Source organism: Astatotilapia calliptera, chromosome 23 (genome assembly GCF_964374335.1).
Source record: "Astatotilapia calliptera chromosome 23, fAstCal68.1, whole genome shotgun sequence".
NCBI classification, from domain to species: domain Eukaryota; kingdom Metazoa; phylum Chordata; class Actinopteri; order Cichliformes; family Cichlidae; genus Astatotilapia; species Astatotilapia calliptera.
The window spans coordinates 24983892-25055568 of record NC_137443.1 but is presented as its reverse complement, the minus strand read 5'-3'; the positions used below and the strand labels follow the sequence as shown (position 1 = coordinate 25055568).

At 40.8% G+C, this 71677-nt stretch overlaps 3 protein-coding genes and 1 long non-coding RNA gene across 5 annotated transcripts in view; 1 reads left to right on the top strand and 3 right to left on the bottom strand.

The window, feature by feature from the left end:
* The window catches only part of LOC113015968 (tubulin alpha-1C chain-like), a 6766-nt gene extending 2170 nt beyond the window's left edge, over positions 1-4596 (bottom strand). The window contains exons 1-2 of the mRNA XM_026158362.2: positions 4377-4596; positions 377-599 (exon numbers count right to left, since the gene is read on the bottom strand). Of these exons, the coding sequence (XP_026014147.2) occupies positions 377-599; positions 4377-4379 (226 nt within the window). The 5' untranslated portion in view covers positions 4380-4596. The remainder of the gene's footprint in view (positions 1-376; positions 600-4376) is intronic.
* A 5436-nt stretch (positions 4597-10032) lies between these two features.
* On the bottom strand, positions 10033-12942 carry LOC145424445 (uncharacterized). Its single transcript, XR_013905523.1, has 2 exons — positions 12407-12942; positions 10033-10786 (listed from the first exon to the last, which is right to left on the bottom strand). It is a non-coding gene; the product is annotated as an uncharacterized LOC145424445 (long non-coding RNA).
* A 9919-nt stretch (positions 12943-22861) lies between these two features.
* On the bottom strand, positions 22862-29856 carry LOC113016919 (nuclear receptor subfamily 4 group A member 2-like). The gene is made up of 8 exons (XM_026160110.2): positions 29223-29856; positions 29095-29140; positions 28121-28944; positions 26870-26999; positions 26611-26768; positions 26304-26503; positions 26011-26189; positions 22862-23690 (listed from the first exon to the last, which is right to left on the bottom strand). The coding sequence occupies exons 3-8, from the start codon at positions 28937-28939 to the stop codon at positions 23431-23433; spliced, it is 1746 nt and encodes a 581-aa protein (XP_026015895.2). The 5' UTR covers positions 28940-28944; positions 29095-29140; positions 29223-29856; the 3' UTR covers positions 22862-23430.
* A 69-nt stretch (positions 29857-29925) lies between these two features.
* Positions 29926-66759, top strand: gpd2 (glycerol-3-phosphate dehydrogenase 2 (mitochondrial)). 2 transcript variants are annotated; one of them, XM_026158497.2, is made up of 17 exons: positions 29926-30058; positions 35445-35551; positions 40680-40851; positions 41572-41696; positions 41846-41943; positions 42342-42505; positions 46425-46589; positions 48827-48971; positions 49562-49755; positions 50134-50268; positions 50349-50524; positions 54702-54833; positions 54915-55073; positions 59070-59182; positions 61135-61213; positions 61302-61400; positions 64422-66759. In XM_026158497.2, exons 2-17 carry the CDS (start codon positions 35450-35452, stop codon positions 64545-64547), a joined length of 2184 nt encoding a protein of 727 aa, XP_026014282.1. In that variant the 5' UTR covers positions 29926-30058; positions 35445-35449; the 3' UTR covers positions 64548-66759. The 2 variants fall into 2 exon arrangements, with proteins under 2 accessions (XP_026014282.1, XP_080153908.1); XM_080297782.1 differs by lacking the exons at positions 29926-30058; positions 35445-35551 and adding an exon at positions 35731-37822.
* The last annotated feature ends 4918 nt before the right edge of the window (positions 66760-71677 follow it).

The window sequence follows — 71677 nt, the reverse complement described above, 5'->3', positions numbered from 1 at the left end:
AATGCTCCACTATGTTCACCAGCTGGACTTTAACCGGGTCCCTCTGCGGCCAAATGCTGAGCATTGAAAGTATGTAACATTTCAGGGTGAGGCTTATCTTAGTTCATTGTGTCTGCAATCTAGTCTATTTATAAAAGAGTGCGATGACAAACCACTGTATGACAGCTTTGTGATACTTCACAGTTTGCCTGTGTCTGCAGACCGTAGCAAAAACTCAGACAAAAAGCATGAAAGGAGTCTTTTAGCTTTTTAAAAAACTGATTGAAAAAGTTAATCACCTCAAACTCTAAATGACAAATAAAATAACAGCTCCCACCAACCTTTCGACGCCCTAAACCCTTAGGTCTTAAAAACCCGCTCAGAGTAAAACCCTCACCGATAACAGTGGGCTCCAGGTCCACAAAGATGGCTCTGGGGACGTATTTCCCATTGCCGGTCTCACTGAAGAAGGTGGTGAAGGAGTCGTCATAGCCTCCGGTGGGCTTGTCGCTGGGCATGTGGCCATCTGGCTGGATGCCGTGCTCCAGGCAGTACAGCTCCCAGCAGGTGTTGCCCATCTGGACACCGGCCTGGCCAACATGGATGGAGATACACTCACGCTGTAGAGGAAGAAAACAAAAAAGACATTTTAGTCATTAATATTCTTTTTATTTTTGCTCTAATATACAGCTGTTGTCAAAAGTTTACATCCACTAATCACTGGCATAAATTTCATGGTAATTTGGGACTTTTAATGATTTTATTTAAACTCCCCTTTTTACATGGTGGAATGATTGTACAGCATACGTCTTTAATCACGATGTTTTTTTAAAAGAGAGAGAAGAAAAGGGGTCACAAGTTTGAACGTATTTTGGGATTTCTCTAATCCACACAGGGTCAACAGTATAAATACAGACTCAAATAAGAAACGAACACTCCGACTAATATTTGGTCAAATTTCCCTTAACAAATTGAACCTCAACCAGACACTTTTGGTCGTCATCAACAAGCTTCTGGCAGAGTTGGAACACCCAACTGTGCTCAAGTTTCAACCATCTAGCTCACAGGTGTCAAACTACAGGCCTCGAGTCCTGCAGGTTTTAGATGTGTCCTTGATCAAACACAGCTGATTCAAATGGCTAAATTACCTCCTCAACATGTCCTGAAGTTCTCCATAAGCCTGAATGAATGAATGATCATTTGATTCAAGTGTTTTGACCCAGGGTGTTATCTAAAACCTGCACGACACCAGGCTTCGAGGCCTGGAGTTCGACACCTCTGATCTAGCTGTTAATTCAACACGTTCTTAATTTGAGGTGAAGTTGAAGTATTTGGAAGTTCCTCCTCTTTCATTATTCCATCCACTTGCAGTGTACCAGTACCACTGGCAGCAAAACAGCCCCAGAGCATGATGCTACCACCACCATGCTGGTGGTAGCATCTGGCTACAGCTGGCACAGTGTTTTTAGGTTTGAAAGCCTCACCTTTACTCCTCCAAACATACTTCTTGTCACTGTGGTCAAACAGCTCAATCTCGTCTGACCATAAAACTTTTTGGCTTGTCCATGTGGGCTGCTGTAAATTTAAATTGAGTTTGAAGGCATTGATGATGATCACTAACAAGATATATAAAAATATATATTTTTTAAGGCTAAATTGTTTTAACTGGATACCTTACTGCCAACATTTCTGCCTTTAAGCCTGTCATGACCTGCTTTATAAGACAGTTGAGCTGGGTGGAGTCGATTTGCTCTACAACCCGATTTCCATGTGTTCAAATTGCCTGGATCTGCAATCTTATAGTTCTCAGGCATCACTGCCTTAGACCAGTGGTCCCCAACCCCACAGAGCGGTTTGTGCCCGACAATATTTTCACGGACCGGCCTTTAAGGTGTCGCGGATAAATACAACAAAATAAAACTAGTACCGGTACCGAAAAAAAGAAGATTTATTTATAACACACGTGAAAAGACCCAGGAAAACCGAGTTAATGAAAAAAATGATAACAAAATAAAGCTAAAAACTGATAAAAACCCTGAAAACCATACATTTCACACCCGAGTCTCAACTCTCGCAGCCCGGTACCAAATGACTCACGGACCGGTACCAGTCTGTGGCCCGGGGGTTGGGGACCGCTGCCTTAGACTAACAAGCAGTGGTGATTAACACAGTCTTGTCAGAGTGTGTGTAAGGTCCAAAGTGCTTCCACTCCCTGCTCAAGTATTTTTTTTTGCTGCTTATAAAAGATGTGGGTGAGAGTGAAAACGTGTTTGGTCTCATCGTGCAGAAGCAGCCTGAGGGAAAGTAGGATGCAACATCAGCCAACCAGTTTAGGCTGTCAAAAAGCAACATGGATATGAAATTAGCCTCATTCATGAATTATTAACCCGAGTCATATTTATCTCTGCAGATGATTTTGTTCCACACTGTTTGCATTGTCCCAGCAGTTTCCCTGTCAACAGATGACCATCTGTCCACGAAAAAACGAGAGCACATGCGTCATGTGTTGCTCATACCTGCTAAGACAAGACTTCAGGTATTCACACCCTGATGTATTGATGGATAAGAAACAGCTTCATGTTTACAAGGTGTCTCAGTGGGAAAGCGGATCTCAAATTCTTAAAGCCAAACATGCCTGTTTAAGCCTATGGCTAAGCCTACAAACACATTTAAAGAAACCCTAACAATGCTGCCAGGCATGTTCGTTATATAAGATACGATTAAGCTGATAATCAGTCTCGAGGCATGTTTTACATTTGAGGAGATAAAGGGATTTCAGTGGAGAGATATTTCAGGAATTTTCTGAATGCAAGAAACCAAAAGTTAGGATTAGTCACCACAAACCAAGCTCAGACACTCAATAAGCATGATTTAAAACTATTTATCAGCTCAGCTTTGGGCTTCTTGTGAATTATGATCCCTTCACCCACCACCGTCCCCCTCCTTTGTAAAAGGCTCGTGATCAGAGGCGGAGGAGGGGAGGATAGGGTCACCATGACAGAGCTGCTAAGTATGGCGATGGTAGACAGCTATTTTGAGTGTCATTCAGTGTCATTCAGACGACCCTCAGAGAGCGGCGGCTACACTTTTACTCCGCTAATCTGCAAACAATCTGACGCTTCCAGCCTCTCTGCAAACATTACATTACACTGCAAACATATATGAAGCTAATTCAGCAAGAGCTGTTGTGACATCTGTTGGCTGAATGTGAGGAAGGTGGGCGTGACGGCCTGTTTGCTTGCTGGTGTTGCAATATGCCTCGCAGCCTTGAAATACCCACTTCCAGGAAAACATGGGGGCTGAGGGGGGTGTCTAGAGTGAAACTGTGCTTCCTGTATCTCGTCCCCTGACTGAAACCACGTCATGTTTGACGTCCGGGTCTCCATGCTGGTAAGCTAACACAGTAGAGAGCTTTGTGCTGCAAGAGTGCGCGCTCAAACAAAAATGCAGAAGTGGCTATGAGTCATTAAAGATTTTGGAGTTTCCTGGTTTCCTCGGATGAAAGTGAAGTGGATTGTTGTTGTTTGTGTGTATTTTGGTGAAAGAAGGAACCGGGTGGACAAATCAGAAGCCGTCCAGACCAGACGATGCCAAGTATTCACTTAAAGCTCACTCTTTAAGGTGGAATTGAGTCTCTGAGCTCTCTGCACTTCCCCCTCCTCAGTAGGAAGTGTCACAAGAAACCGTTTTCTTGCGTTCAATCACTTCTGTCTGCCTGCATTTTCCAAATGACCTGCAAATGTTACACCACTAACTGCTGCAAACGGAGTAAAAGTCAGGGGGGGGGAGGGAGGTCAGAGTCCTGAAGTTTATGCACAGTTTCTGCTGATTTCCCTTATCTTTAACATTTCGAGCAACTTTGCTCAAAACGTTGTGCACTCCAAAGACCCCGGAGGTTGGAGTTTTTGCAGCTTGTGAGCACGCTGCTGAACAAAAATAAATGCAAAATACACAAGCGGCCTGCTGGAAGCCACATCAGCATTCCCAACCAGCCGGGCAAACAAGCACGCCCCTCCTGACAGACACACAGTCCTCCAGGCCTCATATGGAAAAAGTTAACCTTCCCCTGAGCCGGAGCTGAAGCCAGCTACCCGGTAGCTTGTTTCCACTGACTGACTCTATGTTTTAAACATACATTTGTTTTCCGTGGCTGAGGTAGGAGGTATTTCCTGCATCAGCGCCAAAAACAGAAATGTGTTTTGAGAAGCAGCCTGGGGCCCGTAGAGTAGAAATAGTAGACTGAAGCTTGGGTTTGAGAAGAAAGTGTGAAGATACAAGAGGAAACCTTAAATTATGAAGAAATTTCAAGTCTAATATGTTGCATTTTGGGGTAATTACGGCTGAATAGAAGCAGTTCTGTACTAATAACAGTAAATAATGTCTGGATTGATACTCACCATTGTGCTGTTTTAATTGTTTTCCAAGGAGAAGAAGTAGTTCAAATCTGCAGGTTCTCACAGTGCACCTATAATGAGATCTCTGTGAGGGAAGTCTCATCAGTGTGTGACACGCACACTTTTATAGCTACTACAGGAGGTGGAGGAAAAGGGAGGAGGAGAGGTGGAGCCACCCAACAGCTGAGACTTGTTCTTTTTTTAAGGGCAAGAGAAGTCTTCCTCTGTGTCCTTGTCATAATAAAAGTCCACAGGAAGTACTCAGATGATGTAATCTTCTGACAGTGATCGCTGTTTTTAGTTCCACAGGTGTGAAGTACATGTATTTAAAAACTCTCATTATAGGTTTGTTCCACTATGTCAAAATAAATTTGTGTTACCTAACTTTCTGTAATATAGATCTCCTGTTCCAGTACTGGATCCTCATATTAAACATCAAACATTAACTGAAGTTTTAAAAATGTGCAAGTAATACATATGACCCAACAGCTCTAAATGCTCAGTTTCAGGCAGTTGTTTTTCTAGCCTTGGCTCTGTATGATGTCATAAAGAGCAGATTTCTTCCTAATATGGTCGTCTCTTAAATTTCGTTGTCATGTTGTAATTTTTTTTAGAAGTGTGCTGTTGTTAAACTCCCCCCCCCCCCCCCCGGGGCCAACACCGTTACATAATAATCTGCTCTTCATCACATGCCTGGTTAAATAAAGGTTATGCTGACTCACTGCACCATCTTGTGACAAAGTTGTAAAAAGTCTATTCAGATCCTTGTTAAGTAAATAAAAGATTTCTGACCCTCATCAACCCTGTTATTAGGAGCACACTCCTCTGAGAGTGCTCTTTAATGGGTCTATAATGATCTGAATGACTTTGATGCAGGGCATTGTTCTGTGCTCACTATGCTAGTCCTGAGTACTGCCTTTGATCACAAAATTTTACTTAATAATCTTAAAATAATACTTTGGCTGGTGTCTCTGACTCTGTGTTAGACTGTTGGCAAATTATCCTGTAACCCTGCTTCTCCAACCTGTGGTGTTCCTCAAGGCTCAATTTTTTTTCCTGCATTCTTCTTTCAGCTGCCATCATCGGACATCATTCTGACATTTCTTATCATTTCTATGCTTATGACATTCAGCTGTATATGTCTTAAACCCCACCGGCTTATCCCAGATTAGTGACCCTAACAATGACCTTTCCAGTAACACTAAGGCCCCTGCACTTCCTCCTGAAATACATTAAAGAATCAGTTAAACACTTGCTTACTAGATAACTCGTCTAGATAACTTGCAATGCCACGTTTACCAGCTTAGACAAATCATCTTTTTCACAGCTGGTTATATGCTTCTTTTGTTTTAATTAATTAATGAATTAGTTATGTTTTTTTAACAGCTAATTAATGTGTTTAAATTTAACGTTACACTTAATTATGATTATTACTAGACTTTATTTTATTGCACAACACTCTAAATAAAAAAAACTTCACTTACTTAACAACTTGTGGTTAAACTAAATAAATAAATAAACTGGGATTACACAGAAGTACAGCCCAGTCCTACTTAAATTTAATCTGATATCTCCTAAACAGAATACAAAGATGTTTAGGACATTCTGTTGAGATTCACTATATAGCGCAGTATTTAACAAAAAAAGTGCCCTTAAGGAAGAGGCTCTGAAACAACATACTTTAGAGGTTGGAACTGAAAGGCTGCACGAGGTGCAAGAGAAAAAGGTTACTTTGAAATGAGCAGAATAGGTCTGTGTTAAGACAGTCAGCTTAATAAATTAAATATGATTAATATTTAATGCAAATGAAATGACCTGTAAGTATATAAAGCAATTCAAATAAACAAAAGGCACCTTTCAATTGTTCTTACAATTTACTTACATTATCAGAATTATAGTGACTCGTTTCTGTATATCTGAAAACATGCTGACTTTAAATTTTGTGTGTTATTTCTTATATCTCAAAAACAACAAATGACCTATTTTTGTTTCAGTCATGTTTAACTTTAGGTTTTGTCACATAACTTAGCAAATGTGTTATTTTATCTTTTCTGTTGGGGTTAAATATGATTTCAGTATAAGCCTCACAGAAACTTGAGCTTCTTTCCTCATGAAATATTATCACACAGAAGAGCTTCACCATCAGTCCTCCTGCTATAATGAATAGATGTTGTAACACTAAGGCTGAACCTCTGTGGTTAAACTGTTTATAGAGTTACTGACAGTGACATACTGCATAGATGCCTTTTCAATAACAGATCGACAGTGCTCTCTTCAGGTCAAATGACGCAACTGCATGTCTGCAGCTTAAGGTACAGTTGTGTTCAAAATAATGACAGTCCAACAGGAGTAACCAGATCAATCAGTATTTTGGTACAAATCATATTATTACAAAGCAAATTGGAATTGTAAAGCGCTTTGGGTGCCTTGAAAATTATCAGTCGGTGTAGTAGAGTCAGAGAAACCAACCAACCCAACACTCATGATATGAATGCACCCGAGTCTGCGTAACTGAATTAAGTGAAATGGGCGTGTTCAATATGATAGTAGTAGAGCAGGGCGATATGGCCAAAAATATTTATCACAATATATATTTGAAAATTTGCGATAACGATATAACTGACGATATAATTGATGCGAGACAAAATACAACTCCACAACATTACTAGCGCAAAAAGACAACCTTCCATTTATTTTCACTTAAACAAGAAGCTGGTTTTTATGTACATTAAAGCTTTATAAAAATTTAACAGTGCAAATGCAAATTCCTTGCTGAAAGTTTAACCAAAAGACATTTCCAGTAGAAATGGGCTGACATATCCTGAGCATAACCATGTATAATATCCACTGAAGTTAAAAAGATGTGCTTTGTAACATTAAACTGCAGTGTGCAGTACGCATTTTTCGGACAATAAGGTGCACGGGATTATAAGGCACATTAAGCGAAACAAAGCAGTCAGATAAATCAAACTTTATTAAACTCATTCTTCTTGCTTCCTCCACTTCTGTACCAGTGATTCATTAATGTTGAATTCTCTGGCAGCTGCTCTATTCCCATGTTGTTGCAGTATATTAATGACTAACCTCGTATTGTGGATGGATTATCTCAGTTGTTCTCCTGACTGAAGTTCGGTCCGTTTACAGCATCCTGCCATGCGATTGCATTTGTCTCTAACCATGAGGAACCTTCACGTTAACTTTTATAAGTGGAAGTGTTAGTGTTCGTCCTCCAGCTTCACTGTTTATGTTATGCTAACATAGCTGTGTCGCTAGCGATCACGTAGCACATCATTATATACCAGCTAGCCCAACTTCAGTAACCCTACAAACGTCACTGCTGTTTAGTTTCCTGTCTTCATTTATGTTGGAAGTGATAGCAGAGCTGTACGTTTGATTTTTTTCAGAAATCTATATATCATGCTTAGGCAACTAGCGAAATTAGCGAGCTAACTTCCGCTAGCTTCCTGCTAACTTCTAACTCCGTTAAATGTAATAAATTTTGTTTTCATGGATGCCTGGAAGTTAAACTTCATAGTTACACCTGGTAAAGCAGCAATGCTGATCGTTTTATTAAAGATGAAAGAATTTAGACAGTTTTTAACTCTCAGTGATGCTGCAGTGTTCATTTGACCTGAAGCATACGGAGTTTAGGACCCAGATTACTCCCAGATTTAAGAGCATCTTAGTCCGACAAATACAACAATAACGACGGCCGCTTGCATGTTCTGCAAAAAAATGTGCTTTGTTGTGTATCTGACGGACAAACACCAAACCAGTTCCACATCACGGAAGTTGCACCATTTTTACAAACCAATTCTGGTTCATCTGTTTCACTCAACAATCGGCCATGTGCGTATGAAAACAAAGGCACTGCGCATGCGCGTTTTACTCATATTCTATCGCGATATTTCATTTTCCTATCGTTGCCTAACATTATACCGGTATTACCGTGAACGGTATAATATGGCCCAGCCCTAGATAGTAGTATAGTATGATGTTATGTAAAAAAAACAAGGATACAATTTGCCAAAGAACATATCAACTGGCCTAAAGAGAAATGGAGAAACATTTTGTGGAGTGATGAAAGTAAGATTGTTCTTTTTGGGTCCAAGGGCCGCAGACAGTTTGTCAGGTGACCCCCAAACACTGAATTCAAGCCACAGTACACTCTGAAGACCATGAAGCATGGTGGTGTAAGCATCATGATATGGGGCTGTTTCTCTTACTATGGTGTCGGGCCTATTTATCGCATAGCAGGGATCATGGATCAATTTGCTTATATCAAAAGGTCATGCTGCCTTATGCTGAAGAGGAAATGCCCTTGAAATGGGTGTTTCAACAAGACTATGGCCGCAAACACACCAGTAAGCAAGCGGCATCTTGGCTCCAGACCAACAAAATTCAGGTTATGGAGTGGCCAGCCCAATCCCCGGACCTTAATCCAGTAGAAAACTTGTGGGGTGACATCAGAAATGCTATTTCTGAAGCAAAACCAAGAAATGCAGAGGAATTGTGGAAGGTTGTCAAATCATCCTGGGCTGGCATAACTGTTTACAGGTGCCAGAAGTTGGTCGACTCCATGCAGCACGGATGTGAAGCAGTTCTCAAAAACAGTGGTTATACAACTAAATATTAGCTTAGTGATTCACAGGAATGCTAAATCTGAATGGTTTTTTTCAGTTTATTGAGTAAATATTTGAGTTTGTAATGAAAAATGCAGACACTGCTATTTTTTTGAACAGCCCAGTATCATGTTTTGCTTCATTTTCTGTAAAGTAATTGAAATATTGATACTTTGTTCTTCATGTTTTGATGTAAAATATAATGTGCAGTGTTCCCAATGAATGGAAATAAAAATATTATACGGATTTTGAGCTTTACTCACGTTTTAAAACACACTGTTATTATTTTGAACACAACTGTACACTACACTCACTGGCCACCTTTGTTAGGTACATCAGCTACTACTTAATGCAAATATCTAATCGGCCAATGACATGTCAGCAACACAGTGTATTTTAGGTAGACATGATTGAGACAACCTGCTGAAGTTCAAACTGAGCATCAGAATATGAGAGAAAGGTGATTTAAGTGAGTTTGAACGTGGCATGGTTGTTGGTCTGAGTATTTCAGAAACTGCTGATCTACTGGGATTTTCCCACATAACCAGTAGTGTTTATAGAGAATGGTCTCAGGTCAGAGGAGGATGCTCAGGCTGCTTTAAGCTGCCAGGAAGCCAACAGTAACACCAAAAAACAAAAAACCACTTGTTACGACTGAGGTATGCAGAAGAGCATCTTGGCAGCAGCAGAAGAGCACACCGGATGCTGCCCCTATCAGCCAAGGTCAAAGAATGAGGCTACAATTTGCAGGGGCTCACCAAAATTGGACATGCTAGCATGTTAATATCAACCAGAATCTGAGGAATGTTTCCAGCACCTTGTTCAATCTATGTCATAACAAATTAAAGCAGTTCTGAAGGCAGAAGGAAGTCCAATCCAGTACTAGCAAGATGTATCTAATAAAGTGGCAGATGAAAAGGCAATGAGTCTTTTTAAAAATAACCAAACATCCATTTTAAAGCATTAACATCTCTTTCACAGAGCTCCCGTCACAACAATCAGAAAATTTTAGAATGAATGAAAATGGCAACAAAATATTTAAATGAAGTTGTTTTTTTAATCAATTTTCAGATTTATAATCAGCAACAAAGAAAAAAGCCCACCGCTCACTTTGAACAACAGAAAACCCCACAAACAATAATCACCAACATCTGGCTCCCTATCAAACAACTCCTCAGAAGTGGGCTTCACTCTGAACCTTCAACACATTTCCCCCCCAAATACCTCGCACACTTTTTCTGTACCGTCTGTACCTTTGCTGCTCTTTGAGCTAACAGCATGCTCATTTTCTTCCCAGTCTTGGCTCTCATCTATGGCAGAGCTGTCTTTGGCTCTGGTTCACTGTTAGGGATGTTCAGCCCACAGAGACCTGGTTTAGTTCTTGCCCTCAGTAACCTACCAGGTTTTCCAGGACCTTGTGTGAATCAGGATCCAAACTGGAATAAATCAACATATGAAAATAACAAAAATGGAAGAGAAACATGTTGCCCGGTGATCTAAAGAAACTCAACTTTTAGTGTCAGTATGGACATGTGCTGAAGGTTTCACTGGGAACGTAAATGTGTGAAGAATGCGCAGTCAGAACCAAACAGCCCTTTGATTACTCCCCCCGTAGATAAGTAAGGAGTCACCATAAAGTTATTAGCCTCCTGCTTGTCCCTCATGCCAGGTGCAGGTTTTCTCCTCGTCCTCTTTAATCCGTGACCTCTGAGTCCTTCTGGTCCACACTGGAGTTCTGCTCCTGGTTGGAAACCTCCAACTTCTTCTTAAAAGCTTGATTGTGTGGGTCATCTGGAGGGAGACACACACACAGACACAAAAAGTGACGAGAGTGATGAGAGGACAACACAAAACAAATATATTATAGTAACAGCAGAGGTCTGATGGCACAGATGGTAATCATTCGTTTGGGGCATTCTGTTCATAACTTTCACAGAGAGTTTTCAGATGTAACCGAGGGAGGTGGAGGGTTTGTAGGGTTTGGTGGAGTCGTCGTTCTGGCCTCACTGAACATTGGCCTGCAGGTTGCACTGGAGCTGTTTCCAGTATTAGCACCTCCGAGTCTGAGGAAGACGCTTGACTTGCTGCCTCGGGGAGGAGTTCAAGCATCTCAGGAAGGAGCGGTACTCATCCACATTGAAAGGAGACAGTCGGGTCGGTTCAAGCATCTGATTAGGAGGAGATTCCAGCTTAATTCTCAAACAAACTGAAGATATTCTATTCCCTAGAAGAGTTGGAGGAGGTGGCTTGGAAGAGTTAGAGCTGTGCTCTTCAGCTGAGACTGTGGCACTGTGTCCTGGGCTAGCATAAGCGACAAAAAAAATGGAGCTGTTTCTGATTAAAAACCTACCAAAAACAACCAAACACAAGAACCTTTAAAAGGCACAAAACCTTCAGAGGAAACAAACATTTTACCTAAAATTACCTTTTTAAATTTTCCATGTGTAGCAGCATAGTTTATAGAAAGTAACTCTCTGGACGGTGTGCAAGCGATCAGTCTGCAATCAACACCAGTAAAAGAATTGTTTTACTTTTAAGTTCTGTCGTGTCATGATTGGTCAGTACAGAAACCAATACAAACGCACCCAATCCAAGTATCGATAGCAACGCTGGTATTGGTATCAGGCCGGTACTAGTGCAACAGAATTGACGCTTTGGGTTGTTTGTCTTCCGTAAGTTCCCTACATTGTTCACGCGAGTTTCTGCGGCCTATAGGTAATGTTATATTTTTATATTTGAACCATTTTTGCGGTAAAATAAGCATTTTCTAGCCTAAAAAAACATAACAATATAAATATCGTCTTACCGCTGAACACCACATTGATGATCCAGCCTATAGAGCAAGGTGTTTTTTTCCATGCATTTAAGGCGTTTTATATACGAAACACCCTGCTGAATACATACAGATGTGTCTCAAAAGTGTCTTTAAAAGTGTCAGGAGGGTTTTTATGGCTTTAAATTGATGAAAATAATAAAATAAACACATGGTTTCTGATTCGCAGATTTTCCACGTCCTGGACCATAAACCCTGTGTTAATCCAGGGGATGCTGTATTTGGTGGGGTTGTATTTTCACACACAATACTGTAATACGATACTGTAGTGGTCCCACCCACTACTGCATAGCCCGGCAGGATTGGACTCTTTAGCGTGCCACTTCTGGGTCCCCGGGCCATATGTTTGACACCCCTGCACTCTACCCTTTCCTCTGTTTTTTAATAATGGGGTCTGGGTGCAGCAGACTGTCTCTGCCTGCAGCTTTATAGCTTTTTGTTGGTGGCCTCCTCAGCAGACTCTGCTGATCTCCGCCCTGTCCTGTTCCTCACCAACACCCTCGGTGTCACCGTCCTCGCCCCTTCTTGTCAACACCGCGCAGTCACACCGAGTGTGGTTAAATCAGGATCTTACACACCTATTCTGTATAACTTTACTTCGGGTTTCCAGATGACATCCAGCATTTTCCGTTGCTGCTCGATCTGCGCCTCGTACCGGACGGTGGTTTCCTCCAGCGCCGAGCACAGGTCATCGCCCACAGTCGACATCCGCTGCCTGAGGCGCTCTCTGAAAGACCCAACCGAGGACATCTTCACTCCCACCGACGGCTGGGTTTAGTGCGAGCACACAACAAAGAGGTCCTCCAGCCGAAAAACACCGAGATAATGCCGGTAGCGCCTTCTTCGTCTTCAGCTGGGCAGCGGTGGCGCAATGCTGCCCTCTGCCGTTCACTTGTGAAATCCACATGGAAAAACATGCAGGACACTAACGCTTTTTCCTGTCTGTTAAATTTGATCTGTTTTGTGCTGATGTCACTGATACTGAGAGAGTGGTAGAGAGAAATCGTAACACATTTGGATTTTGTGACACTTGGAGAAGACATAAAGTTGATTTGGTTGCATTTTGAACCCTTAGATTTCTTCTCCTGTTCTTCTGAAGCAAACTTGGAAGAAAATAAAAGGTGGAATTAAAAAACGCCAAATACTACTTCAAGGGCTCGTAGGATATTAGTAGTGTGGGGAACATTTTATGCTTCCTTTTAATATGTCCACTGTGTGAGCCTTCATGTTACTCACCAAGGAGATCTGGGCTGTCAAACACAATATTTAGGCACTTACCTGTCCTTTGCGCACAGAGATCTCTCTATATTTTGTGAATCTTTTAATGATATTATGCACTGTAAATGATGAGATATTCAAAATCTCTCCCAGTTTTATGTTGATGATTACTCTGAAACCGTTCCACAATTTGCAGGTGCAGTTTTTTGCTGATTGGTGAACCTCTGCCCATCATTACCTCTGAGAAACTCTGCCTCTCTATGATTTTAGAGGACCCTTTTTATACACCAAGTCACATTAATGAACATTAATTAACTAATGTTTAGGTTAATTAATTAACCTAAGTAGTTCCCAAAAGTTCCTCCAGCTGTTTCTTTATAACACCACACACTTTAAATTCATTATTAGCTCAGATTTTTCTTAAATTTTCTAAGTTTTAACATTTTGTATGTTTTCTGTGTTTTAAATTAGAAAAAAGCTTCATGAGATTGGGAAATCGGTGCATTCTTGTTATTTTAAAAGCTATGCAATACTTAAAATCACTTACAGTATACTTATTTCTTTGTTTCCTGTAAGGACCTGATTTGTTACACTCATGTTACACTCATTTACTTACCAATTGTAAGTAAATATAATTACATTGTAATTTCTAATAAAATACATTGTAATCCCATTTAATCACAGGTTAATTATGCCCCTAGTTGCATGTCATATTTCAAAGCGTTGGCTCCTGACTGTGAGGAAATGACACTGTAACACTGTGTAACATTAAAGCAGTGACTTCTTTATGCAAACCCAGACTGAGCCCAGGGTGAGGACTCTGTGTGCACCAACACTCTGGGTGAACTGAAACCAAACCAAAAAGAGAAACACTGTTTTTTTCCCCCTTGTGGTGTTCACATCAAATCATTTCTCATTAGCAGTGTGCCTTTGTCATGGATGCATGCACGTGGTCAGCATGTATGAGGAAGAACAAAGTCTTGGTGAACTTTAGCTGTCCATCACTCTTCACAGGAACGCAGAACTGATCCAGGAGCTTTCACAGGCCTGAGCCCATCGCACCAGGCCGCCGCCTCTGAATGTGAACGTCCTCATAATCCTCAAAGTCCTCCGGAGCCTATAGCTCCTTCATTCCTTCCTTCAAACAGTCCCCTAAGCATCTTTTTTTTTTTCCTTTTTTTGGAAAGGTGCGAGAGTTTGCGATAGTGGAGATCTTTTTCATGTCGTGTGTTTCGTCCTCCTCCCCCTCGGAGGTCCACAGATGCTCTTCTGTTACATCTCTCTCACTTTTTCTGCACCCGGTCCTCATGACTGCTTGAGTTAGAACGTGACAAGAACGCCAAATCTCAGGTTAAAGTCTTTTAGACAAGTCACTTTATTTATAAGAAGAAGCAACACCTGTATAAAAAGGAGATACAAGCTGGAATCAATGATAACAATTACAGAAAAAAAACCTTTCAGCTTATGAGTTATGCAGCAGTAAGACGTTAGATTGGAGGATTGAACCCACATTATTACACTGTGTGCATTCACAGGGAAACAAACTGTTTAAAGTCAGCTCATTTACAGAAAATAGAACTTTTCTGTGGTTATATTTCACCTGCATCTGGTTTCCCGTGTAGTGAATCTAACACAGCAAAGCTGAGAACATGCCACAGACACCAAACGAGTCGTGCACACTTAAAGTACATCAGAAATTCAACGACTTTCCACTTTAATGAAAACAGTTTGCAGTACCAGCATAGAGGAGGAAGAGGGGGCTGGTATTTCAGAGTAAAGTGGAGCTCATAGTGGGCTCAAAGAAGCGAAGAACTCCCACATTTATTATTATTATCATATACATTAACAGTGATCATGCCGCAGGTCCCAGCAGAAGGTTTTAAAGCCACATATTCCCGTCAGATTCAGATCTAGGCTTTGGTTAGCAAAGCAATCAGTGGATTTGGAATATTTTGCCATCATGAAGAGCGCACTCAGCAACTCTATCTCTAAATCTTGTGTCACCGAGACAACAGGTAATAATTGGAAGGGATTAGAGTGCTTTATTTCTGAGGGGTAAACCCCTCAGGGAGCTCCTCACAGTTTACAACTGAAATTAGCATTGTCTGCTAACAGGGCAAGAACTGAACACTTGAATCACCCGACTGGATTACTTCAGCCCAGAGGTAAAGGACAGAATACACACAGAAGAGCCCAAGTGATGCATCAAGAACCTGATTTACCGATTCGACTTTTAACCTCCAATCCGCAGCTGATTCATAAACAGCAATTTAGTTTCTTCTGTGAGTTTGTGCAAAATTTCATAATGAGGCAAGAAGGTAAGACTGAAAAAATGGAATTATATCCTATTAGTTTAGAAATTAAATCATTTGGCCTAGTATTAGAGTCACAGCTTGTATTTGCTTTGTGCAAACCTAACAGCCCTTTGGTGGAGCTGCCAATAAGGCCCTGGTGATAAAATTTAAGAGTTTACTGATCAACATTTTTATAGTCTGGCTTATTGGACAAACTCTTATTATGAAGAAAGCCAAAGTATTTCTTTCTAATTAGAAACAGCATGCATTTGGTTTGTTATACACACTCACTGGCCCTCAACGTTGCTATTACGGGATTAGTCCCGTTTTGGACATGGTCACCAATCTTATGTTGTCCAATTTTCTGTTTTGGTTCAAAGGTTCCTCTCCTAGGCTAACAGGAGTAGTACCTGCTGTGGTCTTCTCCTTCTTCTGAGATCAGCAGTTTCTGAAGTACAGTCACTTAAATCACCTTTCTTCCTCTTTCTGATGCTCACACTGAATCCAGCAGAATGTCATGACCATGTCTTCATGCTTAAATGCTGCCATGTGATTAGCTAATTATACATTATTGTACATAACCTTGGCTTTTCTATAAAGTCCAACATGCTCAAGTGACACCCAGAAGACAGCATTATTTCTCAGACATCAGCTTATAGCTTAGTTTTCATTTTGTAACTATTTTCAAAAATGTTTGCTGGGTATTTTAAATGTTGTGCACACAGAAAGGTAAGAACTTAGAAGAACAGGGGTTTAGCCTCAGTTTGCCTTTCTCAGCTGTTTTTATGTGTGTCCTCAGTAAAAACTATTTATTACAATTTAGAGTAAAAAAAAACTATTTAGAATAAAATATATGACAAAGCAGGATAGTTTTTATTCTGCATGTTTACCCATTTGTTTTCTCAGTCAGATTAAACCCTCACCTGTCACATCTGGTCTCTAAGCACCAAGAAGGCAAGGTTTTACATCAGGACTGCCCTACCATTATGGGCCATCTTTTATATACAAACTGACAACATCCTCCCAGGTTTTTGGCTTCAGTCCTCAGCCATTTTCCAAGCACAACATTCAGAACACTTTGGATATTTGTGGAGAAGTACGAGACATTATGGAGGAAGATAAAAACAATGGTCTCGTTTGACGTTGAATCTCTCTCACTTGCATTCCAGTTACTGGAGTAGTGGAGGTAGTTCATAAGACATTAAAGGGTGACCCTACCCTTCACATCAGGACTAGTCCTCTGTCTACATTTCACACACAACTGCCATTACTACAGGCAGAAACATGGTTGCACCAGTTTTACCCAATGTAGGTAAAAAAAAGGGCTCCAATATTCTATCCTGAAACACCACCAAGCCATTGAGTTTGTTAGACTGTGGAACTAGTACTGAAAAGCTGATGTGTACCATAGGCCAATGCATATGGATACATTAAGGCATGACTCTCATCACCCACTGGAGCACAAATTAGTTGTCATCAGGATGCTACAGCACAGTGTGAACATCATCCCCACAGATACAGAAGCCAGCAAAGCAGAAGAACATCATATCAAGAAGGCCCTGAATAAATGTTGTCATCCCAGCTGGACATTTGTCAGAGCTGGGAAGATAACCCAACAATGCTCCAGGCGATCCAGGAAAGAGTATGGACAGCCACCGCCTAAGTGAAAACCACTGGTGAGCCCTTATGTGTCAGGAGTTTCGGAACAGCTGAGACTCAATTTTTCAAACCCAGAAAACACGCTATGCTAAAAAACGATCTACCCCAAGGAAAACAGAGTAACAGGAAACAAAGTAATATCGTGTACATGGTGAAGTGCCCAGAGGATTACTGTGAATTATAAATTGTGGAAACCAAGCAAGCTCTGGCCAACAGGATGGGAAAACACAGAAGAGCTACCTGATCAGTCCAGGACTCTGCAGTCTTATTATGCCTACAAGCTAGTGACCACTCCTTCGGTGATTGGCTGTAGCTCAGGAGGTCGAGCATGTCATGTACTAATCCAAAAGTTTGTGGTTTGATCCCATGGCTGCTCAAGTCTGCATGCCAAATATCCTTGGCAAGATACTGACCTGACGTTTTGTGAATGTTAGACAGAAAGCACTTAAGCACTGAAAAAAGTGCTTGGGTGAATGAGGCATGTTGCATAAAGTGCTTCAGTCTTTCTTCAATAGCACGTTTTTTAAGATCAGGGAAACCTGATCTTGAAACCTGCAGTCAGCTGAGACTCACGTAGTCAGTTGGATTAGTGATGAAATGTTTGTTCAGATTGACAGAATCTACTTCTTCTGATTACTGAGCATCCATTAAGACATACAGTCCATAATGAAACCAAACTTTATTTTAAACTGCGCTCCAAGCACTGTAAGAGCCAAACGGCAAGAGAGAAAAAATAAAATGTATGCTTTAGAGAGGTTAAGTTTAATCCTCATCCTTTCCAGATATAGTTACGGTATGTTACAGTAACTCCGGCCTGAAAACACCAACTCAGCTTTGTGTTTATCTGCAGAAGCAGCCAGAAGGTGAAGCTGTACGTCTACAACATGCTTCATGCTATAAATGATAAATGCTGAAATTAGAGTCCAGTCAAACTGTGCAATCATCAGTGTGGTGACTTATTTTTACATTTAACGAATATGTATTGATTTCTGGATTATCCATTCTTAAAAGAAAAATGACCATTGATTATTGAAAATGTTTGATAAAAGACCGAAACAATCCAGCTTGTTGTTTTTGTCTGGGGACCTCTAAAAGTGGTTCATGCATGCTGTAGGAGCTGTAGTGACTTCAAATGGAAAGTATTCATTTATAATTATGACAGCTATTGATGCATCTGTCCAGTAATCTGTAATAATCTGCAATGGATTACATGTTTAAAGTAACAGGGGGGGCCCCTGCCTATAAATCTGTCTGCGGTGGTCCTGATGCTGGCGGGCTCTGGGCTGCTAGCGATAAGGGTTAAGCTGTATTGAAGCTGGATGGATGCAGAGATCAAAGTCAGAGCTTCAGAAAAACCCCACGAGTTGTGCACTTGAGATAAAATAGTTGATGCTCCTGAGCAACCACGGCCAGCCCGAGGGGCTTCAGGAGCCCCAAAAGCAGCCTATTTCTGATGGAAGTTCAGTTGTTTGGCAGTGAGAGACAATCAGAGGTCTGTTCTCACTGCTGCCTGAACTCTCTGACCTTCTGAATCTCCATACTTTGTCTTATATAAAATCCATAGCTTATGAGGATTCCTGTTGGTGTTCTCCCCTGTTTTCCTAACATTTATAAAGCATACCCAAAGTTAACTTTTATAGTTGTGGCTCTTTTTCATTGATGATGGGTGAAAAATCCATGCAAGCCAGATTAACTGTTCCAACCAAACCTGGGAAAACCACTGCTTTATGGAGCTGACTGTGTCCTGCTGATAGGGAAAGGAGTTTCCATATACTGTACTAAGGTAAAAGATTTTGAAGCAGCCCATTGGTGGATCCATACACAGGAAGTATAGTTATGGTCAAACATTTACATCTACTCATCATGGGCATGAATGCCATGGCTTTTAATTATTTCTTTGCAGTATTTGTTTTCCAAGTGAAATGGCTCTTCTTGATGGAGGACACAGTGAGCTCCATAAAGACGTGGGTTTTCCAATTTGGGATGGAACAGCTACAACTTGGCGTCATAGAGGATTGGGCTTTGGATGAATGAATCATGATGAAGTTAAACCAAGAAAAGAAATATTTAATAGAACTTACAAACAACAAAAAGCAGTGCACAAAAACTGGCGGGTTGAAAATATGAAGCAATAATACAAAAATCTAAAAGGAGCACAAAGAAGGCTAGGAACAACACAGTCAGAGAAGCACAGGAAATGACCACAGAGGAGTTACAGGTGGGGGGCAGTGGGGCCAGACAATCACAAAATCGGGGGGAAATTAACAAAGGCAGGAAGTAAAAACCACAATGAGGGAAAACTAACCTTCGATGGCTCTGACGTGCCACTGAAGCTGATCGCGCCAACTCAACACAATGCTTCCTTGTGTATTTTATAAGCGTCCCCATGGTGCCAGGTCTATTTTTTTAGGAGGCTGCACAGAGCAGGTGAAGAGGGCAGGAAGTCAGATACAAGCAGTACATAGGGAATCCAGGGAATTTTCAAAATAAAAGACCCCACACAAACTAAAGGCTCTGTTTCTGAAATGCTCCCAGTGGGATTTGAAGCTGTGCAAAGGATGGAACAAAACAGTGATGGGAACGTGACATTAAATCCAGTGTATTCCCAGGGTAATGCTGGCAAAAAGTAAGTGACAGACAGGGACATACAGAAGGCAGGAGGAAATGGGAAGTGGAAACGGAAAGGAGTAAAATAAAACAAATGATTACTTGTAGAATGATACAAACCAGATGTTTTGCACTGTGCAGCAACCCCTCTTCTTTTGACAAGAGTCTGTAACACATCTTCTTTGCATAATACAAGTTTTTATGAGTTTTATTTTTGTGTTTTTGAGCTCTTTCACTGATGTCCACAACAGAAATGTGACTGTTTTTGATGTAATGCTGTATGAGGGCCTGAAGATCCCAATCCAGTACTGATTTTCAGCCTTGTTCTTTGCGCACAGAGATTCCTCCAGATTTTCTGAATCTTTTGATGATATTATGGACTGTAGATGATGAGATATTCAAAAGTCTATACATACAGGACATTATTCTGAAATTGTTCCAGAATTTGTGTTTTTTTTGGTGATTTATTTAAAATGCTGGGGTTTTTTTTTTGTTTTTTTTAATACCCAATCACGTTGCTGACCTGCTGCCAATGAACTTGATTGTCTGCAAGATGTTCGTTCTTTTCAGGTAGCACTTACTTTTCCAACCTTTTACTGTTTTACTTAATCAAATGTACGAGTTAAACCTTTCATTAAAATATTAAACTGTCTTAGTTTAAACATTTAATATGCTTTCTTTGTTCTACTGCAAATAAAATATGAGTTTATACGTTTTTTTAATCACTGCATCACACAGCGTACCAACCTTTTGGGGGAATTCAGTTTGTACATTTCATTCAAAATTCCTGCCCAGCCTTCTGTGTGGGAGTTTACTTGAACCCATCTTCCCTAAACTAACAAAACCTATTTCCAGTGACAGAGAGCTGGTGCAGTTGCTGGTGCCTTTTGAGAAGCTGCAGAATGACAGGTTTGAGAAGCGATTGTTAGGACAGTTGGGGAAATTAAGGGGGGGAAGAGAATCCTGGCGGATAGAATCTGCAAGCTGCATCTGTGAATTATCGATGAATTTCCTGCAGCATCCTCTCCTTTAGCTGCTCATGTCAGCGCACCATACAACACAGGACTACAACATTAGCTAAAAGTGAGGGTACATCAAAGCTAACACATCACATAAAAATGTGAAGTAGTTGATCCATTGTTCACATTGCTTCTCTTAATCACTCCAGGACTATTGTAGTGATAGTGATGAATTAAAGAAGAACCAACTAGGAGATGTTATATTAGTAAATCATTGGGTACCGGTTACTTCAACATTTGTTCCTATTTTTGTACTCCATATTTCGTATAGCCTTTATGAGCTAAATATCCATAAATGCAACATGAAAGGTGCTTTTACATGTTGTTCTTACACCTGATATCAGTTATGGGACATTAAAAGTGCTTTTTTGCAATGAGCTACAGCCTGGGTACACTGTCTGCTGCTTGATCTTTGTGTAGACCGTGCATGTAAGAACTTTTAATTCCTTTTTCTTGCACTCTGTAGTTTTGCTCTTTGGTTATTAGCAATATGAATAGCAAATGATTTCAAACTCAAGCCAACATCTTCTTTGAGGCTGGGATCCAGTGGTAACAGCTGCACAAGTTTCCTTAAAGCTCCAGATGGGGGTGTCTAAATACTTTTGGTTATGCAGTGTATTACAGTACTGCAGGGACTTGGCACTGACATATACTGTGTATGCGATAATGCTCTAGCATGACTTTGTGGATCAATAGATTTCCTATAGGCTAATTTTTGTAAAACATTCCTGTCTGTGACCTTAATTCAATGTCCATATTTATAAAGGTGCTATAGGAACTAGCACTGTTTGGCTGTTAAATATCAGTTATTGTATTGCACTCGCTTTCTGCACCTGTCAGTCACCATCATCATCAGAATAAATTGGATGTTTCTCAGATACCGTTATCGATTTATCTCTATCTCAGCTCGCCACGCCGGGGCACCCGAATGGCCCCAGATATCGACCTGCAGGCCTATTAAAACCTCCTTGGGAACATCATCCTATAAGACCTTTTTTTCAAGTCATGAAATCAATGTTTTCAGCCAGATAGAAGAGAACACATGTCACCAGCTGCAGAGTACAAATCAGCTGGAATAACTTGAAATATTTACATATGTATGACTAAAAATGTTTAGGCTGCTGTTTAAAGGATTTGGCTTTTCACTGAAGTCTTTTAAAATGTGATGTTTTAGAAGAGATTTTAATCATATGGACAGGAGCAACATGAGGTCGTAGGATATATTCAGCACCGGCGCCTCCATTTATTTGCTCTGTTTGGCCTTTCTTGGTGTAGATGCTGAATCCTGGGCCTTTATCTTTGCCAACGGCAGCAGAAACTGACTTCTTTAATGCCACATCTAACCAAAGGGCTGCAGAAATGTCAGGCAGCCGACGGCCAGAAACACACACACACACACACACACACACACACACACACACACACACACACACACACACACACACACACACACACGCACACGCGCACACACACACAAACACGCAAACACACACGCAGTCATGCCTTGGAAAATTCTGTGTAAACTCTGCCAACTTTGAAAAAACAGTGCCAGTGTGACCTTTACATTCATATACAGGCACACATACGGTTTCTTATAGCTTATTTTTTAATGGATCTCCAAAGTTTGCTTTTCTCATTACTTATCAGAAAAAACTGGCAAATTAACTAAAGAGGAGAAACACTGCTCATATTACTTTTACTTCTTTTCATCTTACTGGCAGGCGTTAGCATCCATATTTACTGTTTCCTGCATGAATCGTGCAAATTTTCAATAAACTGTGTTGCAGCATTTCACACAAATGCAGCCAGCTACCCATAATGTGTTCGTATGGGTGAGTACTTTATGGCATTTTTGCATGCATAAAAAATAATAAGCAAAAAAAAAAATTGCATTAATACGAACCAACACGTACAGAAAGAATGACCTTTGCATAAAAACAATGTGACATAAATTTGGTCTATGCAATAGGTACATTTAAAAAATGCAAACTTACATATAAGTTTGAAAACATAATTAAAATTTAACAGCAAAATAAAATAATTGAATCTCTTTAAGAATGCGTTTTTACAACAGTAGGTGTTAGAAAGTTGAATTAAATGTTATATATTGTAATTAGAATTGTTATTAAATTCAGTATAACATTTTTAAAGGGACTCTGCATTTCCTGCGATTAAAAATCAAATGTCCAACCATAGTTTCAAATAAATGATAGAAGGCCCAGCAGTCCAGCCAGTGTAACTTCATTTAGTCTTTTATTTATGAAAGTGTGGACAATGACATCTTACTCTGAGAAGACAACAGAGGTTAATGAATATTATTAATCACTAATAAACATGATGGGACGCCTTGTCTCGTATCAAAATGCCTTTGTACACAATGAGTAGCAGGAGAAAGCGTAAAATAAAGTCGTCTGAGTCACTTGCAGTCCATAATCTTGGCCTGACGGGCTCATTAAATCACGCTGTACAGAGTAATAATGGTAGGAAAAGCTTATTTCAGTCTTGCAATGAAATTCATCCTTTTTTTCAAAGTCATCAGCATGCTTCAGTGAAGTTATATTTAGAAATTAAGTGGTCACAATTCTTGGATTAAATTGCTTCCACTTCTCATTTCACTTGTTCTCATCCCAATGTGATCTTCTGGTTCGGTATAACTTTTTAAAAATGTTTTTGTTTCTTATTTTTTTGCGCACAACATCCAGATAGTCAGCAATTATTATCGGGAACAAAGCAAAAGGGGTCTTACAGTGTCCTCGGCGAGAAAACCACAGAAAACCGTTTCCCTGTGTGTCTCCTTTCTTGTCTCTAAAATGGCAACGTGTCGAGGAATAACTTATCTATGATGGCTGGTGGCGGCACCAGATCCTCCAGCTTCAGGTAGAAAATCCTCTGCAGGCCCTGGATGCACAGAGTGCGAAGTTCCGGCAGCTTTTCCAAAAGTCTGGACAAATGATTGGACCAACAGCTCGAGCCTCCATCCGCGCTTGTCCCACCGTCCTTCAAGCACCTGACCACGCTGCTCTGTAGCTCCTCAACTTTCTTTGGCTCCTTCAGTCCATGCCGCTCTGTAGAGAATTAAATAAAAAATGAACTAACTTTACAAAGTTAACCAGGATATATTGAATTCTTTTATTACCTTTTAACTGGTGCTACAATAATTTCATTAAGTAAAATTACTACTTGTAAATCAGACTTTTGGTAGCTACATTCATCTCAAGGCTTTTGTTCTAAAATAACAAAGAATGTGAACTTTTAAAAATTCAGTTTTATCAACCAAATTTCAACCATTCAATTCATCTTATAAATCGCATATTTAAGATTGTTTTGCTTGGGTATAATTTTCAATACTTTTCCAGTCATTATGTTTAGCTAAGATTTTGCCATGCTATCTGTTACTGTTGGTTAGCAAATAGGTTTGACTAATTATATTAATAATTTATTCAATTTTAAAGCCCACTTATCGGGCCTCAACTTAGCTAACAAACTCATTTGTCTCAAACTTTTAGCTATTTCAACTAGTTTTCTTTTACTATTTCAAATTAGCTTTAACTAGTTTTTCTACCCAATTACTTTTAGCTAACCTTTTAGTAGTCAGTTTAGCTAATTATGCTAACTATTAATTTTAATAACATTTTAAAAACTATTTATCCCATATTAACTTTTTTTTTTTTATTAATTATATGAACCACATTTCAACCATTATCATATAAATTGTAGACTAAAGAGATTTTTGTTTAGGTAGAAGTGTCAGTGCTTTTCCAATCATTACTGTCTGTAATGTTAATTAGCTGATAAGTTTAGCTAATTATAGCAAACATTTATCCAATAAATTTAATTAAACATTTTTTGAGCCTCTGGTTGTTGCTAACAAATCTATTTAAACAATTTACTTTTATCAATTCTGTTTTCTTTATTTCAACCACTTTTTAAAAAAACAAATTACACTATTAAATTACCTTAAACTAATTATTCCCCAAAAGTTTTTGTTTTTACCATTTTTGTTATTTTAAAAGATTCTATATAATATTACGTCTTTGCTTTTAGCTAACTTTAGCTGTTGTCTTTACTTTTTCGCAGTCATATTTAGCTAATAGAAACGTATCCATTACTTTTAAATCATTTTTAAGATATTTATCTATTTTAACTAGAAAGTTAGTTATTATAATTTGCTAACTATTTCAACCATAATTAAATGACTAACAATTTATCCATAAATTTTATCAACAAGTTGTCAAACAAACTATTGTTTTGTTGTTGTTTGTTGTTTTTTTTCACTATTTCCAGCCATTACCCTTTAATCTGGGCTAATTACTTGGAACTTTTAGATAACTATTTAAACCAGTTACACTAATTATTGCACTTATCATTCTACAAGATTGTGAAGGACCTCAGCCATCCCAACAACAGACTGTTCTCTCTGTTAAGGTCAGGAAAGCGATTCCGCTCCCTGAAGACCAACACAGAGAGACTGAGGAGGAGCTTCTTCCCGCAGGCGATACGGTCTCTCAATCACACCACCACACAGTACTGACCCACACATATAGTTCTTACACACACACTGGACATTCTGGACATTGTTTTCACTTCATTACTTAAATCACGCTGCTGTTATTGTGTATATATTTATTTATATTTCTTCATACATTCTTATATAGTTCTATATTGTGTATTTTGTTGTACAGTTATTTTATTTTCAACTTTAATTTATATATTTTATCTTATTCTCCCAGTTAAATTACCCTTCATTCTAATTTGTGTTGTACAGTTATTTCATTTTTAACCTTAATTTATATTTTATTCCTTCCTAGTTAAATTTACCCTTTTTAATTTTTCATATTTATTTCCTATCTTATTCATAGCCTTTTCCTTTTTTGTTCTCTTTAGGTCACGAGCAGTTGTCCAAGCATTTCACTACATATCGTACTGTGTATGACTGTGTACGTGACAAATAAAATTTGAATTTGAATTTGAATTTGAACATGGCGTCACAAATTATGTAAAATTGCACACCTTTTGCCAAGTTTCGCTAGATTTTCTCTAGATTTAGAGAAACTAAATCAATAACAATCAGTCCAGCTTACTTGTCATCCCTTAAACATGTAGTTCACATTCAGGAAAGTTTATCCTCAGTAAATTAAAGCTTCACATCCTGGCATGATTTAATAATGTGACTGATTATACAATATTGTTCTTTTATCTTTATTTTGATTTTTCTTTTTTTAAACTGGAGCTGTGTTAATGACAAAAAATATTATAAATGGTAACATTCCCATGTTGAATATTATCAAAATAGATAATCCAGGGTCACTTGAATGTAGCATTTATCGGTTATGTCTTTAAGTTTTGTAAATCGCATGAAGCGGAAAATGTTCTTGGACGTCTCACCGGTGACCAGGGCGAGGGTGCATATACAGGAGAAGGTGGAGACGTCCAAGTTCATCCTCTGCAGATTGGCAGAAAATTCAACAATGCTGTCAATCCATTCGCCAAAGCCCCGCAGACACTGGAGCCGGTGCCACACTGACCCGTCACAGAAGATCAGTTTCCCTTCTTCTGGGTTGGATCTGAAATGTTACAACAGCCTGTGGTTAACGTGTGAAGCTGGAGGGCAGAGGTGAATAAATAAATAAGTAAATAGGCAAATAAATTCTATATAAAATGTGTAAAAGGTTATTTACCTGTACGACAACCGTAAAACAAAAAGTTCCAGGAAGGCAGAGTAGAAGAGAAGGTCTTGGTCATGTTTAGGTAGAGAGGTGAAACCCGGGATCTTCTGCGCCCAACCCCGAATAACCTCTATCGATCTGGTCAGGAGGTCATAAAACTGGCGGACATGCTGAGCATCGTCTCCTGGGGGACTTCCTGGATTCTCTTTAAACTGCATTTAAAGGTCACCGGTCGGATCAGATTGGAAGGAAGGAGGATACCAATGATTATAACTCTACTATGTCTTAGTCGTATATCAACAGTGTCAGTTCTACTTACTTTGGAGTAGTCCAGGCGAGAAGGTGGAGGATTGGACTCCACATGCGCCCTGATGAGGGCGCTCAGGAGGGCGCTGCCAGGTGAGGAGGCGTCTGGAAGAGCTCTGGGTTTGGACGGCAAGCGACCTCTTCGACCTTTCAGGCTGTCTGTCCTCACCACTGCAGAGGAAAAGATGAAGAGGGCGACACTTTTCAGCTCTGACCTCCTAAACGGCACCAAGAATAATGGTTTAAGAAGCTTTTTGGCTCTATCAGTTTACCTTCTTTGACCATTCCCACTGCGAGGCACTTCTGGAAACGGCAATATTGGCATCGGTTCCTTCTGCGTTTGTCCACAGGGCAGCTTTTGGCAGCCAAGCACACATACTTGGCATTTTTTTGCACTGTGCGCTGCACAGAGAGAAGAAGAATCTGCATATTACTCTATATACCTTTTGAAAAATACAATCCTGCACTTTAATAGGTTCATGGCTCTTGGGCTGAGGTGTGGTCGAATTTACATCAGTCTTCTTCCTGATCCAGCAAACACACCTGATGGTTAAAGGACTCTTTGGTTAATAAAAATCTGACTTGTTGGTGTGTTTCTTAAAAACTTGAAACAACTTTCAGTGCTCTAAACACATCTACCACTTGCTGCTGTTCACTAAAACTTTACACAGTACCTTTTCTTTTTCTAGTAAGAGATTTTTGGAAATTTTCTTGTAAAATTTTCAAATTAAAGCACAATTTTGGTCTCTAGAAACGTGTGCTGGTGGATTAGTCTGAAATATGGAGCCATATGGATCTTTTAAAAGATCTAATATGAGAAAAAGGAACAAAAAAAAAAGGTCCCTATGAAAGAAACAACAAGAAGAGACATAACAATAGTAATAGCGGACTTTTTTTTATAAACATACTGTCATGACAATACATCTCAGAGGGCTCATTGTTAAAAAAAATACTTTTGAGCCATTTTAGAAAGATAAGAAAGGTAAAAGTAACCTAACAAGGGGTTAAATTGTTCCTTCAAAATTAGTGGCAGCACTCTTGCTCCTGTGGGCCATCTGAGGCACTGAGCAGTCGGACAGGCAGGTCTGGGTAAATAGAGGGTCGTGGTCATTCATAATTTGGAGACTGGCCCCGGGGAATCTCCCAGTGAAAGACGAAGGAGAAGGTTTTGATTCACGGCACGTTGGTGACCATTTTCATACAGGACATTCGCGACGTTTAACGCGCGTGTCAAGAGACCAAGAGAACAAAACGTGCCTCTGGAGTCTATTGTCCAATTTAGAAGGCCGGTCAGAGCTCCCCGGGGGAAGCTTTATATTATAGCCAATTACTTGGAATTAGAGTTGCATTATGGGATATAATTCCCGTGGGTGTGTAGTTATTTTTTCATCATATTTTTCACAGAAATGTTGGAAGACTTTTGTGCTAAAAAAGGGAGTAAATATCCATAAAAAACAACTTTCAGATCTTCAGAGTTTCCTTTAAAACTGCAGATTTGTATTAAGCCTTCACTGAAAACAAACCTTGAAGAACCCCTTGCAGCCCTCGCAGGTGCGCACTCCGTAGTGCTGGCAGGCTGCGTTATCCCCGCATACCGCGCACACCCCCTCTGAGCTCAGCGGTCCTCGGCCGGGCGCAGAAGAAGTTTGGTATTCCATAAAGTGGTGGCCGTGCGCGAGATGGAGTGGGTGAGCAAATCCAACACCGCTCTGTTTGCCCAGGCCGGTGGAGCCCAAAACGGTGGGTGTTTCCAGCTGCTGGTGCGCCAGAGCTCCGTCAAACTTCACCTGGCACGTGGACAAACTCTGGCCGTCGTGTTGCGCGTGTTTTAGGGACAGCAGGGAAAACCTGGACAGCGCGTTTTTCCTGTGCGTCGCCAAATAGTCCTGCCGAAAGCTGTACAGGGAGCCGGAGTCCTCCCAAATGTGTCCCGACGGAAGCTGGAAGTTGGGCGTGAGGGAGGAGTGCGGGGAGGGGGAGCGGTAGTAATAAACGGGGCTCGGGGAAGAAAGGAGCTCGTCTGACTGGTGCGCTGGGTGCTGATTCGGTTGATAGCGCGGGCACCCGTGCGCATCCTCCACCTTGACGCACGGCAGCTCCCCCTGGACCTGCATCTGAAACAGACACGGGGGCTTTACGTCGTACCCAGAGCCGTAAGAGTCCGCCAGGGGGCCGAAGGTGGGGCCCGAGGCTCCAGCCGACACTTCACTGTTAGTAAGATCCATGCTGAACTTGACAAACTCCGGAGTGAGGAAGTCGCAGCTGCGCTCTCCGCCGGAGCTCTGGGAGGCTGGGCTGGCTCCTTGAGGCGACGAGCCGCACTGGGTCTGGACGCACGGCATGATCACTGCAACAACACACGCAGATGATGAAACGTGTTTAAAAGTGCGATAAAGTGATGCTCTAGTGAGGCAATGTCGCTGGAATTCACCGTCAATGCTTTTTTGTTGATATATTTAATTATAATATTTTTTTAAGGTGAAACAAGCAAACTCACCTTACAATTGATTTTCCACAACCCCCTATTGTGCCCCAAACGTCTCCTGGCACAAACAGAAACAACAGATAATTTGTTAGCGAGCCCAGTCCCCCCATTTAAACTCAAAAGAGTAACATTTCCACTACCTTAGATGTGGATCCAGTGCGGGAGGACGCTGGTGAGTAATCCCATCCCTACTGTGTTGCTGCTCGTGGATCTTCTGAAGCTCTCTGGCTGTATGGACGGAGCGATGGAAATGACTGTTCACTTCAGCCACTCTTTGGCTTTGCAGACTGGCTGCCAGTGGCACCGACAATGTGCTTTTGTTTACGTGCTTACGCGCTCCAAGCCCCATTACGCACGCACTGGCCACAGAGGGGTGGTGTGAGAGAGTGTGTGTGTGAGTATGTGTGTGTGTGTGTGTGTGTGGTTAGAAAGCGGCTCAGTGAATTTGGAAATTATGTTTATAATTAAGTTTAATGTAGTTTTAATAGATGTACGGCTGCAGTGGGGGATTCAGATTGGACTTATCTAGTTGTAAACGTGTGTAAAAGTATATAAAATTACACTTTTTATGTAGTTTTTAAAAACACAAGAATACTACTACACATGCTTTAATCTGCAGGGTGCTTGGTTTACTTATATGTGCACGCCTTCTGTCCTAAATAACAGAGGAAACGACAGCTGGCTCGTTGTTATTATCCCCAAGGAGGATGAAGAAAAGAGCGGAGTTGCGCAATCCTGCCTTTGCCTTACATCAATTTACGTGGCACCGCCTCCGCTCGAACCCAATTGGACGCTCTCAGCCGAGCTCCGCCCTCCGATTGGCTCTCCCCGACATCGCTCGACGTGCCCGCCGGGCTTCCTGGTTGTAGCTGTCAAGCGCTCACTCAAGCTACGGTTTGGATAGCTACCGATGCCCCCAGTCGCCGCCCTGCATCGCCCCGAGCGACTTTTATCCAGCCACGAAGCACCAAGTCCTGTAAGTGGGAATGTTTGTTGTGTCACCCGGTGATTTTCGGACATTTTAAAGCCGCTCTAAATGATTGTCTAACCCGTGTTTTTCTTTTCTTTCCCGACCCCAATAAAGGAAAAAAAAGCAGAACATCTGCGAATTTTTCTTCGCTAGCCGCTATAGGGCTGAGAGACTACCCTTCAGTTTTATCGTGTTCGTGGAGCTAAACACGGGCCATATTTACGTGTCTTTTTAGGCTATTTAAGCCCGCGTGAACGGCTAAATATTTCACACACCCTTTGAAGTGTATGTAGCCTTTTTTTCTTCTTCTTCTTTTTTACAACGTAAAGGCGAAGGTCAACAGTAATCTCCCCCCTCAGAGACCACACCGACACTGATCGCTTACATTTTGATCCACGGCAGGACAACAGTTAAAGATCAAACCGACTTCCTCTTGTGTGGCCCGGCGTACCTGCATCGGTATATCACCACCTGCTGTTAAAAGCAAACACTCCCAAGTAGGACATTTTGAATTAAAAGAAAAAGCCACAAATTTCACGTGTTTCTTCATAAAAATCACCCCCTCCTCCTCTTCCGGATTCATAATGAGCCTGCAGGCTGCTCTAAGTGAAAGCTGGTGACTTTCCCCAGTGACACGAAGACACCAGTAGTGGCATGAATATGGTGTGCCATGTTAATAACAGAGTTTAAGAGTCCTAGTTGCTTCACTCACAAAATCAGGGGTGTCAAACCTGAGGTCCGGGGGCCAGAATCGGCCTGGACTCCAACCGGTCAACTTCAAAAAGCAGGAATGAGGGTGTACATTTTGGCCTTTTAACTATATTTCAAAGGTTTTAGCTTTATCTTAACTGATAAACACCTCCCACATGGCCATTCATGCTACACCAAAGTAAATAGCTATGTAATAGATTTTTTGAGTTTGACATCACAGCACTAAAGGAGGCACCGATTGTGAAAGTCTGGGCTAGTGCTCATGTTTAAATATTCCAGATTGCCCCACACAGCTGGTGCAATACCTTGTCTTTGAGGGTTTTTAGTTAATTGGTATAATTTATTCCTGTCTGTGAGAAACAAACTAGTGTTTAATCTTTGAACACGTAGCCAGCACAAACATAGCATGACATTTGTACACTTTTGGAAAAGATTTTTTTCTTTTTGGAAAAAGAAAAAAAGTGGAACGATGGAGCGACTGGTCTCATTGTGAAACGTCAGGCTAATTATTTTCATCGTCACTTTGTTGGTGTCCACATTATGTGGACCAGTGATGTGGACCACAAATGGGACCTTAATCTTCAAAATTAGCATCATGTTCTTTTAAGTAATGATTTAAACTTGTGATTGGGACCATAAACATATTAGAATAGTGCTTACTGAGGCCATTGGTCAAGGAAGACGTATCAGGGCTGTCAGATTTGTTTTTGAAAGTAGGAAAGTCGCCCCCTGCTGGACTTTTGGAGGCAATAAATTGCACACTGAGCTAAATTTGTCAGACTCACCTAGTCTTAATGCAGGTTTTCACACAGATTGCGTAATTTAGCCTAGTTAAAGTTAACATAGCGAAATTGTGCTTTGTTAATTGATATCTGGCTGTTGGGTAATTGCTAATAAATGGTAAATGGCCTGTATTTATATAGCGCTTTACTAGTCCCTAAGGACCCCAAAGCGCTTTACACATCCAGTCATCCACCCATTCACACACTTGTGATGGCAAGCTACATTGTAGCCACAGCCACCCTGGGGCGTACTGACAGAGGCGAGGCTGCCGGACACTGGCACCACTGGTGTCTGACCACCACCAGTAGGCAACAGGTGAAGTGTCTTGCTCAAGGACACAACGACCGAGACCAAGCTGGAGCTCGAACCGGCAACCTTCCGATTACAAGGCGAACTCCCAACTCTTGAGCCACGATCGCCATTAATAGTTAAACCCAGTCAACAACTAAGATGGCATTTACTGATGTACTCTCTCTGGGTGTGTCTCTTGGCTTCTTTCCATCCAGGCTTGCTTGGAAACTTTCAAAGGGAGGCGCTGTTTAGATACCACACCGCATCAGCTGGCTCATTTTGACGTGAAGGTTCAGAAGCTTTACTTCGACTAAAATCTTTTTTCAAAGACTGCTTGAAGCCCTGTAGAGTCCATGCCTATTTGGTACATCGTGGTGTAATAACTAGAAGATAAAATGCAGACTGGGACTGGACACTTCAAGCAAAATAACTGTTTGTTTGATTTTGATGTCTTTTGAACATGTTTTAATTCACCCAAACAAAATTCAGAAGAAGGCAAACTTCAGCCTGACTTATAGGTGTGAAAAAAGTTGATACTGTTATTAATTTGTAGTTGTTGTTTTGAGAGGTAAAGTTTAGAATTTGGTCAAAAGTTGGCAGTAAAAATAATAAAAGACAGCGTTTGTGTGGCTAATGTCTGGCTGCCACAGTGGTATGCTACATGTAATAGGTCATTAATTACAGCAAACTGCTTGTTGACCTTTGGGCCATCTGCTTTATTAAAATGCATTAGAATCTGCTGCGGTGCACTGCGCTCCCTGGAAACTTGTTTTTCGGCGTACGTTACAGTAGGAATGCAAATACTTTACTGGGGCTCACCTGATGGGAATTGAAATTCGTGGGCCGGCGTGCAGAGCAATGTGTGTCACGTCGTGCTCGTTACGGCACAGACTCATTATCAGAATATTAAAGAGTCAACATCATCATATTCATTGGGGATCAATTTTAGTTGCATTTTCTTCAAGTATTATTTTCTCTGATGTAACCTGTAAAACCTGACCAGATGAGTTTTAATTATAGTTATTTACTGCATGTAACCTGGTTAGACTTTATACTTCCTTTGTCAGAGAGCTGAAGAAATTATGTTTTTTTGGCATGTTATGCATTTGATGCTAAAAAGTTCTGCTTCTTCTTTGCTGAGATTTGCTGCTTTTTTCTTTGTTAAACATCAGCACTTACTATTTGCTACCATTTTATACACCCGATGATCGTGTAATGTTAGGCAGTAATCGATGGGTAGATTAATGATGAAACTGTTCCTTCTATAGTCCCTTTTTACACAGGTAGAATTACACTTAGTGGCCAAAGGTTTGTGGACATCTAAATGATTTACTGATATGTTCCAGTAGACATGGAATTTGGATTCACATTCAGGGGTTTTCTTGGTTGAGAGTGAGCCTTTTTGTTCCACATATACATATAAATATATTATAAATATGAGTAACTAAAATCCATACTTGTTAGAAATAACAGTGATCACCTATTTAGCTCACCAGGCAACCGCTATGATGTAAGGCTAATGAAGAGGCCTGCCCCAAGGCCATTTAATGTAAGTCTTCTGATCTTTTTCTTCTGAAGTTTTTATGCCTTCTCTCATCTGAGCTAGAAATTCCAAAAATATGTGTTTTTTTCTTCGTTATTTAAACTTAATATATAAATTTGGTGGTTTTCCTTTAGTGGGATGCCAAAACATTTTTGAGTGGTCAGGAAAAATGCTGATATTGTTGTAGAAATAAGCCGTTGCATTAGGATCCACATCGAATTGAACATGTTTTTCAAATTCAAATTTTTATTTGTCACGTACACAGTCATACACAGTACGATATGCAGTGAAATGCTTAGACAACTGCTCGTGACCTAAAGAAAAAAAAAATACTGTACAAGTATTAACTGGAAATGAAGAATATAGTGACCAGTGTTGTGCAATCCACATTATGTCTTGTGCAGTGCAAATATGCTTAAAGTGATTTAAGTGATGAAGTGAAAACAATGTCCAGAAAGTCCAGTGTGTGTAAGAACCATATGTGTGGGTCAGTACTGTGTGGTGGTGTGATTGAGAGACCGTATCGCCTGCGGGAAGAAGCTCCTCCTCAGTCTCTCTGTGTTGGTCTTCAGGGAGCGGAATCGCTTTCCTGACCTCAACAGAGAGAACAGTCCGTTTACCCTACATGTCACATCTCACCTTATAATCTTTAGCTTTGTTTGAAGTTAAACAGGTTTTAGCTGCTATTGCCACGGTTCAGCAGTGTGGAAAGCAAGAAGTTGATCCCAATGCAAGACTCAGGAGACAGGACTTGATAAAATCACAGCTTTATTGCTAGCAGTCCATTAAAAACAAAAGGCCAAAAATATGCTTAACAGGGAACTTACTTGGAGGAAAAGTCAGAGAGTGCTGGACAGTGAAAACACACTTCCATGTGGGGGAGGACGCGACAAAAAACAGAGAGAGACTCTGAAAATAAATCTGCAACAGGTAACTAGGGAGATGGGAAACACCAGGGAACACAACTTACATCAGGTAAAATAGGGAAGGTAAAACTCAATACGAGGTACACAAGACTATCAAAATAAAACAGGAAATGGCTAACACTGAGACGCACTAAGACATGCAGACTTGATGCAAATAAGCAAACATAGAAACACGATAGAAACAGAATGACATTCCAAAAAGGGGAGGGCCAGACAACCACAGGAACCCAACTAAGGAAACAGAAAGACATCACAAAAAATGGTGACTAAATATTACAATACCAAGAAGATGAAGTGGAATATAAAGAGAGACTGTTGACAGAGGATAAAATAAATGATGAGGGAAAATAGCAAAAACACATTTTCAAAAACAAAAGGAGCCACTAAACTAGCATAGAAACACAAAAGCCATGACAGCTGTCATCAAAGATAAAATCAACGTAAGCGACTTCCTAGGATCAGGTCTGTGTTTGCATGTTTAACAGGACTCAGAAGAGCGCCTGAAACTTGAAGTTTTTGCAGCTCTCCTGGTTTTCCTCCACAGTTTGAATGCCCTGCTGGGCAGCAGTTACTTATGAAAGTGTGCTGAATGTGTTGACGGGCGATCGTGGCTCAAGAGTTGGCAGTTTGTCCTGTAATCGCAAGGTTGCCGGTTCGAGCCCTGGCTCCGACAGTCTTGGTCGTTGTGTCCTTGGGCAAGACACTTCACCCGTTGCCTACGGGTGGTCAGAAGGCCCGGTGGCACCAGTGTCCGGCAGCCTCGCCCCAGGATGGCTGTGGCTACAATGTAGCTTGCCATCACCAGTGTGTGAATGACCTTAGGGACCAAGTAAAGCACTATACAATACCATTTAATCCTGCTCTGCTGGATACACATAATAATTTTTCCATTCAGGAGGTTTAGCTAACAGTATTTTCCTTATTGATAATTTTGCCAGTTGTTTTTTCCGATACTTTAAATGTCACATGGCGAATAAACTTGTCTCTTTCATCCTGACTTGCAGCTTTTGGACCCTCCCACCTTCCCTTTATCTGCATACTACCTCACAGACTGGCATGCCTGGCATGTCAAAAGCCTGCTAACCCAGGTGTCTCTACTCTCTCTCTGTCTCTGTCCTGCCCTGTACCTTCACTGCAGGGCCGATGGCGTTCAGGAGGGCTCTGAAACGGACGGCCCTTGTAGGCGGTGGGGCGGTTGCCACGGCGTTTGGCCTGTCACAGCTGATCGAGTACAGAAAGACACAGGTAAGAAGAAAACTCGCTCCAACAAATGTTTGCTTTCAGTTTTGTTTTTGGCTAGGACATCCACGCAGATGTTCTTTCACTTTGCATGGAATAGTTTATAGTTTGTGAGAGCTCCTTCTCCTTAACAAAAGAAAAAGAAGAGGCAGACATCTGTTTTTTAGGAAGGGAGTGCCATTCAGGGCATGTCCTGTCTAGATGTTGGAATGTGTTTGAGGTCTATTGGGTGTGTTTTCAGTCTTTGTATTTGATGCTTCACTTGCTGCTGTGCAGGAGGTCGTGATTGGACCTTGAGCTGCACAGAAACGGTGATTACAAATAGTATAATCGGCCACAGCAGCATCAGGTTTTACAGTGTTGTTAGGCTGTAAAATGGAAGTAATCACCCTCACATTCTGCTTCCTCCACTGGTTCACTGCCTACCCACTCGCCATGGAGGTGTGGCCATTTTAGCATTTGGCTTTTCAACATAAAAGTCAAGTGCCTGTCACTAGCATTTTTTATTTTTTGCTATAATGGGAATATTGACCCCCCCTCTCATTATTATGCTCTTTCCAAGAGTTAAATAAGAAAATTGATACCACTGTCATGTCACTTCTCTGAATATGAAGCTACTTTTAACAACCAACAAACTTAGCATAAAGACTGAAAGTTAGGCCAAAGCCACGGTTCTCAAAGTGTGGCCTGCAGGCCAGTGGCGGTCCCTGGTAATTCGCAAGAATCCTCCGCTGTACATTTAATTCATTCACAGTTTTTATCACGGTCATGAATCATACATGTAGTGTTGAAGAAGAAAGAAAGTTCACTGCCACTGGTTCCATAGAAATCAAGAAGTTAAGCAACAGCCAGGTGCTGCTAAGCAAATTCACTTTATTTTCTCATCTGCAAATGTGAGCACCTCTGAAGGTGCATAAATTCTTCCGTGTGTTAACTCAATGCCACAATATTCCTACTAACAGACCTCCCAGCAAATTAAGCCCAAGGTCAGATCATGCAATACTTGGAGAAAGTGCAAAAAAACGAAGAAATGTTCGTGACAGTAAAATGAGAAAAAAGACTGAACAAGTGTGGCCTGTTTGGAGAGTTGAACAGGAAAAGCCTCTTATCTCTAAAAAAAAAAAGAACTTGGCTGTGCAGCTTAGGCTTGCAAAGTTACATCTCAACAAATCACAGGACTTCATAAATGTGCCATATCAACAAAAAGACCTCATACCAGCTGTCAGCACAGTGGTGGAGGGGTCATGATTTGGGCTTGTTTTGCAGCCTCAGAGTATCTTGCAGTCATTAAGCTGACCGACCATGAACTCCTCTGTATACCAAAGTATTCTACAGTCAAATGTGAGACATCTGTCCAACAGCTAAATGTTGGCCAAATTATGTCATGTAATAGGATAATGATCCAAAGCACAGCAGAAACCTTACACAAAAGCATCCATTAGCCAAAAGGAAGGATGAAACGATCCACAAAGGGTTAAAATCTAACATGTAATATGTTTGCTCCGACTAGCCATACTTGTTCAGTGAAGTATGTGAGGATTGACCCACTTTTGTAGCCAGCCTCAAGTGGCCGTTAGAGGAACTGTAGTTCTGAACAACAGCAAGGAAGCATCTTCTTGGACAAGTAGGCTCCAGGCGTCACTCAGAAATACAAGCATCATCCTCTAAGCAGAGAGATTACAAACAGTAAAGTTTTTTAATCCTCTGTTGCCCTCATTTGCCCTCATGAAAACTTTGAGAAGCCCTGGTCCCTGGATTGTACATTTGGTGGAACTGTAGGTCTCTGTGTCCTAATAATGAGCCCATACTTCATGCCTGTATCTCTACTAATGTTGTCCAATGTAGCCAAAAACAGACGTGTCAGGGTATCAATTCCTTCATTTAACTTTGAGCAATAAAAAAAAGTGCATTATTGTTGTTTTTATTTATTTTTTTCATCCATTTGATGCTTTGCGAATCTTGTGTTTATCCACAGGCGACATCAAAACTCTTCATACAGTAAATGATGATTTAGGATCTTTGAGAACAGCCGGAAAGATAAGAATAGATGATGTCTTTACATTCAAGCCTCCAGTCTCAAGCTTGTCTTCTTCAAAAAAAACCTAAACAGCTGTTCCCACTGACTTTATGACGTGTTTTAGGCTTATTATAGGCATGCAACACAACTACATACCAGGCTTTATTTGACTGCACAACCTAATGTGAACTCTGCTTTGTGTCCCGGTGCGATAATGTCTTCTCTTGCCCGTCGCCGTCCTCTCAACCAAGCGTGGATTGGTAAGCAAGAAGTCGACCCTGATGAAATATAATTATTTTTCACAATAGTTTGTAATCATGCATGCCTCTAATCCCAGTAATTGCAGTGCTGATGAGATGAATGTCCGTCTTGTCTCCTTTAGCAAGGGCACATGGCTTGGAGAAGTTTTCAAGACAGCGGCCGATTGGCTATTAGTGTGGGCCTGGCTGCGCCACTCTTTGACTTAACTTGATTACGTTGGGGAAGGTGGGGGGTTGGGAGCACACACCGTCGCTTAATTCTGCGGTGGTGTTTGTCTATGTGCATCATCAGAAATAGACAATGATTATATCATGGTCTTGTTTGCGGCTGCAGGCTTAAATTACAAAAACGCCTGCTGGTATTTGCAAGTCAAATGCCGCGGTGGCTTCAAAGCAGCTTGATGCAATCATTTAGCTCGAACTGCTAAACAAAAAAAAGAAAATTAATAAATATTTCATTAGAAGAGAAATCCTGCATCCTTGTGTCAGAGCTGTTTTCTTTTTTATTGTAGATGTGATTATTTCTTCTTTAAATTCATTATTTTGCTAATCAGACAGTGGGCAAAAGCGATGTTAAAAGCCTGCAGTGTGAATTAATTTTATTAATTTTTTATTTTTGTAAAGCTGAGCAGCATGCTGCAGCAGGTGGTAACCCTCCACACTCTTTGATTTGCAACTAATCGCACCAGGAATGTGTTCTGTTTTTTTTTTTTTTTTTTGTATTAGCAACACTTCACTTGTCGTGGGACATCATAAGCACGTTGTTATTCCACTTTCTGCCAAAAGTAGCTTCATAAGAACAATTTTCAGATTTGAGCCGGAGAGCTCAAAATTTGATTTGTTAAAAATGTCATCTGTAGTCACTTTGGTAACTCGACCATTTTTACAGTCCCCTAATAACTTCTTTCAGTCTTTACCAACCTGAGCCCCTGCAAGAAGATATCTGTAGGTGATGAGCAACATTTTGTTACCAGCACCACACCACCAGCTTGTCGTTATTTACCTACTTATTACTTATTTATTAACAGCTAGCCAACAACATACAATAATTTACTTCAGTGATTAAAAGGATGATGGGAGAAGTAATAAGAGACTTTTCTTGTAAGTGAAGCGTCAGGGTGATGTAGTAAAAATTGTTAATGTGCCTCAGTTAACTGTGTCTAAGCCTGCAGTCACCCACCTGCTGCTAGCCTGGGCTGCAGGACCTTCCGAGAGCAGCCCAGGCTAGCAGCAGGAAGTTGGAAACACGTGAGGTGGAAAGTAAGATGGCCCACATCTACGTGAAACGCCACGTTCTGCAGGTTTTTGATTGAGAACATCAACTTTTTTAAAGTTGGGGAAAAGTGACATAAGCACTCGACTGGGGAAATACGCAACCATGTTAAACTGCTTAGGCCAGAGCACGACTGTGTGTGCAATGAACTTGCGATCTCGTTGCCTTTGTACTGGGTGCTTCAGAGACAGAGACCACAGTGGAATCGACCGGTGCATGAAGATGGCGATAAAACAGCAATAAGGTGGAGTCGGTCTGCTATCAGTTTTTGACTGAATGGGGTTAAAGTGGCACATGCATAGAATCTGTTTTCAATAATACAACAACCAAGTGTAGGGAATCAGTGAAACAATGTAAATCTTTTGCTTTCTGCATGGACAGAAATTCATAATAACTACTTTCATTCAGAGTTCAGTCAGAACCTCATAGATTTGAAACAGATGTTCCTGCAGGACTGCAGTTTAACCGCAAAAAGCCATAGGTGCTCAGCAACCTTACTTTTATATAGGAACGTAACCAGCTGGCAGCCAGTTAAGTCGAGTACAATATTGGAAAGTGATGATATTGTAAGAGAGTTTTGCGACTCAGACTGATGGCACCGCAGCAGCAATCTCTCTGCATTTATAAATTAGACAGCAGTTATTTGTAAATCTTTGCCAATCTAAGAGCGATTCCAGTCCAAGTTGGACTGTCACTGTTTGGAGACGGGTTGCATCCCACCAGGCGACCTGTGCAGGTGTTTAGTAAACAAAAAATGTTGCACATTCAAGCCCTGCGGTGTTTACCCGACTGATTGAGTCATAATTGTTGTTACGTGGCAGAAGTTGCCACATATTTTCGTGACATTTACCATGCAGTTTCATTGCTGAAGAACGTAACTGGCTATGTCAAAAAGCTTTCAGGTACAGATGCAGTGTTGCTACAATTTAGCTCAAGAAAAGGCGAGCAGTAGGTTTTTATCCCTATTTTATCAACTGCTTATTTACTAACTATAAAGTACTCAAAGGAGCAGTATAATATTGGATATACTCACATAAAATAGCCTTATTTGTGCTGCAATTACATAATTACTTTTCTATATGTGGTATAGTCACTTGGGTTGTGCAACATTAAAATAATAAACAGCCGGTTTGTTCACCAGAATCTGCAGGTTTTCAGGTTCAGCATGTTGTAGAAACTCCTTTTAGCCAATTAAGAGCAATGATCATCCATCAAGTCATAACTGTTTTCCCATACATGCATTATATTCCATCCGCCACATTGCTTATTATACTGTAAACATGTCTTACAGTAATCTCATTACACAGTCAATCCAAATGCATAATGTATTGAAATGATTGCAAGTCATTATGCATTATGTCCCATGCCACTCTGAGGTGATTATGGTGCAAGCATCATGTCCTCGCAGTGTGCTTATAATGTTTCAAACGCACCTCAAGGAAAGTGTTGCTACGTTTTCTTTTAATTTAACGTCTAACATAGAAAAGCTAGCTGATTCGCATTCATTACGAAGGGCCCGTGTCTCTTTAAAGCCTCGTGCTCTTTGTGTTCGTGCTGATCCATGTGCGTGTCTGTCACATCCAGGCTCGGTTAGCCCAAGTGGCGGCAGAAGCAGAGCTGAAGGTTCCCTTCATCGATGAGCTCCCCTCTCGGCAGGCGCAGCTCGCAGCGCTGACAAACACAGAGGAGTTCGACGTTCTGGTTGTCGGAGGAGGGGCCACGGGGGCAGGATGTGCCTTAGACGCTGTCACACGCAGTAAGCCCGCCATCAGCAGGGTGTCTCTGCTTTCAGGTTTCACTAGGCTTTGGAAGTGTTCTCACTGAATCATGGTCGAAGGTTTATGATGGTCCTGTACTCTATGCTTCAGTTTTTTAAGAGGTTCTTCTAGATTCTGCAACTGTGCAAAATGGACTGGTTCTCATATCGCTTATGTCCTATTCACCGATTTACACACACATCCATAGAAGCACTGCTTTCAACATCTAAATCCACGAGTATTTACTTTACTTACTTTAGGGTTTTCCTTTAGGTGGCAGTACCTGGTACTTTTAAGTTCATTTCAGGTCTTATTATGTACAGAGTACTGGGCTTGTAAAAGTTGGTTGCAATTAAATCCATGTTTATGTTTAGTCATTACTGTGTGGCAGACGTTTATGACGTGGCCCTTACTTATTTAAAAGCCGTCACTCCTACAGGTTTATAGATTCACTGCGAGCTGATGAAGCTCATTTATCGCAGATCAGACTTTGAAGTTAATAGGTCAGAACAACATTTTTCACTTGTATTGATAATAACCGGATTCATCAGAGCGAAGAGCCGTCTGTTTATTTGTTTTTTGCCTTGAAGTTTTCGGGTGACATATAAGCTAATCGTCTGTAAGGTTTAGGTCTTATATAAGTTTAAGTTTTAGTGTAAGAAGGAAACAAGGCTCTTCTTAATACCGTTATCATTAAGGCGTTGTGTCATTTTCCCCAGACCTTAAGACTGCTCTCGTTGAGAGAAGCGACTTCTCTTCTGGAACAAGCAGCCGAAGCACCAAGCTCATCCACGGTGGAGTCCGCTATCTGCAGAAGGCCATCATGAAGCTGGACTACGAGCAGGTTACTCTGTGCTGCACCTTCGGCTTATTGAGATGCTCCTCTCTCACCATCATCTTTTTGGATTAGATAAACAGACTTTTATTGTCATTTCAGTCTCACTAACAGAGCACATCAGTAGGAAAATATATATATATATTTTTTTATAACAGTACATGATGGTGAAAGAGGCCCTCCATGAGCGAGCCAACCTGCTGGAGATTGCACCTCACCTGTCTGCGCCGTTACCCATCATGCTTCCTGTTTACAAGTAAGATTTAGAACAAGGTTTTTTGGTTAAATATGGGCGTTTATGAGGGGGATTCATCTTCAGTGGGTCTGTGTCATCTTCCCTGGGTAGCAGCTGCTCTGTGAGACTACAGTAGGGGTGTATAAATGCCTGTCGGTTCAACATCTATTACTCTTTTTGTTCTTTGTAGCTATTTGTTGAGCAAACCTAAGTTTTGAGTAAATGTAGCCACGTTTTGATGATGACTGGGGTAAGGACAAAACCTGCCTTGTTTAACCAGCTTATAATTTGTTTAATACCTGTCTGAAGGAAAAATAGATTTTTGCATCTTTGTGGTGACGTAAAATTGACCAAAAAACAAGATTTTGTATCCAAATATTTAAGTAGACAGAACTTAAATCACTGTGTTTGCCTCACAGATGGTGGCAGTTGCCTTACTACTGGGCAGGGATCAAGATGTACGACTTGGTGGCGGGGATCCAGTGCCTGAAGAGCAGCTACGTCCTCAGCAAGACGAAGGCCTTGGAGCTCTTCCCCATGCTGAAGAAGGACAAGTTGGTGGGGGCCATCGTGTACTACGACGGTGAGCTCACGGCTCCGTTATTGTTGGGGTTTTTTACGCCAGCAGAGCTGTTTGTTTCATCCGCGCTGCAGTGTGTTTTCAGTTATCCAAACAGCATGCTTTGTTTGCTTATTTGTTACTCATCTCTTTTATTTTGTGTAAACATGAAAAGACAGCTGAGTCAGTCTTGCCCTTTCCCCGCCGTCTTCCTCTCCTGCAGCAAAGATTTACAATAGCGATGGCTTGATGGAAATTTGCGTGAACATGAGGTTTTATAGAGCAGCTCTGTAACCGCTATTTAAACGCCTGACAGCAGCAAATGTGATGACAGGTCTTGAAATCTTTTTCAGAAGCACCCATTGACTTCTGGGGTGTTGAAACATCAACGTGAGCATTCACGAGATGACTAAACAGATAGGAGGGAATGAAAAAATATGTTATTTGGACTGACCTTTTCTGCTTATGAAAAACAGGATATCTAACCCTCGTAGGCGTCTAAATAGCTCATATTAAATTGTCAAATGCAAAAACACAGGTGTGATGTATATAACTAAATATAGTATTTCTTTCTTTCTGGTTGTATATTTGCTGAAACAAAACCTACAAAAAGCTTGCAGTAGCTGCAGAACAACATGTTTAAGTTTTCTGTGAATTGAATCTGTTGATGGCTGTCTACACTAGGAGCCGCTGAAAGGCTATTTGAAGTACTCATTTAGTAGTCTTAAGAGCTTGAAAAGAAGGCGACAGGATTGCTTTCATTTTTTTCCAAGAGGTTTCTTTAGCTCTAAAGTAAAAGATCTTCAAAACACCCAAAGATGTCCAGTCACCAACTCTTAAGACTACCATGACCACAATGACTGAGAACCTACACTCACATAATCATGTGCAACTTAACTCTGACCCGACCTGATAAATCTTCTGTATTTTACAAAATTATTCAGACAAAGGTTCCGAAAATACACCTGTTAACACATTCAACACTGACCGTTCATGTACTCTTTGTATTCATGTGAGTAGGAAGAAATTGGCTGGTAGCTTGTAGAAAGAATAAGAGAGGACTAATAGCAATGGCAAAAAGTGAGACTATAGATTATAGATTTTATTTTTGAATTTTTTTGGCCTGGAAGGAGGAGAAGTTGAGTGAGAGCTTTGGGAGTCATCTCATAGAGCCATCCGTGACCCTAACCTGTAGATTTAGTCGTAGCCTCTCGGTTTCTAACATGTTCTGTTGCTTTAAGTTCAGTTTGGTGTCGCTGACTTTTCAATGTTTAGCATTTCTGAAACTTTTACCAGCGTCAAGCTTTAGTTAACAGTTGATATCTTAGCTGTTACCAAGAGTAGTACGTTAAATGATAGCTAGCTAGTACATGTCTATTTGCCACCGAGTGAGCATGAAATCACAAATGGTATGTGAGCCCAGCGGTAATATTTTGGCAAAAAGAGTTTCATGCCCACAAATCTAAAAAACTGCAGCACTTTCAAAACTTTTAGTTTTAGTTTTAGTTTTGCTCGGTTAGTTGTGATCAGAAGTTTGTATCCACTCATAATTGACATGAATGTTGTGGAAAACTTTAGGCTTTTATTTATTTATTTGAACTGTTCCATTATCAGGGTGGAATGATTGTACAGCACACATTTTAATGGCTTTAAAAAACACGATTTGGGTGCACATTGAACAACTCATTTAAATATTTTAATAAGTGGTGCAGAAGAGTTTTGACAGCACTTATTGACCAGTGCTGAGAACAAAGTGAAAGTCTAAAGAACTCAGTGAAGATCTAAGAAGGACAAATGTAGATTTACACCACCTGTGAAAGTCTCTTGAAGTCATTTCTAAACAAACGCAGATTCCAGGCTCATCAGTTCAAACATTTTTACACGAGTACAAACTATTCAGATTTGTCACCACTTTGCCGAGTCCTGTAAGAAGACCCAAACTGCCACCCTCAGATGACAGGAAATCGGTTAGGATGTTAAAGAATAACCCAGAAACCACCAAGGCTCAAGCCTGCCATGAAAAACTGTTGAATGAAAACTCTTGGAAGTGAGTTTTATATCACCATGAACTGAGAGGGTGCTAACCAAGAAAGAAGCCCCTGCTCCAAAATCAACACCTTCAAGCCCAACTGAAATCTGCAGCAGCCCACATGGACAAGCCAAAAAGTTTTATGGTCAGACAAAGCAAATATTGAGCCATTTCACCACAACGACAAGATGTAGGTTTGGAGGAGTAAAGATGAGGCTTTCAAACCTAAGAACAACATATCAGCTGTCAAGCATGGTGGTGGTAACATCATGCTCTGGGGCTGTTTTGCTGCCAGTGGTACTGGTACACTGCACAAATTGGTTGGAATAATAAAGAAGGAATTTCTTCAACTTCACCGGGAACCAACAGCTAGATTGTTGAAACTCGGACACAGTTGGGTGGATGTATTTGAACTGCGTGTTTATTTTTGACCTTGTGTTGATTAGAAGAAATCCTAAATAACATCAAGCTTGTACTTCCAGTTCTTTTTTTAAACATTTCAATGAAATCCTTAAAAGCCCCAAATTACTATGAGATTGATGCCAGTGTGAATAAACTACTAAACACAGCAGTAGTAAAAATTAAACGCCTTTAAAATACAATCTGTCTTTCTTCAGTTCATAGACATATTTTTAGCTGTGCTGTTCAAAACCTGTACGAGTACAGACAAAGAAGCAAAAAACAATTTATTCTTTACATAAAAACATACTTTATGCTAAGAATTTAAATCAGGTAAAGTTTACGACCAACTTTCTCTTTTATTCACATTTAAACACAAATAGTGCAAATCTGAAATATACTTCAGGAAACATGTAGGGATGGTATCATTAAGCCAAACAGCAGAATAGAGAATGCAGGCCTCGGATGCAGCTCTGCCCGAGGCCTTCACATCTCCACTGGTGCCGAACAAAATGTGTTGACAGACTGGTAGGATGCCCCCTCTACCCCCGCGGCGCTAAAGGTTGCGTGTTTGCCTTTTCACCACGAAGGAGAACCAAACATATGCTGAGCGTCCAGCTGAGTGTGAGGAGCCTTGTGCCTCTGGCGTCCTTTCCGTTCCGCCGCCGAAAATAACAACGGCGTATCTGCGGGTGATGTGTTTTCTACTGCTGGCTTCGCTGAGTATGGGCTCGTTGTGTTCACTCACAACAGGCTGTTTTTGTTTTTTTTTTGTTTTTTTTTAATTGGAGAAATGACACCACTTACAGGTTGCTGATGTTTGTCTTTATCATATTTTTACTATGAAATAAAATACGATATCCATTAATATCCGTTTATTTCTTCAGCACAGTAAGGAGCGCTTACCTGAAGTTTTATTTATCCATTTAAAATACTTTTACTCTTAAGTGATCGGAGGTTCCTGCCTGCAGACTGAGAAAATGGAAGAGCGTTTTCCTGGTGCAGAGCAGCATATGTTTGATTTTCACCTCCTCACCATCCTCCCATCATCTGCTCTGAAGGGGTGGGGGCTGGGGGCCAGGGTGATGGGGAGGAGGGGGAGGGGTGGGTCGTCTTTTCTCCAATTATGCCGTCTGGAACAATCACGCCCGTGACATTTCGAAATATGACCTTCTCTCCCGGCGGTGTAGACCGCAGAGCAGCAGCGGCGGCGGCGTCACCGGTCGGAGCGGGTGAGCAGCAGCAGCTATTTCTCCCACTTCCTTGGTTACTGCCGCTGCCACCAGCAACAGCAGACACTTCTTTATTGTCACAGACACACACCAAATGTTGGGCCTAATCCACTTACGCCGAGCTGGCTGGCTGCTGTATTATATATATATGCATTCCTCAAATACTTCCCCTAGGTACAAATTCTCCTATCCATGTGAGAAATCCAGCTAAATGCCAATAAAAAGGCACAAATTACCTCTTCCTTCCATCTTGTTCATGTCCTTCTTTTCTGTCCTGCTTCAGGTCAGCACAATGATGCCCGTATGAACCTGGCCATCGCCCTCAGTGCCGCCCGCTACGGCGCCGCCATCGCAAACTACACCGAGGTGATTCACCTGCTGAAGAAAAAGGACCCACAGAGCGGCAGAGAGAAGGTGTGCGGTGCCCGCTGCAGGGACGTCATCACAGGTGAGGGATGCGGGCGGCGAGATGGCGCTCTAAAGTTTAATTTTTTCCATCCGAAAGTGTCTCTGAGCTCCTAAAGCACAGGTTAGAAAGATCATCCTGACCCTGAAGGTTTAGACTTCCTCCAACACCATAAAAAGAGAAGATGAAATAATCATTTAAAAAGGCCAAGCTGTGTTGTGCCGCTTCAAACTGTTGCATCAGTCTACATGGAGACTGACATTAAAAAAGCTTTTTAAACATTAGGATTAAATATATTTATGAAAAATCCCTGGAAGTGAGGATGGAAAGGGTCAGCTCTATACCTGCTATATACCTGAAGACCACCATGTAACCATAACAACGGCATGTCCATTTAATCTCTTTCTTTTAACTTCTCATTAACACCATAGAGCCAGGGTTAATAACTTAAGTTCACTCTTCTCGCTTTTTGGAAAAACATGTCATATTGAGCTCAAATACGCCCCCTATGGTGGGAGCGGGAAAATCAGAAACCCCCAATTTCACCTTCACTGTGGATTGCTTTTTTTTTTCTCCCACCCATTCATCACCTTTCAGGTTTCTTGTGTGACATCATGCGCACATTGATCAATAGTAATCCACCATAGTGAACATTAAAAATGTGCACTAACAACCAGTTGGTGAGTAGTTCCTGGAGGTTTCTGGCAGTTGGTGCAAACACTTGCCATCTACTCATTAAACGGCAGCCAGAAACAAACAGTTTCCTTTAAAGTAAAATTTGGATCTACACAGCCAACACCTTTCAAAAGGTGCAACTTTTACTTTGAAAGCAAAAGATCTCCATCACTTCCACTAGGAGAGTAGTTGGCAAATGCTTGCAGATAAGTCGATGTCCTCCTAACAATAGTTTCCTGGTGTCCAAGACATTGTATACGTCTTTGCAAGTACCTCTTAAAAGGTTGATTCTGTTCATCTGGACGTGGCGTTTTCAGTGGGAGAAACGTTTTGTCACTCATCCAAGTGACTTCTTCAGTCTCAGCTGACTGCAGGTTTCCAATCTTATAAACAGTACATTTGCATAATAACTGAAACCAGCCCACTGAATGAACGAATGGGCTATGAGGTCAATTCCTTGATCATTAATATGCAAATTATCATGACCATTGATCAACAACCACTGATTAAAGTCCATAGATCAATGGCCATGAGTGCCATTCACAGTGGGAGTGGCTGCAATCACAGCATTGTTAGATGGCAAAAGATGTACCCTTAAGGCTCCTCCTCCATTCATAGATGTTCTTTACCTTTTCACGTAAATGGCCTCCTTGACTGTCCTCAGGCTCAGTCTTTCAGAATTTACTTACCTGGTTGGCTGAGCATGCATCAAGACATATTTGCAAGTAGTATCACCTTGCCACCTTGCCTGAACATCTAGAACTACAGTGTCACATGTTCAAAATGGCAGACAAGTTGAAGCCAAGCATTCGCATGATTGCAAAAACTGAATTCCACGTCTAATTGGCTTTTGCTTTATTTGCGTGTGGCGTCGGCTCAGGAGGTAGAGCAGGTCATGTCTTCCCCCTGTGCATCCATCGGAGTGTGAGCATGTGAATGTTAGGTTCAAAGCACTCAGACGTAGGAAAAAAACACTTCTGTAAATGTGTGTCAAAGGGTCAGTGACGCTTGTATTAAGAGGCGCTCAAACAAAGGAGAAAAGTGCAACAATTAGAGCCAAATATTTGTGCACTGCAGTCCACAGAGAAGTTAAAAATTAATAAAAAAGTCTCATCGTGTCCAGCTGTAGCGCTTCTGGTCATTAATAACAGTTATATTATAAACTACAAGCCTTACATTAGATTATTAATGAATAAGTTATTAGTAATACTTCAAAGCTGATAAAGGAAATTCCCATTATCTTGTTGCTGTTTTTCTTGTTTCTGCCTCTGATGTTTTCTGCAGCTATATCTACAGCTTCCTTTTATTTGAGTTATGTATTGTTCTTAATGACCATGAAGGCTTCTAAAAGGATTTTTTTTGGGTAAATGCATTATTGTAAATGTAAGTAGAAATGAATGTGTATAGCAAATAATATATACACAGGCAGGACGGTGCTGCAGTGGTGTGAAATAAAAAAGGAAAAACTCAATTTAATTGTGATAAGAAGCTGCTGTTTGCATTAAGAAGCCAGTGAACGGTTCCTCCTACATTATTGTTTGCTTATTTTTTGTATTTGATGTCTCTCTTAATCGAATCTGTCAACGTCTCGCTCGTCTTCACAGGGCAGGAATTTGACGTGAGGGCCAAGTGTGTGATCAACGCCACCGGACCGTTCACAGACGCTCTGAGGAAGATGGACAACCAGGAGGCCTCGAACATCTGCCAGCCCAGTGCTGGAGTTCACATCGTCATCCCCGGATACTACAGGTCTGACATAATAATGCCAAAAACAACCAAAGCTGTTCCTGTTGTTTTCTTTTTCTCTTCCATTAACATGTATAGTAGTTCCTGTGTTTTCTCATTCCTGTGTGTAAATACTAAGCTAGCCAAACTATTATCTGACCTCCGCCTACATACATAGGACAATCTTCTCCGGTTAAGATACAGCCGAGTGGCAGAGTGGTTTTGTTGAAGTCGGAGGTTTTAAAGTTCAGCTAAGCTTATTGAGTGAAACCCGAGGGAGCGCGAGCCCTTTGAACAGAAATGCCAACCACCTAATTTTCTTCCTCCTGCTCACTTATTCTCATCTTCCTCCTGCTGCTATCTACCCCCCACCCACATACTCCCGTGCCTCCTCTACCTCTTCCATATCTGTGTTCATTTGTCTCCTGCTCAGGTTGGCCCTCATCTCCTCATTTTTAGTGCCACCATTCCTTCTTTTCCTCCTGTTTTCCTCAATTTTTTTGCGCCACTCTCCTTTTTTATTTCAATAAACCGCACAGACTCCTGCTACTTCTATTACGAGTGGTATATTTAATAATAAGAAATCCTCCTTTTTTCCCTTCTCCTTGGCACAGTCCTGACAACATGGGTCTCCTCGATCCAGCCACCAGCGATGGTCGTGTCATCTTCTTCCTGCCGTGGGAGAACATGACCATCGCCGGAACAACCGACACCCCCACTAGTGTGACAGCCCACCCAATCCCAGGGGAGGACGACATCAACTTCATCCTGAGGGAGGTCCGCAATTATCTCAGCCCTGATGTAGAAGGTACAGGAGCGCTTTGTGATGAACTTTTGAGTAGCCTGCTTTTTATTTTTTACCTGCTTCACATGGAGCCGCATGCTTATATGGTGACTGAATCTGCAGTTTTAAAGGTTTTTTTTAATTACTGACTCACAGGTTTGGGCATTCAGTGATGCATTGGGGAAGGGTAGGTAATCGTAATCTCATCTTTTTGGGTAGAGCAGCGAGTTTCTAGTCAGAAAGATTGCTCTTAAGGGTCTTAAATCAAATCTTGCTGTGCTTGGAGTCCCTCAGGGATTCATTCTTGGCCCACAGTTGAATATAGAGTTGTTAGCTCTATATTCTCCTCTTTGGCTCCTTCTTTAATAAACATGACATGGTGTGACATTTTTGTGTCTGCAGTGCGTCGAGGAGACGTGTTGGCAGCGTGGAGCGGCATACGTCCCCTAGTGACGGACCCCAGCTCCAAAGACACCCAGTCCATCTGCAGGAACCACATCGTCAGCATCAGTGACAGCGGACTGGTCACAATCGCTGGTGAGCTGGCCTTCATCTGTTTGATCATCTTCAATGAGAGGTACCTGTGATGGATTTTAAAACACAGCTTTGGTGTTCAGGTGGGAAATGGACCACCTACAGATCTATGGCTGAAGAGACCCTGGACGCAACAATTAAGGCCCACCGCCTCTCAGCTGACTCCTGCAAGACTGTTGGTCTGATGCTGGAGGGAGCCAAGGGGTGGACGCCGACCCTTTACATCCGCCTGGTGCAGGACTACGGCCTGGAGAAAGAGGTCAGATGTTACGTTACTGCAGCTGGTCATTAAAGCCTAATACTGTACTGTTTACTATTAAAGCTCAGCAGGTTTTTAAGCACAGCTGCTGATCGATGGCTCTTTTCCTTTCATTTCCTCTGCTTCTGCTTTCCTTCTGTTACCGAGTCGCTTCCAGCAGCCTAAAGCAGTCCTACTCGGCAGGTTTGATACTTTATACATGTTAGCCTTAATTTCTCAAACAGTGGCCTTTTCTTACATTAACCCCAAAGCATACTAGGCCTTTATTTAAAGTTTCCTTCTCTTGTACATTTTATCAGACTTGCCAAAGAAGTGTGTCGTTGTGGACCGGAGAGTTGAGTTTCTTATGATTTTATGCTTTATGTGCAGTTTTGTTTCTTCTTTTAGAAAACTTATGATCCAAGCTGCAAAAAACTGATAAATAAGCCCCATAATTTACCACCACATCTTCAAATCTCTTCTTATGCTACATCTGTTTATTGTGAATTACCCAACAGTGGGACTAATATAGACCATCTTATCTTATCTTAGGTTGCATTTGAGCATCAGTCTAAACCTTGAAAATGTTAAATTGATATATAGGTGTCTTTTGTCCTTTACAATTATAGCTGGTTCATCGATGAAGCTCTACTTCTGATTGTTGTCAAAATGCAACACTCTCTGATGTTTTCATATTAACAGCTTTCATTTAAAAGGCTGAAAGACTTTTATCTGAAAAGTTTGGTAAAATGGCAAAGTCAAACTTGTGAAGCTGTACTGGTGGAAGAGGAAGAACTAGAGGTCAGGGAAACATTCACCAGTTCCTTTTTCCCGCCTTCGATTGTCTAATTAGTGAGCTCATGTGTACTGTAGCCTCAGTTTCCTGTTTGTAGTTGACAGACGTGTCACCCGTTCTGCTGCTGATGAGACGCATCAGCATCAGCATCAGCAGCAGAAGACAACACTCCTCTGCATAGCTTGGTTGTAACAAGTGGTTATTTGTGTTACTGTTGTCTTCCTATCAGCTCGAAGCGGGCTGAGCATTCTCCTCTGACCTCTAGCATCGTTTTCACCCAGATTAGTGAAGCTCACAGACTATTTTCTCTTTTTCAGATTGTTCTAGAACTCTAGAGATGGTCGTGTGGGGAAACTCCCAGCATATCAGCAGCTTCTGAAATACACAGTCCATCAACCCTGCATTGTTTAAAGTTGCTTAAATCACCGTCTTCTTCCTCTTTCTGATGCTTTTTGAACGTAGCTCATCATCTTGATAATGTCCAGATTCCTAAATACACTCAGTTGCCTCCATGTAATTGGCAGACTGGATGTTTGTGTTAATGAGCAGTTAAAAAAGTATACCTAATGAAGTGGCTGGTGAGTGTACAAATAAGTGTCTGACTTTAATGTGAAAGTCTGGATCTCTCTGCCACTGAGATAAATGACGGTTTATATTTAAAGCCACATCTTCCAGGTTTGTTTTCAGACCAATCAATGAGATTACTGCTTCATTAAGAAAAGTTTGGGAGTGCGTAGCTACTGTACACACTGGCTGACACAGCCGTGTACAAACCGAGCTGTAACCGCAGCTCTCGCAGACACATTCGGTGTCTTCTCCACCAGATGCTGACATTAAAGCTGCTGCTGTAACAAAGCTGACATTTCCACTACACAAAAGACTGGACACGCGTTAGAACGCACTGTGTGCTGTCCAATTTACCAGTGGCATTAAGGAAAGGCACATCGACTCACATCAGCTTTGCAGCGTCTTTCTGATAATTAGCCTGCTCGTTTTCATTAAGCGCAGTAGAACATAGTTTCATAAGGAAAAAGGAGTCCTGCGCTGAGTGCCTGCAGTAAACGTACTCCTCATTAGGGGCCTCAGCTCTGGTTGTTCTGGTTGTTCTCTGAAATATTCCTAAAAGGTCACTGTTGGTATTTGGACAGCGTTTGCCCTTTCACACGATCAGCAGGCCAACGATCTGAATAGCAAATAACCTGTTGTGTTCTGTAAACATGTGACACCTCATTGACAAAGCGGCGTTATCGTTTGTCGTTTAACTCAGAAGAGGTGAAATCGATCATCTGAATACCAGCAGCTGCAAGTTTACATAATTTAAACTGTAGTGAAAGGACTTAAACATGCGTTTAAAAGCAGAAGCTTTTTATTGTTTAACTCTTTAATTGTGTGTAACGTCTGTTAAAATCAGTCTTCAGTTTAAAAGTGGAATATTTGATTGATGGACAGTGCTGAGTCTGTTAATATCAGGGTGTTTTTCTAATTTTGTATTAAAACTATGTTTTTTGGGCTGTTGGTTAAACACAACAGACAATTTAACAGTTAATCTAACAGTTATTTTCTGACCTTTTTTAAAAACATGCTGTTAAAGAGGACAGAAAACTAAATAATTCTAAATAAATTAATCAATAAATTAAGTAAATACAAACATTTATTCGGGGAGGGAATTGAAAAATAATTTCTATACATACTATTCAAATTTTAATTAAGGCTACAGCTGTTTTTCTACATTTGATAATTTTTATTCTACATTTTCTATATTTTTTTGTATTTCACAATTCATGTATTTATTTATGTATTTATGCTCAGTTTTACTACAGTTATTTAGTTTAGTTTTAGTTTACAACATTAATTTATAGATAAATTTAATGTATTTAATCTATATAATGTATTTATTTAGTGTATTCACTCAGTTTTTATATTATGTTTTTAGTTCTGCAAATCAATTTCCATAGTTTTACATTAATCTAATTAATTCTCTATTTTGCATCATATATACTTCAACATTTACTTAATGATTTATTTATTTTTACATTTATCTTCATTTATACTCGGTCATTATTTGAAAGTTATTTAGGTAGTAGATATTAATTAATTAATTGTTCTGTTTTTGCATTTGTATATTATTTCTCCACATGAATTTATGTAGCTATCTAATTATTTCTGTATTTTAACTTGGATTTATTTCTCTGTCTACATTCAAACATTCATTTTGTACATTTATTTTTAAATGTATCTATTTACTTATTCAGACTTGTGCCATTATTGCTCATTATTTCACTGGCAGCTGGGAAGAACTAACCAAGAGCAAATAGATTTTCAGAATAATGGACTTATATGTTGTAGGAGGGATAACAGGAATTATACATTCACACACTTATTATACACACACTGAATTCAGCTTATTTGGAAAAACCCAAATAAGCTGGCGTCACACCTGTAATTCTTAAGTTGGAGTAGGATGTTCAACATCTTTCTCTATAGAAATATTTTAGCACAGCCCCCCCCCCCCCCCCCCCCCCCTATTATTTAACCGTTATAGCAATATGCCATTAACAGTAGAGGGAAACAGCGGGAGTAGCCATGTGAAAGTATGATATACTGTCAAACTCTGTTTACAAATGTATTAACTCATTCACTGCCATTGACGTCTATAGCCGTCAATGGCAGTGAATGAGTCAATGGGTTTAACTCATTCACTGCCAATGGCTGGCAGTGAATGAGTTAATCAGTCAGTATAAGAGGTGTCGGTCTTTTTTTCCTCATGTAGGAAATGACTTGTAATATTTCTACTGATGCTGCTTATGTATTTCTCAGATCAGCTAATGACTTTATATAAAAGCTCCTATGACAAGGATGGTAAAAACGTTTAGATATAAAAAGCAGTTTAGTGTAAATGATATATTTAGGAAAATCAAATTATAGACCATGATGAGACTTTGTTCTAGCAGATGTAAGAAAAAAACAAAACAAAGTTCCTAATGAGTGAATAATGTATTCATTTTAATAAAAGTTTTATCAGTGAATAACAGGTGGGTCACATGTTTCGATGTAACTAAACAGTCAATAAACTTCTAATAAGTGCTTCTGATTATCCAATAATTTAATACTGTTATTAACACAGTTTAAATTGTGTGTTTGTGGGTTGACTACACAAATTCAGGCAGTCTTTTTGCTTTAGTTTCACCTTACTGTTTATGCATGTCCCTGTAATTTATGACCTTTGATAATTGTTTGAGTATTTGAGTAATGGTGTTTTATCACAGTCCTGGTGATTTTGCTTTGGTATAAATTCCTAAACATGTTTTCAGGGCAGAAAACCTCTGATTAGCATTATTATTAACATAAATTAATATAAAATCTATGTATTTAAGTAAGTATTTATATCTTTCTCTGGCACAGGTCGCTCAACACCTGGCCTCCACGTATGGGGGAAGGGCATTCGACGTTGCCAAAATGGCTCAGGTCACCGGGCAGAGATGGCCGATCGTCGGGAAAAGATTGGTGTCTGAATTCCCGTACATCGAGAGCGAGGTAAAGTGGGACTGTTGTGTAAACGGTTAAAGTTCCAGCTGTGTGTCTGAAGAGTGTCTGAGAGCTTCTCGTCTTTTTCAGGTGCTATATGCGATTAAGGAGTACGCCTGCACCGCCATCGATGTCATCGCCCGGCGAACTCGACTGGGCTTCCTGAATGTGCAGGCGGCTGATGAGGCGCTCCCACGTATCGTCCAGATCATGGGCAAAGAACTGGACTGGAGTCAGGAGAAGAGGACGGTACGGCTTTACAACACTTGATGTTTTTAACCCTTTAACATTCACCAGGTCACCGTTTGGTATGGTTAGATTTACAGAATCTCTGTTGTCCACATAGAGAGGCTTATTAAAAAAATATGCACGGCAATATGTCTGTGAAGGTTCTCAGTCCTCCAGGTCATCGTAGTCAAAGGAGCTTGCAAAGAAAAGCGTCTGGACTTCTTTAAGTTGCTTGAAGACGTTTCACCTCTCATCCGAGAAGCTTCTTGGATGAGAATGTCTTCACAGACATAAATAAAAGGAAATATAAGGCCCACATCTACTACTGAAAGTGTGCTTATGGTTAAAACATAACCTAACTCTATTTCTAAAACTGTCACCAGCATCCTGAGGTGCATGTCTGCAGGTTAAAAGGATGTGCACTGATGGGATTACACTTGTTTTATTCCCCTGGCTTCTGCATAAAGCTTTAATCCCTGGTGGGTTTCTCAAGTCGGGGCAGGGATTCGTTTTTGATCAGAGTACAATGGAAATGTCCACACCCTTTGCTCTTTCATAGAGGAGGCTCTGTGCATGCATGAAAGTTGAGCTATTTTAGGCCTTTATTGTTAACCAGCAGAAGTAGTGGGAGAATAGCTCATAAACAAGTCGGTTAATCATGCACCAAACAATCTGGTTTCTGGTTTTCCTTGTGTAAAAGCTTTCAGTTACATTGTTGTGAAAAAGTGTCTGCTTTCTTCATGGTTTTTTGTTTGTTTGTGTTTTTTTGCATATTTGTCACACTGAAATGTTTCAGATCATCAAACAAAATTTAATGTTAGGCAAAGATAACCAGAGTAAATACAAAAATGCAGTTTTTAAATGAAGATTTCATTTATTAAGGGAGAAACCCTATCCAAACTCACCTGGGCCTGTATGAAGAAGTACATCATGAATTAACTGTATTAACCACATTTTTTGGAACCCTGACTTCAGTTTCTTCAGCTACACTAAGGCCTGATTACTGCCAGACGTGTTGAATCAAGAAATCACTTAAATAGAAAATGTGTGACAAAGTGAAGCTAAAAGATCTCAAACACCAACACAGCACATCACGATCTAAAGGAGCAGCTGAGAAACAAAGTCAGTGACATCTACCAGTCTGGAAAAGGTTACAAAGCCATTTCTGAGGCTCAGGAACTTCAGTGAACCACAGTGAGAGACATTATCCACAATTGAAGGAAACTTGGAACAGTGGTGAAGCTTCCCAGGAGTGACCAGCCAACCAAAATTACTCCAAGAGCTTCGATGACTCATCCAAGAGGCCGCAAAAGAACATCTAACTCACTTGTCTCAGTTAAGGTCAGAGTTCATGATTCAACAATAAGAAAGAGACTGGGCAAAAACGGCGTCCATGGGAGAGTTCAAGGAGAAAACCACTGCTGACCAAAAAGATCACAAATGCTCGTCTCACATTTACCAAAAACATCTTGATGATCCCTTTTTTTAATTACAGTTTTTCATGGAATAAATGTAAAAGCTGCAGTTTGTATTTACTCAGACTTACTAACTTCTAGTATTAAATTTATTTGATTTGATTGATCAAGAAGGTGGAAGATACTTTTTCACAGTACTGCAGCTCCAATGATCAGTTTTCCCAAAAAAAAAAAACCTGTAACATCACCCCAAAATTTGTTATTGGTAATTCTTTGTCTGTGATTGAGAGATTTTAATCAGCGTAGTCCAGGGCCCTATTTCAGGAAGCCGGTTTAGAAAACTCAGAGTGAAAAACGACACTCACGGTTGAGTAACCCCGAACTGTCCAACTCGGAATATTCGGTTTCAGAAAGGCTGATAACAATTAGTTCAGTCAACGCGGAGTTGCTTTAACCCCAAATTAAGCACGCGCACGAGGATACATAAAGCCCTGATTAGTGGAGCACAGATTAAGCGAGTCACTATGGAGACGGAGGGAAAGAAGGCGCGGTCAATGTATTTTACAGCGCTTGAGGCCGAAATTCTGATGGCAGCATATGCCGATAACATGCAAATTTTGCAGAAAAAAAGTAACACAGCCTCAGCTGCAAAAGAAAGGGAGCATGCATGGCAAAAAATAGCCGACAGAGTCAATGCGTGAGTGTTAATTTAAACATTGATCTAGGGATTTCCACCCATTTAACACGTTATTTATTATATTTCATTTTTTATTTTATACATTTTATTTTGTGATGTGACGTGTGCGCAGGTGCAACCCAACAGGCCCCAAACGTTCCTGGCAGCAAGTAAAAATGAAATATAAAAATATAGTCCAAACAGGTAAGGTGTAATTGTATTATGAGCCATAGTGCTTGGTCTGTTTGTCCCATGTAAATCAATTGCAGTTAGAGGCTACATTAATTTCCCCTCTGTAAGCACTTATTGAAATTATCTGAGCACATTACAAGTACATATTTGCTTACTCTGTATGCTCAAATGTGACCCGTTATGGCCACTAGAAAAAAAGCGGAGGCCCGAAAAACAGGTGGGGGTCCTCCACCACCACCACTCACAGAGGCTGAGCAGTTGGCTTCCACATTTGTGATAATGTTGGCAGCATCACATATGATCTTCACAGTGCAGAGAACACAAATTAGCATCCATTACTATAATGAAATAATTTGTTAGTTTGAAATGCTACAGGGAACTATGTACCTGTACATTAATGCTGTGGAAAGACTTCCTGTTCACATAGTCTCCTTCATTTACTGAAGGAGCAATGATTGGAATGTGAGTGCCATCTATACAGCCAATCACGCCTGGGAACCGTGAGAATAAATGTAAAATTTAAGTAGTAGTTCAAGTATCACCACATCATGAATTAAGTTTTGTTCATCCTGCTACCTGCAATTTTGTGGCATCCCTCTTTGATAAATCTTGTGGGTCTGTGACCGGGGAACACCACAGACGAGTACAGGAGACGTTTCAGTGCAACTGTAACATTCCTGACTGCCCGACAGACGGTAGCCTTGGAAACGTGCTCAGCGTCACCAATATTATACAGAAAGCTCCCGTTTGCAAAAAAACCGAAGTGCAATACAAATAATATGTACAGAACTGAGAGGATGTCCGCGATGTGTCACATGAGCAATATTAGGCCTGAGGATGTTATTCAAATAAATTGTAGATTGTGCTGAAAAACGGTAACGTTCACACAGAAAATCATCAGGAAATGATAAAATGTCCGAACGCGCTCTAATCACTCTCTCCCGGCGGAGAGCTCTGCGGAGAATTTGGGCTTCAACATCTACTGGCTCTTCAAGGAAGGAGCACGCCATGTCTGACACTTCCTACAGTCAGGTTTCCGACAAAGAGGCGGAGAAGGTCAGGGTTAGTTGAAGTAAACCTGCTAGGGGGCAGGTTAGCTTCACGGAGTGTGTCGTCATAGTAACTCACTCAGAATTAATCTAAACTCGCTTTGTGAAACCGAAAACCCAGAGTTTTCGTTAACTCAGGGTATACTTACTCAGAGTTTGCACTAAACCGGCTTCCTGAAATAGGGCCCTGGAGTTAGAAAACACAGATTAGAAAACACAGATTAGAGAGTCTCACTTGTAGGATGGGTGGAAGTTGTGCAGCCATAATAAATAATTTCTCCTCACTGTCACTGTCATGTGACAGCGACAGACTTTCTTTAGATTTGATGTGGTGGTCAGACACAAAGAGACTTTTGAAGATGTTATTTTGAGTTTTGGAAAACCAGATGTTTTCCAGTGTTTTGAGGTTTGTTTAGAGCTAAAAGATCTGATGAATCAGGTAAACTAACATCGAGCTGTGCATTTTGAGACAGCAGCTTGTATGAGTGACATGTAGCAAGCTGGAGAAAAAGAAACATTTTAGCCGTTGACACACATTGTAGTGACCTCATTAGACATTAGATGCCTCATTTAATGTTATAACTTGAGTTACAGAGGGTGTATGTGTGAATCTGTTTGTTCTGATTAAGGAGAAAATGACTCTGCTGATTAGTGTGGGCTCACTTTTTTTTTTCTTTAAATCCAGGAGGAACTTGAGGCAGCGAGGAAGTTCCTGTACCATGAGATGGGCTACAGGTCTCGCTCTGAGCAAATAACCAAGACGTCTGAGATTAACCTGGACAACCATGAAGTAGCCAGGTAGTGCTTTTGAAAACGTCAGATAGTTCATTTAAGTTTCCTGATTGATTTATGCATTTTTTTTTCTTTCTTAATCATGTTCCATATCAGTTATAGACTACTCAAAAAATTAAAGGGACACTTTAATGAGAGTATACCATCCAGTCAGTTAAATCTCTGGGATGTTGTTCTGGTCATTTAAGTGTCAGAGGGGCTTGTTAATGAGTTTCAGTTGCTTTGGTGTTAATGAAATGAACAACAAGTCCAGTAGACATGTGACAATGAGACAAACCCCAACAAAGGAATGATTTGCAGCTGGAGGGGACACATTTTTCCCTCTTCACTTTTTCTGTTTTTTACTAGTTTTGCATTTGGCCAGTCTCTGTGTCACTACTGCTAGCATGAGACGATACCTGACCCTACAGAGGTTGCACAGGTAGTCCAACTCCTCCAGGATGGCACATCAATACGTGCCATTGTCAGAAGGTTTGTTGTGTCTCAGGAACACACAGGCAGTTACTGTAGGGGAGCTGGACAGGGCCATAGAAGGTCCATCAGCAGGACCGATATCTGCTCCTTTATGCTAGGAGGAACAGGATGAGCACTGTGAGAGCTACAAAATGACTTCCATTAGGTCACTAGTTTAAATGTTGCTGACCAAACAATCACAAACAGACTACATGAGGGTGACCTGAGGGCCTGCTGTCCTCTGGTGGGCTCAGTGCTCACTGCCTGGCACTGTGGAGACTGATTGGCATTTGCCAAGGAATACCAGAATTGGCAGGTCCACCACAGGCACCCTGAGCTTTTCACAGACGAGAGCAGGTTCACCCTGAACTCGTGACAGATGTGAAAGTGTCTGGAAAAGCCGTGGAGAAGGTTGTGCTGTCTGTAGCATCGTTTAGCATGACCGGTTTGGTGATTGGTGATTGGTCAGGGGAGACATGTCCATGGAGGGGCACACAGACTCTGTGGTTCTTACTGTGGGGCACAGAGCAAATTTCAACTACAGGATTTCCTGCAAGTATTTAAATAATCTTAAAATATTATTTTTATAGTAATTTATGACCCTGATCATATTTAAGTTCGCTCTCATATTTTTACTATAAGGGGAATATTTCTCCCCACTGTAACTTTGGTCAGTCTGTCTCTACAACTCCTCACATTTTTTTGTTCGACTTGCTGGCTCTGATTATTACACAGCTAATAGACCCAGAACCAGATTCAGAGATTCTGGAGCAGACATTCAGGCTCTGGAAAAACTTGCTGCTTTCAGGGATAAAGGACCATGTTTGTGGCTCAGTTACCCAAATACTGTCTCTGGTACTGATCTCTGGTTGGATGAAGAGTTGGCAACAGTTTCAGGCAATGCCCTTTTAAACTCTTTGAAGGATCTGGTAGAGCTGTGATACCAAAACTCCTCTATTTTTAAAAGTAATATGAAAACATCTTAGATTACCTGTCATAGATATATGACAGGTAATGATGACCAAGTATAAATAAAAAAGTATAAGTAGGTCATAAATGGTGGGTGAGGTGGTGGGTGAAAGGAGGAAAGTCAGGCCTTTTTTTATCCCGTTTGGGGAAAATACTTATTTATTTCAGTGCAGATGGTAGTAGTTACAACTTACTAACTGTTGCTGTTGCACCTCAAAGGCATTTCCAAACCAGCGAGTAATTAGAAGGTCAACACGCTTTTGAGGAAAGCATAACAGCCTCTAACAGCCACTGCTCGCTAGGGAAAAATGTTTATTCCCAAAAACCAACCAGGGAACGAAAGCTAGAATTTAAGTAGTGGTTACTGGAGGCCATGTGGGTTTTTTGGGTCGTGGTTCCAGTGTTGGTCCTGGGCCAATGCTGGTTATGGTGTTGTATGCGCAACATCAACATGACGGTATTTGATCCACTGCTGTTGTTGTTGTCTGTTAATATCGCTGCTGTAAATCGGCTGTTACTGCTCGTGTGTCTGACAGGTACAAGAAGCGTTTCCATAAGTTTGACAAAGAGAGCAAAGGATTCATCACCACTGTTGACGTCCAGCGAGTTTTACAGGTGAGTTTTTTTCTCTCAGTCTTCACATATTTGTTACCCGCAGCTGCATGTCATTGATCCCGAGTGCTGTGTTTCTCCTTCCCTGCAGAGCATCAATGTGCACATTGATGAAAACGCGCTCCATGAAATCCTTAATGAGGTGGACCTCAACAAGAACGGACAAGTCGAAATTGATGAATTCCTGCAGGTAGGCACTAAGTACAGAGATGATCAGCAGCGCTTAATTTTAAGTGCCTTCTTTAGCATCTGTAAGCACAAGACAGACATCAGTTATCTGTGATCTGTTAATGGAGCAGCTGTGCACAATAAATGCTTAAACTAGCTTTGAGCTACGTGCTCTGAGTGGCCACTTTGTTAGGTACAGCTGTCCAATCAGCCAATCACCTTTTAACAACTCAAAGGATTTGGGCATATAGACGTGCTTCATGCCTAAATGCATGCAAGGTATGCTCTTCTGCATACCTTGGTTGCAGTCAAGGTATGCAGAAGAGCAACTCCGAATGGACAGCATGTCACTTCATTATATTAGCCAGTTATCAGATTTCAGTCCAGCAGAGCAGCTTTAGGATGCGGTGTAATGGAAGATTCTCATTTGCAAATCTGCAGTAACTGTGTGGTGCTATTATGTCAACAAGGACTAAAATCTCGGAGGAATGTTTCCAGCAACTTCTTGAATCTGCACCATGAAGAATGAAGCCAAAAGCGAGTTCGACCCAGTACTAGCAAGGTGTACCTAATGGAATGGCGGGTGATGTTACATAGAAACACGTCTTAAAGGTTTAGTTACAGCTTACAAATCCAAAATGCGGTGGTGGACTGGATTTTTTTTTTTCTTTTTTCTAGATTTTAGCAGGCAGTGAATAAAAAAAGTGTCTGGCTGTAATAATGCAAATTTATTTGTTTTCATTTGCAAAAATAAAAAATGCAGATTCATGGAAAAATTGAAAAATATTTGGATCGCAGGTTTCAGCTACATGATTTCCTGCATTTAGCTGAACATTTAAATAATCTTTAAACAATCTTAAAATATTATTGTATTTATATTTTACAGGAAAATCAAAAATACCAGAACAAATTTTAAAAAAAGGCAAATAAGAATGATTTTCTTTATGCGCACATGCACAGTATGCAGTGTGGTGTGTGTCTTATAAGAGGGAGCATTAATGCCCAACACCTCTGTGAGTGTGCCTGCCCTTCTCAAACCAGCAGAGCAAACATGACTGAGGACGCAAAGGCTGGATAATGGAAGCCCTCAGGAGCGTGATCTGTCACACACGGATTCAGCCTTTTTCTTTTTTGTTTTTTTTTTGTGGGAAATTGAGCCTGGAATTAACATGAATTCAGCCTGTAAGTGTACAAATCCAGTTTTTCTAATAGTAAGGTCACCAAAAGTCAAAGGTTCAGTTCCTCCTCTCTTGCCTGTCATTTTCAGTATTTTTACCCTGATAAAAGCAGCATATTCCTCCTCATACATGCAGGAGAGCTGGAACTTAAATTATCCTGTCGTTAAGAGAGAGAGAGAGAGAAAAAAAGAAAGACCTGTGTCCACCTGACAGGTGAGTAAACTTCCGCTGCTGCAAGCCGAGAGTGTGAAGTCTAAAGCAGCGGCAGGTCAGGCCGAATGAAGGTAATTAGAGAGGAGAGGCTCTGTCAGCGACTCGTGTAATGAGGCCTGAGGAGTGTCCGGGGAGCCCACACGTCCGTCTGTCGCTAAATTACTTTCTCACTCGAGTCCAGAGAACAGCCATTACAGAGGACTACCTTTGTTAGCGACCTATCTCTGCTGCAAGCGAGCCGATGTTCGGACAATAGAGAAGCTAAAAGTGAAAAGAGCTTCTGTCTCCTTTGTGATGACATCTGTATCTGTGCGTTTGTTTCTGCTCGCCTGATTCGCCATGTGAACAACAAACACAAAGTAGTGTGGAGGATATTGCTCTTTTAACCCTCACACAAAACCTAACCCAGTTCTCCGGTTAACGAAAATTATGGCTGGAGGTGGGAAATGAACTAAAAAGGTCCAAGAAGTGTTAAAGCTGAGCCAGGCGACTTTATCTGTGGTGGATAAGGAACAGGAGCAGCAGCCGTGTGTTCTTCTGCTGCTGTAGAGATGCTCTTCTGCGTACTTTGGTTCTAACAAATGCTTATCTGAGTTAATGTTGCCTTCCTGCCAGCTCCCAGCAGTCCAGTCATTCTCCTCTGACCTCAGGGTTCAACAAGGTGTTTTCACCTAGAGAGCTGCTGCTCACTGGATGTTTTCTCTTTTTCACAGCAATTCTCTATAAAAAACAAACAAACTAGAACTGCGTGAGTGGGAAATCCCAGCAGATCAGCAGCTTCTGAAATACCAATAACCATGCCACATTTAAAGTTACTTAAATCCTCTTTTTTTTCTCAATTCTGTTGCACAGTTTGAAGTTCAGGAGGCCACCTTGACAATGTTTACATGCCTAAATGCACAGAGTTAGTGCCATGTGATCGGGTGATTAGATATCCACTGTCCATATGTACATAGCGCTGCAGAACTGTACCCCCCCAGCATGTTTACACTGAGTAGGAGATGCTCTGTATCTCATTGTACAACTGTATAGTGACAATAAAGGCATTATATTCTATTCTATTCTATATATTTTGTTAATGAGCAGTTAAACAGGTTTACCTAATGAAGTTTTCATAGATAAAGCTGCTTAGCAGTACATGAAGTCCTTAAAATAAGGGCGTCTTTGACCTGAACCAATTTAATAGAATTAATATAAGGAGTTTAAATATTTGTGTTTCGTGTCTAAATTTTTAGAAAAGAAAAAACAGTGACAGCACTTTCTTAGCGCGTCATCTTAACTATTAAAACATTGCTTTGCACTCGATTTGTTGACACTAAGATTGAGAAGAATATATAACCATGTCAGAGAACATTAAAATCGCTGCTTGTTTCCTGCCGTTGGAGAAGATTACATGACCTCATTTTCACATTAAAACAGTCGCACCTTGCTCAGCTTTAACACATGAAAACTAAAAATGGTTTCATCGTCTGCCTCTCAAACTCAGGGATGTGAGCTCTAAAGCCTTTCACTGCCAGGCAGGCGGTTTCCTCCTCGTCCTGCAGATAATTATTTCTGCCCGAGGAAAGCGGCCCGCCTCGCTTTGACAGGTTAACCTTTCCCGCCGTTGTCCTACACGCCACGTACTCTGTTCTCTCCTGTTCCCTCCGCAGCTGATGAGCGCCGTGAAGAAGGGACACGTGTCGGACAGCCGCCTGGCCATTCTGATGAAAACTGCAGAGGAGACTCTGGATCAGAGGGAACCGGTGTCGGTGGACCGAAGCGGGGGCGGAGTCTGAGTTGGATGCCAAAACAAAAAACCAAAAAAACCCCCAACCTTTAAAGGTGGTGATGACACAAAAAAAAAGATGCAAATGGAGCTATTTGAATGACAATATTGCAATCAAGCATGCAGCCGGATGAATTTGGACAAATCAAGCACTCCTGTGTGTTTTGGGTGAAACGGTATCTAATGATTGAGGCTGAGATGTGTCTGTTTATTTCATCTGTTATGTCCAAAGTCTTAACATCTGGTGCCTCAGACCACACACACAACATTTTATACTGTCTTTTTACGCAGCACTTTTAATACTTTGACGTTCTCTTTGTCCAGCACTCCTTGATTGACGCTGATTATTGTGTAAATACCATCTTCAGGTGGCTTTGCATCACGCAACACAATTTACAGATAAATGTGAAGTTTCCTAGAAAAAGAAGGAAAAAAAAAAAAAGCAATTTGGTTCCAAGTATTGAAAAAAGAGCACTTCATTTACGTTTCTCAAAAATAATCACCCTTTTATTAAGTGAAAAAAGGTTTTAGCAGCTGCTTGAGGAAGATGCTTTCACCTTTTCAGGACGCCCGTTCTAGCTGTTGTTTAGTCACCGTACGTTAGCTGTATCAGTCTACTCGTATATGACTAAATGGTTGACAGGATGCAGGCAGCAGAATTAAAAAGAAAAGAGAACTTGAATGTGCCACTTCAGCCAGAAGAGGCGAATATGCGAGGCTGAAGATGAAGAAAGCGGGTATTTGGTAATTGTAGTGGCAATTTAAACCAGTTTTGCTACCGAGGCGCTGCCAGAGACGTTTAATTGGTGAGGTCTTGATTGTCCGTTTCTAAAGTTATAGTTCCGCTGGGGCAAAATGTCCGCATGAATCAAATACAATCAAACAACATCCATTTGTGTATCCAATATATATCCATTAAATGTAGAGCGGGAAGAATCGATACATTGTCGTATCACAGCATTTTGTATGCTGATGTTGTATCGATACAGGGAGACCAAACATCTGTACTTTATTAGAAAATTAAACTACAACCAATATGTGATTTTCATTTATTTTAACAGTTAATATATTACGAGAAAAACAGACTGATAGCAAATTGACTCTGTCTTACAGAAATATTTATAGCAGATTTTAATGACAACTGTATCTTATTGTTCAAAGCATACTGAGATTGACAGATATTGAGGACATAATTAGTGATAGTTTGTCACTGCTGTAATTCATTTAGTTTTATTTATTAGTTTTCATTTAGTTTTAAATAGCGCAAAATCACAAGGACGGTATCTTATACAGTAAACACTCTATAATCCATCTAATAATCCAGTCACCAATCAAACGACCCCCTATGAGTAAGCACTTGGTGACAGTGGAAAGGAAAAAAAATATATAGTGTTTAAATGGAGCCGCTCTTTTTTTTTTAAAAGAGAACGTTTTTATTTTATTTAGCAACAAATTTCCTTTTTAAAAAAAATAATTTTTCTTCAAGGAAACTTCCTGGTAGGAAGTGTTGGACCTTTAGACAAAACCTCAGTGATAGTTTCTGCGTGTCCTCTCTGATCTGTTAAAAACACAAGTCAGGTGACGCTCAGCATATTTAAAGTATTTCTTCAGCCAGGTTTTTGTTTTTTTTCCTCTCAGATGAGTTATTTTTAGGCTCATCTGGGATCTGTTGTGTTTTCCATCTATTGCACTACTGAGGTTTACATGACGAGGTTTCCATCTTCAGCGCAACTGTTTGAGGACGCTGTCACTCTGATCTCCTCGTGTATATTTTTTATAATTATTTATTCTTTTTTTTATCCGTGTCATTCTGCTCTTTGCTCTTATAAAAACAGGATTTCAAAGGAACTATGAGTTATTTTTACTGGCTATAAGGTTGAAGTTTGTTTTGTTTCTGTGCTTGAGGTCGAGAGCAAAGACCTGAATTAACGCTGTATTAACGCACATCCACCAAACTGTTGTGTAATCCTGCATGCAAGCTGATGATTTTTTAATCATGTATCTGACGGAAATGAGATGTTTTTAAGTGTGGCATGCTTCGTGTGCAGACTTTGTCTGAGTGCAGTTGAAAGACAGTTCACTGTATGAATGTATGATGTGCCTTGTTCTGCCTATAACATGACACTCAGTCTTCTTTTTCACAAAGCTACATGAGTTAAACATTAACAGGAAAACATGTTGAGAATGTAAAGACATTTATAAAACATTTATTACGTGAAAAAGTCGATTGTATGCCTGGTTTGTTCGAAATAGAGACTTATTGACGGAAGTTGAAGGGTTATTATTAGTTATGGATAAGGGTATTTTCTTTATGGAAGCCGATTACTTCATGTTTTAGTATAAAGATTTGTACTTTGATTGGGTTTTTTTGTTTTGTTTTGTTTTTTGGGGGGGGGGATTTTCTGTATCCCATTGAAGGATTGTTTGGCTGAAATGACTCCGCAGCACTGTCTTTCTGCATCTTAAGTCAGAATCTTTGTAGCTAAAGATAAAATTATTAGCTGTTTGATGAACTTTTAAGGTTTCATAACACAAAACCTTTAAAATGTTGAGTGTTTATTTTCCTTATTGGTGCATGTAGATGTGAAAATGAATGTTTGGCAGAAATGGAGAAGAGGATTCTGGCACAACTTAATACTTCCAAGGTGTCCCAATGAGAACATGAAGTCTGAAGAGGTTAAAGATCCAGCAACAGTTGTAGGATTAAGAGCAGCTTTGTTTCAGCCTTTGGCCTGTACCAGGCCAGTGAAGTCCAACAGTTTTCCTTCATATGAAAACTGTTCTTGGAGCTGTAACCTCCAGTTTTCACTGCAGTGCTGTGAAAAAACGTTCACTCTTATTGCTTCTATAGGAAGGTAAAGGTAAGTCTGCTAGAAGCAATTAGTACTTTATCATTGTCATCAATAGTTATACTTGGGTGGGGGGGTATAACAAATTTGAATGTTATATTTTACAATATTAAATATATTAATATTAAATATTATATTTTATTAAATAAATTGCACTCTGGAAATACCATGAATAACAGTGCACTACCTTCCCGAGATAACATTAGCAGAGCAAACTTGACAAAGCTACCTCCCGATTGACAGCAAGCTGATGGCTCAGTTACACAAGTAAAAATAGGACAGCAACCTCCTGGAATCTGTTGGTGATTGTTGTGAATTTTTCCACGTGCTGCGACTGATCGTAACTTGTGACTAAATGGTTGCCCAGATCTTGAAGGTGTTGCACTTTTGATTGCACGGATCATCTGATAGGAGTCAACCTTTTTGCAAAAGGTCTTACTTGGACTGACTGCAGTCACTTGGAGAAATTGACAAAGGTTTGAAAGTAATTATTTTCTACCCTACAAATGTAGACAGATTGCCAGCATGTTTAAACAGATATTGACAATATTTTACTTAAACTACATAATTTCAAGTAAAAGAAAATGTGATAAATCACAATATATGTTATTGCAAAACGCACAAAATGTTAAAAATCTTAATACCATCGTATCATGAGCAAAGTATGGTGATAGTATCATTTTACTACAAATAAATTTCCACAAAAGTTGGGCTGCTGTGTAAAATGTTCATAAAGACTGAGTGCAATGATTTGCAGACGTCAGGAACCCATACTTTAGTCAAAATAGAACATTAAAAAATGTTCCAATGTTTAAACGGTGTGAGACACTGTGCCATTTTAAGGGGACCGAAACAAGGTCACTTTGAAATGGAAACAACACAGTTTAAAAAAAAAAATACTTGGGACTGGGACGCGTTTACCACTTGTTTACAATATCCACAGCTACACTGTGGGTTGTGTATTAATAACGTGGTTAATTATTTTGATTTCAATTTTCGAGGTGTCCTTGGGTGAAATGCTGAACCCCGAATCTTCACAGAGTCCCAAAAAATGAAAATATTTCGTGTTAATCAGTATCTGAATCATCACCTCCCACATTGCAGCACATCTTCCCTCACTACCAGCCTCTCCTCAGGTTTTATAATCTAAAAGAAGCGTGTGCAGGCTGTTCCTCCTTACTGCCTTTATGGTGTGATTCATTCTCACTAGCAACAAGTATTCAGTTTCTCTTAGGCCTTTTTCTTATTCCCTTCACAGAGTCGTGCTGCAGGTTTTCCTTCTAAAACACTGTAGCTGTTATTGCAGTGTATCAGTGTGCGGTCACGTGGGGGTTCGACTACAATACCTCGACACTGAGGACCCTTCAGGCTGCCACCGCTGCCCGTCTAACCTGAATAGCTCATGGGCAGTGCGACTTAAATCCTGATGCTTGATTGTCTCCTTTGGATGAAATTACAGCTTTATCCAGGGTCAAAGAGAATCATATTCTTTACTGCTTTTCTCTTCACCAGCACTGTAAAAATGCAGCGATCCAGTCTCCAGGTGGAAAAAGAAACAACAGCAATTATCTAATTAAATGTATCTGGTTGCTTGCAGAGCTTTGTGTGGTTTTTGTCTTTCTGGTGAGCATCAGTCAAAGCTGGCGTCACAACAGCCGAGGATGTGAGCGCCTGTGAGAGAGGAAAGTGAGCATTTTAAACCAGAAGTGTTTTCCTTGTTTTTGTTTTTAATTTGATGTTATTTAATATCAGAAACCATGTGATACGAGTACAGTAGAGCTTACTTACAGGGACCTGTTTGCCTTGTTTTATTCTTATTTAGAATTCAGGTTATTCTGCAAAAAGTGGTAAAAAAATGTGAGTTGAAACTTGTCAGATTCATTTTTCCTGCCTTTATCTAAGTACTAACTGAACAGATATCACCTTTGGTTTTGGAAAACTGACAAAGGTTTGTTTACACACCAGAAGACTGACAAACGATAGACAAAACTTACCTAAATTCCCAGGGGGAGGGACAAATGCCTTTGGAGGTTGCATCCATCCAATGTAAAAGTCTGCCAAATAAAAAAGATGTTGAGCTATTTGCTGAGGTGACAGATGAAAGTATCTTAGTTCTTGGCGCGAACTCACTACTGCAACCATGCTGTGCCTCATGCATGTATGGAAACCCTTATGCTTGAAGGTGGAAGGTGCATTATGGACAAAGTGCGAGTTCAATAACAGAACACCATTTGTGTTCGGGCCTGGCACGCTGTTCCTCCCAGTCAAACCCTTTGAGGTCACAGTTTCATCGCCCACGTGAGAGTTGAAGTGCCCCTAAATGGACAATGCAGTATCCAGATGGGGCACTTTCCGAGCTCAGTCTCCTTCCACACCCAAGAGATGATATTATACAGCCACTTGGGATTGGACCATCAGGGCCTCAGCCACTGAGAGCACTCTGAGTCCCCACTGAATAGGTCTTCATTTGACTCTTGGGAGACTGAGAGATGGGTTGGGGCTGCATTGTGTTGGTATGGTGTGGTGAAGAGACAGCTGAGTGTAGAAACCCTAGAAACCCAGCTGTAAGTTTACCCACTGATCTACACCCCTACCCTCACCTGTGGTCACAAGCATACGTTAGTGATTGAAAGAATGAGATTGGGTTTGCAAGTGGCTTCCATGAAGGGTGGCAGGCTGTTGCCTTAGAGATGGGATGAGGAGTTCTGTCATCCCATCTATAAGAGTAGAGCCACTATTGCTCCACATCAAAAGGAGTCAGTTGAGGTGTTTTGGGCATCTGACTCAGATGCCTTCTGCGTGAAGTGTTCCAGGCATACACTACAATGAAGAGGCCCTGGGGTAGACCCAGGAAATGCTTGCCTGGGAAACCCTTGGTGTTCACCTCAATAACCTGTAGAAGGTAGCCAGGGAGTTGGAGGTTTGCACTTCTCTGTTTAGGCTAATGTCCCCACAACCCAGCGCTGGATATGTTGAAGAAAATGGATGGATGGTCTTTATCTGGCTTCTCAACAAAGGCCTACTTGCTTTGGGAGATTTTGTAAGGGTTAATACACCTTTGACAACGTAGCTGTTGGGATGACTACTAGGGCATAGGCCAGGTCAGGTGTTTTATTCATATCCTGCCAGGGGAAGGCCTCAGGGCAGACCCAGGACCCACTGGAGACATTATATCTTTTGCCTACCTTGGGAACACCTTTGTTTCCTCCTGGTGGGGCTGGAGGAGGTGGCCGGGGAAGAGAGGTCTGGGCTATTTCATCCCCGACTTGCAAGACCCAGAAGAACAGCAGAAAATAAATGGCTGGATATATTTTGGTGAACACATTTAGTAACTTACTTTGCTCTAGTCTTCATGTCTTTCATGCATGCCGTGCAATTAATTAGTGACTTTTTTATTTTAGGATTGAAGCAGTTCAGTTTGCCTTTTTTTTAGTTTTCATGATAAGCTAAGCTAAGTAGTAGCTGGCTATAGCTTCATATTGTACATGGATGGAAGAACAATTCTCTCACAATTCTTTTATTTATATGGTAGGTTTTCAGAAGAATTTAGTCACATAACAGGGTGTTCCACAACAGACTATTGAAAATGTACACATTCTGTAACTCCTTGTTCAAAAACATACCGACTTCTGAATTCCAGTGACAACTGAGAACAAAGCTCTCATGTTAAGCTCCAGAGCAGCAGCTGAAAGTACCAGATGGTGACATTTTTACTTTTAGGAACACCTCACGGCAGACCTATGTTGTTAAATGTCGCACCCCTTCTGTAACATCTCCGTAGCTTATGGATATTTCTAACCAAGAGTTCATTCAGTTAAAAAAAGAAGTGCTTTTCTCCCAAGTGTTACTTTTCACTCTGCGGCTGTAAAACATTGGGTGAACTTGGACCAAGCCAAAACGTCCTCACAGAGGCTGAAGTACACGACCACACACACACACACACACACACACACACACACACACACACACACACACACACACACACACACACACACACACACACACACACACACACACACACACACACACACACACACGCACACACGCATTAACCTTCATGCAGTCGGCTCCTGCAAACTGGGTGAAAAACAGCCTTTTCTCCTGAAAGGTCACAGCCAGATTTGAGTGACAGCTTTAAGTCCTGCGCTCATATTACAATCTGCAGCCGAGACGTCTTCATGGGAAAGGCCGCGAGTACGGGGAAGCAATTAATTGTAATGAATAATGGGACAAATCTGGTTGGCATATGACCACTAATGCTCCTTTTTTCTCCGGAGGGTTAGGACGCTGA

Bases quoted from the DNA above. Each gene is read 5' to 3' on its own strand.
- LOC113016919 (XM_026160110.2), bottom strand. From the start codon at position 28,939: ATGCCGTGCGTCCAGACCCAGTGCGGCTCGTCGCCTCAAGGAGCCAGC. The intron at 26,504-26,610 runs GTAAGTAGAACT...CTTTAAATGCAG, and splicing joins CTCGCCTGGACTACTCCAAA to TTTAAAGAGAATCCAGGAAG. The intron at 26,190-26,303 runs GTAAATAACCTT...GTAACATTTCAG, and splicing joins GTTTTACGGTTGTCGTACAG to ATCCAACCCAGAAGAAGGGA.
- gpd2 (XM_026158497.2), top strand. From the start codon at position 35,450: ATGGCGTTCAGGAGGGCTCTGAAACGGACGGCCCTTGTAGGCGGTGGG. The intron at 50,269-50,348 runs GTGAGCTGGCCT...TTTGGTGTTCAG, and splicing joins CGGACTGGTCACAATCGCTG to GTGGGAAATGGACCACCTAC. The intron at 54,834-54,914 runs GTAAAGTGGGAC...CGTCTTTTTCAG, and splicing joins TCCCGTACATCGAGAGCGAG to GTGCTATATGCGATTAAGGA.